Source organism: Clarias gariepinus, chromosome 1, assembly GCF_024256425.1.
Source record: "Clarias gariepinus isolate MV-2021 ecotype Netherlands chromosome 1, CGAR_prim_01v2, whole genome shotgun sequence".
NCBI lineage: Eukaryota > Metazoa > Chordata > Actinopteri > Siluriformes > Clariidae > Clarias > Clarias gariepinus.
The window spans coordinates 5708784-5780872 of record NC_071100.1 but is presented as its reverse complement, the minus strand read 5'-3'; the positions used below and the strand labels follow the sequence as shown (position 1 = coordinate 5780872).

General features: G+C 38.3%; 3 protein-coding genes and 1 pseudogene across 4 annotated transcripts; 1 reads left to right on the top strand and 3 right to left on the bottom strand.

Moving 5' to 3' along the window:
• Nucleotides 1–13902: 13902 nt before the first annotated feature.
• Nucleotides 13903–20866, bottom strand: LOC128529429 (uncharacterized). 2 transcript variants are annotated; one of them, XM_053502916.1, is made up of 7 exons: nt 20738–20866; nt 19925–19974; nt 16904–17107; nt 16696–16779; nt 15505–16506; nt 14636–14804; nt 13903–14347 (listed from the first exon to the last, which is right to left on the bottom strand). In XM_053502916.1, exons 3-7 carry the CDS (start codon nt 17103–17105, stop codon nt 14227–14229), a joined length of 1578 nt encoding a protein of 525 aa, XP_053358891.1. In that variant the 5' UTR covers nt 17106–17107; nt 19925–19974; nt 20738–20866; the 3' UTR covers nt 13903–14226. The 2 variants fall into 2 exon arrangements, with proteins under 2 accessions (XP_053358891.1, XP_053358898.1); XM_053502923.1 differs by lacking the exons at nt 19925–19974; nt 20738–20866 and adding an exon at nt 19568–19707.
• Nucleotides 20867–30599: 9733 nt separating this feature from the next.
• Nucleotides 30600–46872, top strand: LOC128526108 (high affinity immunoglobulin epsilon receptor subunit alpha-like). The gene is made up of 7 exons (XM_053497693.1): nt 30600–30629; nt 35314–35598; nt 41630–41917; nt 42497–42772; nt 44802–45050; nt 45799–45939; nt 46096–46872. Exons 2-7 carry the CDS (start codon nt 35478–35480, stop codon nt 46101–46103), a joined length of 1083 nt encoding a protein of 360 aa, XP_053353668.1. The 5' UTR covers nt 30600–30629; nt 35314–35477; the 3' UTR covers nt 46104–46872.
• A 2937-nt stretch (nt 46873–49809) lies between these two features.
• Nucleotides 49810–55002, bottom strand: LOC128526116 (E3 ubiquitin-protein ligase TRIM39-like). The gene is made up of 6 exons (XM_053497705.1): nt 54374–55002; nt 54189–54284; nt 50923–51156; nt 50680–50827; nt 50528–50554; nt 49810–50426 (listed from the first exon to the last, which is right to left on the bottom strand). Exons 1-6 carry the CDS (start codon nt 54959–54961, stop codon nt 49882–49884), a joined length of 1638 nt encoding a protein of 545 aa, XP_053353680.1. The 5' UTR covers nt 54962–55002; the 3' UTR covers nt 49810–49881.
• A 7638-nt stretch (nt 55003–62640) lies between these two features.
• On the bottom strand, nt 62641–71309 carry LOC128519973 (nuclear factor 7, brain-like; annotated as a pseudogene).
• Between the last annotated feature and the right edge of the window lie 780 nt (nt 71310–72089).

Sequence of the window (72089 nt, the reverse complement as noted above, 5' to 3'; positions counted from 1 at the left end):
AATGTAACCCTTGAATAGGTTGGCACTTTTCTCATTAAAGTGCCATACCTCAGTGATCTCGGCTATCACATAGCCCTTGTCTAAGGCTAGATTAAACTCTGGCATTATCCAGACCCCCGTCAACGCTCATTCCTCGTCAGTGTGTGTGAAAGAACCTCGCTGGAAATTCAGATCAGCGCATGTACAGCAGAGAGTAAAAACCAATTGGCCTTTTTCCAATCTATAAGGTAAAACCGAGAAAAATAAGCCTCTGGGAGGGTAAACTCGGGCTCTTATTAAATCGAAATAATCTGATGGGGTTTCTGAAAAGTTTTTTCTAAAGTTGTGTAGTAGAAGAGGCGAGTTGCTCGGTCTGTTCGCTGTGCTTTGGTAAGCTTTTCTGGTGCCAGGAGAGACTCAGTCAAACACACACACACACGTTGTCTGTCAGAATGGTCTCTGTTCATTAACAGCAAAAGATGGGTTTTTTATATGTTTGACCAAACGTCTGTGCCATAGACATATGTTACTACAAATACCATGAATTATTGTAAATGTCCTGGTGAGATCCTGACAAATCAAAGGAGAGGAAGATAGAGAGGTGTCTGTCCAGAGACAGATCACGAGATGTTGGCCCGAGTTAGGGGGAGAGGGGACAGGAGACAGAGGGAGATAGAGAGAGAGGAAGGGAGAAAGACATAAAGAGAGAATGGGAAGGTGAGCATGGGAGTGTTTACACCTTTAAGAACAGATGCAAGTGGAGACAGAAAGATAGCAGCAGGAAAGATTTAACACGTTAATATCAGATCTATGAGGAAGAGATCAAGAGAGTAGAATTAACTTTTGTATATAAAATAATTCTAACAGTTGCCCCCTTAAATTCTAAAAGAATTTGTGAATGTCAATTAGTTAAACCGTCTTCGAGGTGATGTAAATGTAAATGTGATTAAGGTCCTGCACATAAAGAGCCACAAAAGAACCATTAAGCAAGGCGGAAACATAAGAAGAGATAAGTGACCGTAGGCAGCTAAAAATACAAGGGCCAAACAAAAATTTCTCTCTTTTTTCTTCCTACACTACTGTTCCCAATGTCCTGATTTATTACAGTATTTGCAGATTGTTTCTTTACAGTGACATTCACAGTGTCCTTGTCCATTGCAGTTTCTGCATCTCATAGTGGGACATTTAACAGGTTTCTTTGAACCATTAGCACTTATTGTAGGCAACGTGTGATTAGATTTTCCTCTGAGGGAGGCAATAAAATTGCTTTTAAGTTACAGTTAGTAAACAAACCAAGCTTATCGAAGTTAAGTGGACACTTAAGCCTTTTTTTTTTTTTTTACTTATGGGTGGTGTGACGTTTAAACAGAATGTATAAGCATATATTTAACTTATTGAAGAATACTGTAATTTATAAGTGTATAATCAAAAATGTGCAATATCTCCGCGTTCCTGATAACACTATCAGGGATATAAATTCTATCTTAAATTCACGTGCCTCTACACCTTTGGAGCTTATTCACACATTTATCAAATACCAATATAGTGAATTAATAAGGCATTCGGCCAATCTACACTGTTTCTGAGAACACTCTCGGATACACGAGCCTCATGTGCGCTAATATGGCTATAACCAATTATTTTATTTATTTTCTAACCACGCACCTCTACGCCAGGGCCAACTTATACACAAAATGCATGCTACAAATGCCTCACTAAATTACAAATATTGTAATACATAAATTACGTAAACAACAGAAGTTAGCGAACGTATAACTTTTTAAAACACACCCGAAGGAGCGCGTCTCCTCTAACGGGATGCGGTTTTGATGGCGTAGGTACTCGCGACGACAGCGCTGTGTTTAGTTAAACACCTAGTTGTATCTATATTTTTCAATTAATGACAATCACTACAGTCGCTGTAATTTTATTCAATAAATTAACGCGAGTAATGCCAAACACAACGCGAGACAAAAACTAATTAACACGCATAAAGTTTCTTTTTCCAAAATAAACCACAAATATATGCCAATTTACAACGTGAATAAACTATTGGTTCAAAAACTTTTCTGACTAAGGACGGAAGTACAATAGCAAAAATAATGCTTAACTTACCTTCCTGGAGAGAAAAGGTTAGACGAGCCCCCAAGAGATAGAAGTTTTTCTAAAGTTGCGTAATAGAAGAGGTGAGTCATCATGATATGGGAATGTGTAATTCACATAGGGGTAAAGTGATGTCACGTCTACATACCTCACACTTTCAGTGAGACAGCCTGATGCGTAACGCATCTTAGGGCAGGTCTGGCCACCGTACAATGCATCGCGGGTAGCGGTTGAGGGGGATTAAAGATTTAAAGAAAACCCCGATTGGTCCGTTTCATCTCAACCCACGTATGCTCTCTAATGGCTACGACTTTCACCCCGTGCATATGTTGTAAGCGCTGCAGTTTCTCTTTACTCTCCTCGTTCATGCATTCCTACATTTTATCCATTAAAGGAATAATGTCTTGAGGAGAAAAGCATTGTGTACAACCATGATAAAAACACCCCAGGAACTCATACACGCTTTTACAAATTACTGTCCCGTCTCCTTTTCACCTGTCCACGGTTACCCCAAGATTGCGGGCGGTGACTGAAGGAGTGATTTGGTTGTTGTCCTTGGATATCACAAGGTGTAGACCTGGAGATGAGTCACAAGGGATAAACAACAGTTCGGTTTTACTGAGATTGAGCTTCAGCTGATGAGCAGCCATCCAAAATGAGATGTCTGCCAAACATGCTGAGATCCGGGTGGAAACCTGAGTGTCAGAGAGAGGAAAGGAGAGAACAAGTTGGGTGTCGTCTGCATAACAGTGGTATGAGAATCCATGCGAAGATATGACCTTACCAAGAGACTGGGTATAGAGGGAGAACAGAAGAGGACCAAGTACTGAGCCCTGCTGGACACCAGTAGAGAGTCTATGTGGGGCAGATGTAGATCCCCTCCATGTTACCTCATATGACCTATCTTTTAGGTAAGAAGCAAACCATTGCCACGCTGCTCCACAAATTCCAAGGCTTGTAAGAATAGATAATAGAATTTTGTGGTTCACCGTGTCAAATGCAGCTGACAGGTCCAGGAGGATGAAGACAGATGACAGTTTAGCAGATCTAGCAGCATGGAGCTTCTCAGTGACTGACAGAAGGGCAGTCTCTGTGGAATGTGCCACTTTGAATCCAGATTGGTTTGGGTCATTAAGGTTGTTCTGTGAGAGATAAAGAGACATTTGATTATAAACCGCTCTTTCAAGGATTTTGGAAATAAAAGAGAGCAGTGATACCGGGTGATAGTTGTTAACTTCTGATGGGTCCAGGCAGGGTTTCTTGAGGATGGGAATAACCCTCACCTTCTTAAAAGCGGCAGGAACATGACCAGATGATATGGATCGGTTGATGATGGCTGTGGTGAAGGGAAGAAGATCCCGTGAGATGGCCTGGAGCATTGTGGAAGGGATTGGGTCTAATGAACAGGTGGTGGGGTTAGATGACGAGATGATCTGTTGAATCTCATCAGATGGCAGGTTGGAAAATTCTGCTAAAGGAGGGAAGGAAAGGTCCTGAGGTTCTGCCGTAGGAGTTTGGTTAAGAGCGAAGGACTGGCGGATTGCTGCAATTCTCCCTTCGTTTGGAGTTTGCCAGGATCATGTGCAGAGGCTTCCAACTTTTGTCTGAAGAAGGTAGTTTTGGCAGAAGTCACATCACATGAGAATTTGGAAAGAAGAGTCTGGTAAGAGATGAGATCTGCATCAAGTTGCGATTTCTTCCATCTTCTCTCCGCAGTTCTTAATTCTCTTCTGTTGTTGCGCAGTACATCAGATAGCCAAGGAGCAGGACAAGACGTCTTCCCTGGTTAAGATGACAGCGGGCAAAGGAGATCTATGGATGAGGAGAGAGAGGAGAGGAAAGTTTCAGTCGCAGTCTCTAGTGGTAAAGAGGAGAAGGAGTCTGGGTCTGGGAGGAATGATAGGGTGTATGAAGACACAGAGGAAGGGGAGACAGAGTGAAGGTTTTTGTGGGTAAAAGAGACATTTTGGTGGTTAGGTTTACATAGAATGGGAAGGGTTATGGTGAAGGATGCCAGGTAATGATCAGATTTATGAAGAGGAATAGTAGTGATATCTGTGACTGGGGAAGGGTGGCAGAAAACAAGGTCGAGAGAATTTCCTCCCTTGTGTGTAGGAGGGCAGTTGTTTAGAGTTAAAGAGAAGGAGTTAAGGAGATGAAGAAGGAAAGAGGATTGGAGTTTATAAGATGGAAGGTAAAAACTCCTAGAACAGTGAGAGGAGCGTTAGCAGAAGGAAAAAGACTAAGAAATATGTCCATTTCATCTAGAAAGTTTCCTAGAGAGCCAGGAGGTGGAGTGTGAGAGAATACATAGGCAGAGGATAGGGCAGCCGGTGTAGCTGAGTTCTGAGGAGATATCCAGGTCTCAGTTAGTGCCAGAAAGTCAAAAGAGTAATGGGTAGTTAGGGCAGAAATAAAGTCTGCTTTCTTTACAGCATATTGGCAGTTCCAGAGCCCACCTACCACCAGTGCAGGACAATGAGACAGTACTGGAGGGTAGATGAGGTTTCTGGGAGATCTGCCTCTGCTGTGTGAGTAAAAGCATCTTGGTCTGTGAGAACTGACAGAGATAGGTTGAAGACACATGCTAGACTGAGGTAACTGTCTATAAAAACTTGTAACTTCTTGGTAAACAAGAGTTTGAGTCAATTCTCTGTGCACTTTGTTTCAGGATATTCTTATAAACCGTTACAGACACTTGCGTCTGTAGCGGAGACACCTTCAATATATGTAGCTAAGCCCTACCTTACCAGTGGAGAAGAATCCAATTTAGAAAACTAAAGCACACTAAAGTTTGAGCTAGATCCACCTTCAAAATATGTAGCTAAGCCCTGCCCACAATTCACACCTTAAGGAAGCCTGAAACTACTCTTGATTAATTACCTGAGAACAAATTGCGTTAGACCTACTTAAATCACACTGCAATCAACACTACCAAACAGCAAAAACTAGGTACAGTATACAGTATGAACTAATTGTGTTTTCAAAAACAGTACAAAAGTTATAAACCTACCTTACCAGTGGAGAAGAATCCAATTTAGAAAACTAAAGCACACTCTCTCATCGGTTCTGTATTTTACTATCCAACACACATAATTTTACTATCCAACACAAGCTTAAATTTATGGGTCTGAAAATGATACAGAGGTAAGCTCAGACATAGGCACTTTTTACTGAATCTCCTGACCGAGTGTTTCAACTGCAGCATCGTTGATTCCAGGATGAATCAAATGAGCTAAGTTTATGGCGAACCACATCTGATTGGTTTGAATTTTGACTATGTAAAGCAATCTCTGCTTCTTTTTATGGATTTCACAGTCCAAGGTTTTTTTCAACAACCTCTTCCTACCGCATTGTTGATTTCTAACAATTTAAACAACAAGCTCGAAAGTTTTGTTGCATAATGCAGACATGTTGAAATCAACTTGAAGGTCTAGTGAAAGCCTGAAAAACCGATAAATCGGCTCCTTCGGAGACCCGTAGCATAAAAGAGAGGCTGTTTCTTAGGCTTTCGCCTCTTAACTCAAGCTGAATTACATCTTCCTCTTGAACGTATGAAAGCGCTTTATTGACTATGTAATACCACCACCCATCATGTTCCCGTAAAAAGACCTGGAACTCATTCTCTCGGCAATCTCGGCAGGGAGATTACCCCTACTTTGATCATTAGAGCAGGGGGGAAATCAGCAGAGGGTTTTACTATTGAGGTGTGAAGATCACTTTTCAATTCAATTCAATTCAATTTCATTTATATAGCGCTTTTAACAATGGTCATTGTCTCAAAGCAGCTTCACCAATATATATATATATATATATATATATATTTTTTTTTTTTAAGAATTTTTTGGGAAGTGTGTATGTGTGAGAAAAATGTGTCTAGATAATAATTAGATGAATGAATGAATAATTAATTAATTGTCTCTGATGAGCAAGCCAAGGGTGACGGCAACAGTGGCAAGGAAAAACTCCCTAAGATGGCAAAAGGAAGAAACCTTGAGAGGAACCAGACTCAATCAGGTCACCTATCCTCATTTGGGTAATAACAGAAATTATATAACAGCATGTGTGTTATGCAGCTGAAAGTTCAATATAACAGAAGTTCTTTAAATTAACATGAAGTCCAGTTCAGCATAGGGATGAGTCAGTAGGTGCAAAGGGCAGATGAGGTCTGGATCACTGGAAGGACAGGAGCAGCATGTGTATCTCCAACCATCATAAAGCAGAATGCAGCTGGAGCTGGTCCTTCTCTGGATGCCTCAAGAACCTTGCAGGGTTGGCCTTTGTCAAGTGAAGCTGGCACAATCTTCAGAAGCCTCGGGATGGGTAGAAAAATACAGAACAGATGGAGAGAATTAGCATAGTTGTCATTCAGGATGGATGTACTGGAGTATAAGGTTATGGGATAAGTTATGTGTATGCCAGATTAAAGAGATGCATCTTGAGTCTACTTTTAAACTGGGAAACTGTCTGAGCCCCAAACACTGGAATCTAGAAGGCTGTTCCAAAGCTTTGGAGCTAAATATAAAAAAAGCCCTACCTCCTTTTGTAGATTTTGAAATTCTGGAAACTACCGGAAATCAGGAGTTTTGTGATCTTAAGGAGCGTGGTGGATTGTAGCATATCAGAAAACTGGTTAGGTATGCGGGAGCTAAACCATTTAAAGTCTGGTATGTAAGTAATACTATTTTGTAATTAATTCTAAACTGAACAGGTAGCCAGTGCAGGGATGATAATATTAGGGTTATATGATCATATTTTCTGGATCTAGTGAGAACCCTGCATTTTGGACTTACTGAAGCTTGTTTATTGAGGATGCAGAACAACCACCTAGTAATGCATTACAAGAGTCCAGTCTGGAGGTCATAAATGCATGAACTAGCTTTTCTGCATCAGATATGGATAAGATTCTCCTTAGCTTAGCAATATTTCTAAGATGGAAAAAGGCTGTTTTGGGGATAATGAAAATATGATTTTTAAAGGAAAAGTTACTGTCTAATTACGCACAGGTCTTTTACTATCGAGCTGGTAGTAACAGTACATCCTTCTAAACGCAGGCTGAATTGTGAAAGCTGTTGTGTACTGGTTTTTGAGCCAATGAGTAATATCTCTGTCTTTTTTGAATTTAGTAAAAAAGTTTTTGGTCATCCAATATTTTATGTCCTGGACACACTCAGTTAGTCTAGACAATTTAGGTATTTCGTCTAGTTTATTTGAGATATATAATTGGGTATCATCAGCATAACAGTGGAAACTAATCCCATGTCTTCTAATGATGTTACCCAAGGGAAGCATGTATATTGAAAACAGCAGAGGTCCTAACACTGACCCCATATTTCACTGGCATTACACCAGACGTTTCTCCATTTAGATCTACAAATCGATCAGACAGGTTTGATCTAAACCATATTAATGCCTGTCCCTGAATACCTATGTGATTTTGTAAGCGATCTATGAGAATATTATGATCTATAGTGTTGAATGCAGCACTAAGATCAAGTAAAACTAGTATTGAGATGCAACCTTAATCTGAAGCTAAAAACAAGTTGTTTGCAATCTTAACTAGTGCAGTTTCTGTACTATGATGGGACCAGAAACCTGACTAAAATTCTTCGCGGATGTTGTTTTCCTGCAAAAATGTGCATACTTAAGCTGATACTACGTTTTCTAATATTTTTTATATAAACAGAAGGTTTGAAATCGGTCTGTAATTTTATTCGGGTCTACATAAGATTTTTTAAGAAGAGGCTTAATAACTGCCAACTTGAAAGGTTTAGGGACGTGACCTAAATATAATGAGGAAGTAATAATGTTTAGAAGTGGCTCTCCAACCGTATGCATCACTTCTTTTAAAAATCTGGTTGGGATTGGATCTAACAAACATGTTGTTGATTTAGCTGAGGTGATAAGTTTATACTGCTCTTCCTGTCCTGTGAAGCACTGAATCTAAATGTGAAGCTTCATGCTGAACTGGATCATGAGATGCTATTAAAGGGTTGAACCTCCGTTATTTTTTTCCTGATACTATATATTTTTTTTCATTGAAGAAGTCCATAAAGCCTTCACTTCTAAACTGTGATGGGATACTCTCTGCAGGTATCTTAGGTTTTGTTAGGCGAGCCACTAAATAAGAACCTGGGATTGTTTTGGTTTCTTGCTATCAGTTGGCTCAGATGCTCGGTCCTAGCAGCTTTTAGAGCCTGTCTATAGCTGCATATATTGTCTTTATATGCAATTCAAAAACTTCTAATTTATTTTTTCTTCATTCTCGCTCTAGGTTACGTGTTGCTCTCTTTAGGGAGTGCCTTGTGCCATGGTGCAAGTGTTTTATCTCTAACTTTTTAAAATCTTTTAATTACTTATGAATCTGTCTTTAGTAGTCGGATTCATATTTCTAACAAATCAATAACATGGAGAGACACAGCTAATCTGTTCTACAGGTAGAGTATATATCAGGGGGTGATGATCTGTGATATCACTTTGAGGTAAGATCTCTATATTAGAGACATCTATACCATGGGATATAATTAAATTTAGTATATGATTAAAGCAGTGAGTTGCTCCATTTATATTTTGTTTAACCCCAAAGGAATTTAGTAAATCTATAAATGCGAGTGCTAAAGCGTCGTTAGCATCATCTACATGGATGTTAAAGTCTCCTACTATCAACACTGTCAAAGTTAACCAGTAGGTCTGATAGCAGATGTCAAAACTCTTTAAGAAAATCGACATATGGCCCCCGGGGTCTGTATGGTGGCCATTGTAAAGTATAGCAAGGGCTTATGTACAGTATGTGTCTCCCTGAGTGCAACATTAATGATAAGCACTTCAAATGAGTTAAACCTGGGCCTTATTTTCTGAGTAACAGTGAGTACATCATTGTAGATAGTTGTACCATTACCACCGCGACCAGTTAGACGGGGCTCGTGCTTATAGAAATATCCTGATGGAGTAGACTCATTCAGACCAATATATTCATTTTGTTTAAGCCAGGTTTCGGTGAGGCAGAGTGCGTCAAGGCAATAACCTGAGATAATTCAATTAACAATAAGTGCTTTAGGCACAAGGGATCTGATGTTGAGTCCAAACTTTAGAGGTAGATTTCGATTACTTACAGTGGGAGCCACGTCAAACAGCCGCCTGGAGCATGACAGGGCCATGACAGGGCCATGACAGGGCCATGACAGGGCCATGACAGGGCCATGACAGGGCCATGACAGGGCCATGACAGGGCCATGACAGGGCCATACACGATCTGTGCACGGAATGTGATCCCCCGCGATGATGCAGGTAACAATGCCCTGCCCCATAAACGCCCCCATGCGCTTTCTAAAAAAAGATGGTTGCAATGATGTATAGTCCCGTCAGATGGAGCATTGACTGCTTCAGTTAACTGCAGTGTCCAGGAAGCCCTATATCGTATCTTTAATATACAATACAGGCAGTTCTTGTATTGTCAACATAGTTTCATAAATAGATGATGGTAAAAAAACAACAAACTGATTAATAAAACAGATGTGTTAAATCACTCAATACACAACCCATGATGATTATGCTATTTATTATTAAATAATTAATCAATAAAACTAGTTAGTGAAATATTTTAAAAGACATTCTTAATAATCCTTAATAGCCGATAGTCAAAAATTGGTATAACAAATCCATATTTATTAATGGCCCATAATATTTGAAACAAATATCTGTCCATACGGATCAGTATGTCTTTAGTCATTTAACCAGCATAACGTTCCCCCATCAAAGATCTGATGGGACATTAATCACTTATCACTTATTTTGATTCATACAAATTCACATTTCATACAAACTTAAATAATTCTTTTGACTGTGTAAAGCTGCTTTGCGGCAATGAAAATTGCTAAAAGCGCTATACTAATAAAATTGAATTGAATTGAATCACTACGGTGAATAGATGCGGCAGCAGAGACAGATTAAATCCCCATAAACATTCACACTTGAACACAATACTAACAGAACTAAACAGTTCCAGAGGGTCAGCGCCTGTTATCAGGACAGGATTCGCCTACAGGATACTACTGTATTTTTTTCTGCTTATATATTTTTGCCATAGTTTCATTTGGTTTTACACAATTTCATGTGTGTGTGTGTGTGTGTGTGTGTGTGTGTGTGTGTGTGTGTGCAAGAAAGAGTGAGCTTATATTGTGATTTGTCCAAGGTTACTGAAGCCTCGCTACTAACTATAAAAATTTATTTCAATGTAAGCCATGGTCAGATTCTGTGGGTCTTAATCACAAAATCAGCCAACGCTGTAAACAGATGACACAAGAAATTATATATTCTGAAACGTTCATTTGAATATTTTAAAATATATACAAGAGACATAAATATAAAAACAATTAACTATTGTTAAAGTCAGTCCGTGGGTGTTCAGGATCAAGTTTATGGGGCTTCGTAAAACGTTGAAGCACTAACGGCTAAAGTGCCACCGGTGTGTGTGTGTGTGTGTAGGTGTGTGTGTGTGTGTGTGTGTGTGTGTGTGTGTGTGTGTGTGTGGGCGCTCCGGCATTTGTCAGGTTTGTCTAAGCTGGCTTTAACAAAAACACATTTGCGCGCCGGCAGGACAAAAAAAAAAAAAAAAAAAAAACATCTTAGAACCATCAAACAGTCAGTAATAGTCAGGACATTCTCCATTAATATTTCTCACAGTCCACTCCTCCTAAGTTTGTCTTTTATTGAAGTTCTAAGAAAACTAAGAAAAAATATTTTGGGTCACTTAAGCACAAAATAGCACAAACGCAAATGATCAAGATTTTAATTGTTGTTTTCTCAAACATGATTTTCCAACTTGGCGTTTATAAAGATTCAGACAGACTGACCCAAACACATTTGCGGGAGACGACTTTGTTTTAAATAGTCAAAGAGTTGGGATAATAAAACAAAGTCGTCTCCCATGTTTTGCCCATTTACATTTAGTAGTTCGTTCAAATAAATGTTTTTTTAAACACCCAATCAATCCTACCAACAATTAAAACACGCACACACGACTTTAGAAATAAAATTTATTCTTCCAAAACTAGTCAAAGTTAAAAAATTAATTTGTATGAAACATGTAAATACATGTATTATTTTCGCTTAAAGGTCATTTAAATACCCGAAGAACACCAGCTGCTTATCAGTCTCTATCTGGTTCTTTTATATTATAATATTAATAAAAAAAAATAATAAAGATGGAACAGTTTAAATCTTTGTTTTCCCCAAAGTATCAGACATTTTGCAGTTCTATGTTCAGAATATAGACCTGACCAAACATCATTCTAAAGTTGTTGCACTTAAGCATTCCTTCTACAACTACCTCAACAGCTTGTTCAGGCTCCTCCAGTATCTCCAAAAGGCCAACCGTCACCGTCTGACCCCCCAATCCTCCACAGCGGGGGTCTGCTTAAAGACAACAGGAGAATTTAGTAAAGACAAATATAAATAAACTTAACAGAATATCTAGTTGTGATAAAAATAAAAGATATTAGTAAACCTACACCAAGGAGTGTGTAAAATACTGTTTTGGGGAATTCTGGAATGTAAATAAACTGTGCTAATGTTAACCATTGAAATTTGTTAGCATTAACCCCGGTCTGTCTGTATTATCATCTGCATTAAATTAACCGAAAATTTACTCAATGCGCTTTTCATACAAATAAGTTTAGCAATATACCACTCATATATGAGCATTAGTTCATCTCTGAAGCCAAACTATAACTTACCGAGTACTGAAGCCCCCCACACTCCCCTCCCCACACACACCTTCCCTCACACACACACCCCTCCCCCATTCCTTAACTGATAAACACTTCAGAGGTTTTATCCAGGTCGTTAACTAAACGCTCGCGCTACCGTGCAAACTCACGGCCAAAATGGGTAAAATATAAACCTGGTTATGAGCGTTTAGCTCGCTAGCTCTTGTACATCTACCCTCAGCCTGTGTCCCTCATTAACTGCATCACATTATATTTACAGAAATAACCTGCAGATTAACTCTTACCTAAAAAATAAATAAATGTTCAATTTATCCAGACAACACTCAGATTCTGAAGGTATTTTTAGAGAGCACAAACACACTTCCTCGGGCAGCTCGAAGCTTTCGAAGCTTTAGCATCTTTTTGATTAAAAGGGGAGTGACATTGTGAGTTTGTGACACTGACAGTAAGCTGTAATGTTAATTTAAGATTTCGTAAACAGATCATTAAGTTATCTAAAGTTACATCTGACTGCTGCTGGTGCTGCCAGTGATTTTCAAAAGGGCCAATAAAAAACTAAACTGGGAAATAAACTGTAAACTACCCCAAACAAATGTTATATATATAAAAAATAAATAAATAAATAAATAAATAGTCACCACTTACCGCGAATAGTCCATTAAGCCGCCATTTTCATCTCTGTAGTGCAGTTTGATAGTGTTAGTTCGGTGGGGGTGGGGTGGGTTGTTAAAACCATGTGATTGCAACTCAGCGCAGCTAAATTGTTGGCGTGTGTTAACGTGTTCTTAAGAACCAGGTAAATGAATAAATAGGGCGTGAATGGGCATGTTTACTGTGAAATCTTGACACGCCTTTCTGGCAGTAGGGGGAGGGGGAATTACTGCGTGCATAGGGCAGCTGTACGACATTCGCACACCATTCACACAGCTACAGCTAGTTGACGTGGCTCCATCTGTATTTGGCGTTTTTCTGGATTTCTGGTTATCAGATTGTTTTGGGTAAATTTATCAAATTTATTCTGTTTTCTAACTATTCTGGGAACAGGCACAATTTCTATAGGACAAGCTATGTGTGCGCGTCTATCAGTGTGGTGGGTTGTAATGTGGCTAATATCTAAGAAATCTACGTTATGACTTACCACCAGTCAGATGGTTCATAGTGTCCTGGAGATGTTGTGAGAGAGTACTGCTGTTTCAGCCCTGCTAGGGTGCAGGCCATCGGTGTGGTAGCGCCTAGGACGCTCCCAGAAAACATTCCAATTATCAACAAAGTGTAATCTCTGTTGCTGACACCAAGATTGTTACCATTTATTAAAAGCAAACAATCTACTGAACCTCTCTGTTCATCAATGAAATGTGGGAAGCGGTCCAAATACGATGATTATTTCATAGCACATGTGGGTGATGTGCTACGGACCTTCTCAACCAGGCTCCTGAAATCTTTCTTTAGGATCTCCATCTGCCTCAATCTTGTGTCGTTCGTGCCAGCATGAAGAGTGTGCACCATACCTTTAGCTGTGGTAGCACAGCCGTGCCAGACGATGGAGTTTTTCGATGATCAGCGCGTCGTGTATCGTCTCGCGAAGAGAACTGAAGTGGTTTCGGGTCGCGATCACGAAGAGGTCCGAGAGGCTGTGGAGAGGTCCGCGTCCAATCTTTTTTTTGTGAGCGTGGCATAAATGCAGAGGTAGAGGCAGATATAGCCTTCTTTATTGATGATATATTAAAGCAAATCTAAACCGAAAGCTCTTTTCTTTGAGCTCTCAAGAATTTTTAACATTCTTCCAAGAAAACAACCATCACAAATAAACACAACTAATGCTAGACGCCTGACTGAACTTCAGTCAGGCTATTTATACTAATTAACTTAATTACTTTCCTTACCTCAGGTGGGTGTTCCCCTCACCTGACCGAGGTGGAGTCTGGGACATGAAGTCCAACTTAAAAAAAACTATAAACAAATAATCAGGGGGCGTTTGGCGCCCTCTAGGGGTTAACCCTTACAGGATATGTAGGTTAAACTGCAAAAAGATTTAAGATAAAAACACGAAATCTTAATTTTTTTTGTTTGGGTTTTATTGTTTGTTTTTGCAAATATCATGACACCATTAACAACATCTTAGCATTAATGTTAACCAATTTTAACCATTAATTAGTTTTACTGTTTTAATTACAGTAATGATTCCTTTTTTTTATTCCTACACATGCATCCTACATTACTAACTAAACTAAACATTATTGAATTGAAATATTAAAATACCATCCAGGGTCCACTGTTCAATCATTTTCCACCCCTCACTCACCCACCAATGAAATAACTTCAGAATGAACAGTTTAACAATAAAGAATATAATAAAAGAACACAAGTGTTGGACACAAGTGAAGAAGCTGGCAATACAAGAAGCTTTCTACTCTCTTCATTTAAAGTTAGCAATGTTGGTAATCAACGAAAGAACCTTGGGATTAACAGACTGCTGTTTTTTAGACTCTTTTCTCTCCACCTTGGTCCCTTTATCTGGATTTATTTTGAAAAGGCACCTACAAAGACAGATAAAAACTTATTATAAGGCCATAAACAATATGATCAGCAATTCTGTGGATAAGCTATATTATTTTTTATAATTAAGCATTTTCTTTTAAATTATAATTAAAAAACAGTTTTAAATAGTGTATTCCATTGAATAATAATACAGAGGTCCAGTAATCTAGTACTATAGGTTGCATTTGTATACACCTTTTTTTGATATATATATATATATATATATATATATATATATATATATATATATATATATTACATTTTCTAGTGACACTTTCAAGTCTTACCTCTGCATGAACTCCAGAGTTGCACCAAGTTCCGCTGGATAGCTGATGTTGAGGCAGTAGTACATCACAAACATCATTTGAAGGGCCTCATCACAATTTGTGATATCATCTTTCACAACGATCTGGTCCACAGCAATCATGAAGCGCCCGGCTGTCAGAGGAGAACTCCCTACAGTACACACAAGAAATAATAAGAGAAAACAATTTAGTTAAAAGAACACCAAGTGTAATCCAAGTGACTTGCGTGGTTTAACCAAAGTTTTATAAAACAATACAATTACTATAAAAATAAAGTTTATACATTTAATAAACTTATGTATACAATAAAAGATGTGAAAAAAATGTGGTATGTGTGGACACTAATAAGTTGTGACTTGATACTATACCCATTAATAAACAACCTCTTTATAATATAAAGTGCCAAAATTTGTTCAAAAGCCTTCAATTAATAAATGACATCGATTACACTGATGATAGAGCACCAACTTATTGGTTACCATCCACAGCTTTAAAGTATCAACATAAAAATCAGTCATCTTTAAACAAATTTGTGCTGTAAAAAGGGGCAAAAGTCATTCATGTTTTGAACGACATATTTGTGATTACATGGCAATTGTTTCTTACTGCTTGACTACCCTCTAAATTAATAACTTTTCAAAAATGAAGAGTGGAATTAAATTACTATTACTACCACCAGGGTCAAATAAAATACCACTACTACTACTACTACTACTAATAATAATAATAATTAACCCTTCAGCTTAATATATATAAGGGTTTACTAGTATCCCCAGCAAGCTCCAGAAGTGATATACTTGATATAAATTAAAATGCCTTTTGGTTAAGTGAGAGAAAATAAAAATTCATACCACAAACAACAATGCAAGGTGTGCTGGGTAGTTGATCAACTTCAGATGGAAGACTTGTCTCATCAACCAAGAGGAACATTTTGGCCTGTACTTCATTAAAGTATTTCAGAAGTAGCAACACACATCCAGTAAGATCAGCATGTAATTCCTTTGCTTCAGCAATTTCCATGCCTGATAAGATGTCCTCAATTTTGCTCTTCTTCTCATGGGAGATGAGATATGAAATGACTCGTTTACATTTACTTGAAATGACTTTTCTATCAACATCCATACCTGTTAACTCTTTGAAGTGAACCATTATGCCACACATCTCGAACAGATATGGCCAGTCTTTTACCAGAACAGGGGTCTCCATTCCATTTATGATGTTGCTTCTCTGAGTGTAGAAAGTTGCCACCATTTTTTTTTCAATACTTTTAGTGTTCTTGCTTTTGTTTTTGTGCATGTTCTTTAATTCCTCTTGTGTACATTTCTGAGTCTCTTCCGTTTCATTAGGTGGCAGGTGTTTTGGGTGCCAGTTTATACAGCCATACGTATCCACTCTTATCTTGGAAGGTCGGTCGTCTCCCTCACTTGTGCTGGATGCCTGTCTTTTCAGGAAAAGAGAGTTTTTTCCCCTTTTTATGTTGTCAATTCTATTCTGCAGCTGCTTGGTGAGGGAGTCATAACCACTACCTACAACTTGATCTTCAATTATATCTCGGAATGACTGAGGATATGTTGAAACAATCTTCCTGGCAATTTCACTAAAATGTTTCTTCCGTGGTGAAGGGCAGATGGTCAGGATCTCAGCTACTATCAGTCGAATCAGTTCACGTCTTTCACGTACTGTTGGTCGCTCCTTGTTTTTTAGCTTTCTGGTAAATTCTGATGGCATTTTACTCCAGGGTATCTTAAAATTAAAGTGCCAGTTGTTGTCCACTGGAAAGGGTCTATGAGGGTTTGAGATTTCACTTGAACTTGTAGATGGCGGAGAGTTGGAATTATCTGCAATGTATTCACCTAAAGAGAGAAAATATGTATTAAAAAAAAAAGTGTTCATTAAATTGAAGCAATAACTACAAACCCTGTAACATTATTGAGGTATAATACTTTATGTAGGCTTTAGATATACTTAATGTACCTCTGTTTAATTAATCATTAGAAGATAATATTTTTTTAAATCAGCCAAAAGTTTTAAATCAAACACACTTGTAGGTGAAGGCTCTCTGCATAGTGCTAGATTCGGCTGAGCTCTGGTAAGTCGATCAGGAATCTTATCTTCATCCTTCTCACCTAAAGAGACATAAAAGGAATTACCCTTGCAATCAATCGCTTGCAAAGCTAGTATAATAGAATTAATCTCTTACTGTATGTTGTGAGAATATACTGTAATATACTTGCAATAAAATATACTTACATAAAGCATTTATACGTCCAATAAATTTTCTAGCTTCTATTGGCCTTAGGACATTAACAAGATCTCGCTCCTGGACATATTTTAGATCTTCCAGGGTTTCCACACCTAAAGACTGGAGAGTCTCCAACATCAGGTCTTTTGAACTTGAATTTGGCAGCACAGATCCAATGAAGTCAGCAAGCTCACTGTCTACATCACCCATTACTAAGAAAAAAGGGGTAAGACATACTTTAGTCATACTAACCCTAGTTTCTGTTTTGACAACTCAAAACCAGTAAAATATTTAGGGCACAATGTCGTACAGTTAACCAAAACCTAATTTATAAGCCTTTAAGATATCGTCAAACATGACTTTAAAGTCCACAGTCAAGTAGAATCAACATTATATTAACTGGTGCTCAGTCACAATCACGGTTACTTTTTCCTACTCAGCATCTACTATGCTGTGCTTAAGAGAAATGACTCTAGTTCCGCACAATTGATAAACAGGCAATGGATAATAATCCAACAACCGCTCTCCATTTAGCAACTTTATGTCCTCACATGCTGTGTGAATTTCATACAGTCCCAACTCCTCCAAGTAAGATGAACTATGAGGAGTTACAAGGAAGTACACATTTTTATCCATCATTAATATGAGTTCGATTTGTCCAAACTCTGTTGGCATGCAAGGACTTGTGCAAAGGAAAAAGCTCTTTTTGTAAAAAGTGCCTCTCCACAGTACCTCAGTAGATGCTATGAGAGCACATTGATCAGGAAAGCTTGCTTCTATTGCACTGCGTACTGCCTCATTATACAAGTCAGCGTGGAAAGGCGTGGACTGTTTCACTTGCAAAGTAGGAGCAAAGACAGAACTGGAGTATAGATATGTTTGGAGAAGTTGGTGGTTATTCGCACGTGTTTGGCAGCCATTTTTGTAGTTTTATGTTCTTCTTATACATCTTTTAAAGTAAGAATGCTTTTAAATTGGCCGCATTGTCCACAGTCTTATCAGAGGGCCAAACTTCAGTATCAAAGCAGGATAATGCAAAATGTAATGGTGTTTCGGTTTTAGTTTTTAGATCAGGAAACATCTACCTTCTTGTCTCTAAATACTCCTCAAGTAGAACACTGAGCAATGCAATCTGAGAGTCAGCGATTTAAGGGGCACATATTAATTCCACAACTTCTTTCAAGTGGACAGTTAGTTGCCATATTGGGTCATCAGTGTCTGCTATCTTTTCACCTATTATAATAGGAAGAAGCCTCAGGAGAGACCAGTTTTTTGTTGCATTGCCACCTACTTTATCTCCTTTTTCTGCAACCTCTGAAGGAGTAGAAGTTGCATCAGATCCACGATAGCTAAACTGCTTGATTCTTCGGTTTAGCTGACTGTAGGTGATTTCTTCACCTTCACAAAGTCATATGCCACAACTCCTTCAAACACATCATGACCAATACGAGGTAGGAGGCCAGACTGACAGACATGAAAGTAGATGAGGGAGTTGAAAACTGAATCAAATTTTACACCTCTGCTTTCTGTCAGGGCACCACTTTGTATTTCTTGTACAGCCTCATTGTAGTTTTGCACTGTTCTGAGTGGGGCTCCTTGAGAATCATGGAACTCACTTCTAGTTACCAGACAATATCTACAGAAGTAAGCAGAAGTACTGAAATTCTCTGTGAAACCTCCAATATTGTGGGATCCCAAATTATCGCCAGCAATGCAAAAAAGTGTTGCCTTAACAACATGCCCAGAGAAGTCCATTTGTCTCTAGTTCCTTTATATCTGACAGCATTGTGGAGAACACGTTGTCATGTCCAAAATATTTAAAGTGTTCCTTTCTACACAGGAGCACAGGCTGTAGGTTTTCAATGCAGGATCAATAAAATGGGTCAAGGTTGGCCAGTGTAAAGTAAACCCCAAGTATCTTGTTTTTTTGTTTTTTTTCGCTGAACCAAGTGGGTTAACAATCTCGAAAGCATCTTGATATAGTATGAGCTTTATACTTACACCTGACTCCGCAAACAGTGCATTACTTTTCTACACTGAATCATTATTCACATCATTAAATACATGTGAAGTGTCATCTACAGGCTTTGTACATTCTTGCCACACAATTGGATCTTTTAGCAAAGCCTGCAAAGTTTCTCTTATTGGGATATACTGAACAAACTGTTCCTTTCAGTTTTCATCAGTGCCTAAACTAATTGTTTGAAGATGCACATAAGAGACGTTTTTCTAAAAATAATGCCATCTCAAATAGTCAGTAAAGAGTACACAGCTACATGATGCATGCAAGCTATTGTCATTTAAAATTGTCAGAATCTCACTGATTTCCGACTCACTCAATTGGGTATTTGCTTGCAGGGCACCTTTAAGTACATTTACTGTGTACTGGTGACACACATCAGTAAGACTGTCTACTTGTTCCACAATCATCTGAATGGTTGAGGAAGGTACAAGGTATTTGGCCTGTAGCTTCATATAAAACATTGCTAAATTCTTCATATATAGTCCTTTCATATCAGATGGGCCCAGGATATCCTCATGCTCATCAGTGCTTACATCTGATGGACTATTAGCAACAGCAAGTGACTGACTGGGCACAGAATGAACCAAATGCACAGATGAGACCTGCACAGATTTAGCATTTTTATGATATCTAGAGAGGTTGACACAACCTTTAAATTGGCACTTCTTTACCACTTTCTAAACCTCTTCTTTCTTCGATACATGCAATTTCAAGTGATCTAAAAGTTCTTTCAAATCTTTGCACTTTTCCTGGCAATGTAAATTTTGACATTTCAGTGGACCCTGGACTGCTTCACCCTGCAACACAGTTAAAATATGACTTTCAAAGGAATTGTATTTTGTGAATCTCGATTTGCACCCAACTATACAGCATGCATATTCACTGTGTGCTTCATTTTTGTGTAATTGTTGGTGATTTACATACCCTTTCATTGTTTTATGAAAATGCCACATACTGTACAGGATATGTAAAAGTTTTTAGAACACTCGCCATATTGCAGACTCACTTCAAAATATCGTATTGTCACCTTGCTCCAGGTAGGAAATATTCCAAAGCCTGCAAACAAGTGAGGAAGAGAAAGAGACAGATTTTTGAATGCTTGGCTAAAAATTAAGTAAGTAACATTGTATACACCAATTACTTTGCCATGAAATTATAACAAGAAAGTCGCTAATTCCTGATTAATCGGGAAAAATGACATCCCTGTAATCTTTGAGAAAATTCCCTGATTATATGCTGCATAGTTAATATCCTTATGAAATAAAATGGTGTTAGTTTACCTATACAATGTGACTATTTAGTGACAAATTTATTTTTGTTATAACAGCTTTGTAAATCAATTACACTTAATTTACTTACTATTTGACAACAAATAATGTTTTCCTTTTCAAACTCGGGAGTGCTTTTTTTTTTTTTTTTACCCCGAAAACCCGAGTCAACCTTTATTTTAAACGAAACAATTATCTTTCACTTAACACTTTTGACACTACAGTATGTACTGGGCCAAGTTAATGGATTTAATGAGAGATTGCAAGGTATATTTTGTTGGTGCTGCTAGCAGGTGGTCATAAGTTAGCCAGGGTCACACAAATACAGCCGCAAAAATACAACACAAGGCTGTTAGCAACTCAAAAATAAACAGAATAATAAACAAATAAACTTGAAGCTAAAACTCTGCTGCAATCTAGCCAATTTAACGCCTCATCCACATTACCTACCTTGTCTTCGGTAGTTTATCAAGATGTACAGTTAATAAATTCTATTTTAGAATGTATCAATAAATAAGTCAAATAATTTGAGTCAAAACTTTTGAAATTACTTTTTCAAAGCAAACGTGTTTCTTGTAACTCTCGTTTCTGGAACACAGCTAGAGCATCCTCACTGCGCCTTGCCGCCTTCTCCATATATGGCGCGCTTCTTCCTGTGTGCAACTTGCAGTGGTGTCCTGATGCCTGAAAAATGTTTGCTCTGTAAATCGTTTTCTAAACACAGAATAGTACGATATTTATTTGCATAAGCGTTATAGTTTTACTTTCAAATCTAATACCGCTCCTCGCTCACTAGCTAGGCGGCCTCCCCGTGTGCGAAGGAGCGAGGCCACGGAATGAGGCACGGCTGGTGAGCCATCTCAATTAATGATCCCGGGCTTCTCCCTGCGCTATAAAACAAAGCGGGGAGTGTAGCTCTGCCCGCTGCCCACCTCTCACCAGTCTGTGCCCGCATGCCAGTGAGGCACTGCAGACAAGACCTGCGCGTGCACAACATTTGTTCTCTTTCTTTCTGCCCTGGCTCCTTTAACCCTTTCCTTTCCTGTTTTTCCTTATATATAAAATCGTTCTTTATTAAGAAGTTCACATCATACAAAGATGACTACAAAAAACATTCTGTTCTTAACTCTGAACATCTGTGAAAAGCTAAGTGGTTTCAGAAATCCCATGGTTTAAAGAAGAGGCCAGCAAGTTTAAAAAAAAAAATTTTTTTTTAAAAACCTTTTGTTTTAACAGTTAATTTTTTTTTTTATTGTCATTTAAAATCTGTTTAAAAAACAGCTATTTGGTGTATTTCATTTATACAGAATTTCTTTGTAAAATCATGTCTCACATTTCAATTAACAGTTTATTGTTGTTGTATTAATCATAATTTCTGTCACTTAAGAAAACAGAGAAAAAACTGTAAATTTTTTTGGCAAAAAATGTAAAAAAAATAATAATAATAAATTACAGTGTAGTGGATTTAGACCAAAGAAAACTTTAAAGTCTGCAGTCTTTACACTGTATACATTTTTAATTTATCCAAGCAGAAAACGAAATATTTTATTATTAAACAAACCAAATAATATATGGTTCATGTGGTAAAAATCCAAAGCTGATCATTTTCCTGAAACTGCATATTTTGAAATGGTTAATTCATTTTTTACCACAAGACTTTGTCAATGTTATTAATAATAATAATAATAATAATAATAATAATAACATTTATTTTTCTAGATACATGTTATAGTGTGTAAAAAACAACCAGTTCTTACAGTAAAAAATATTATAAAAATAACATTTAATGCAGTTTTTTTTTTTGGATTATTAATGCTGAATGTATTAACAGGTGGTTAACCTCGCCCAGTTCAAAGACATGAAGATTATTTTAAACTGGTGTTTAAATTTTTTCCGGAGTGTTTTACTAAATATGTAAGTGTGTGTGCATGTTTGTATGCATTTGTTATGAATTAGCACCTATCTAGTTTCTACCCTTCCTAGTGCCCCAAGTCCCTTGGGACAGGCTCCAGGACTCCCATGGGTACAGGTTAAGTGATGTGGAGAATGAGTGGGTTAGTGAAAGTATCATTCTTATTTATTTTTAATTGCTCTGAGCAATTAAAAATAAAAAGTGTGAAAAGTGAAAGTATCATTCTTATTTATTTTTTCCCACTTTCACATATATATTCCCACCGGGAAAACTCCCGGTACTCCAGATGGCCAGTCCGCCACTGTGCGGATCATATAGTCATATAGACAAGTAAGAAAAAAACAAAAGGACAAAAAGGGTAAAGCTACTTGGTTAGTCATTTTTAAATTATCCGCGGTGCACATGCATGCGTATTTTATTTAATTCGCTTAATGTAGCAAATAAAAGACGCGACATTAAGAGAGAGAGAAAAAAAACACTGTCCGCATTCAGTCAGTACAATAAAAGGAGTTTTACACTAGACGGAGACACTGACCTTTACTTGCGCTCGGATAAATGTCTCGCTTCTCCGTGTCCTCAGGACAGAAGGTGAAATGCTGTTGGCTCTTAGATAAACTCACAGCACCTTTTGATGAACGCTTTAATCTCTGTGATGTTAAACACCATACGTCATTATGACAACGACATTAAAGATGGAAATTATTACGTTTAGCCCTAATCTTCGTGACAGGGTCGCTGTACAGATCTCTAAATAGATTTCAAAAATAGCAATGTATTAATAATTATAACTATCCACCGTTTGTACTGATGTTTCCAATAAAGAATGCTGTTGTAATAAAATTTAAAGACATTAGATATTGTATTTTATCTTGGGAAGACAGTTTGTGGCGGTTTAACACCAATTATGACGCAACAATGCTCTTGATATTTTCGATAATGTTGTTGGTCTATTCGTTTCCAAATCAAACGGATAACGGCTCGTTTTCCGAATTCTAATTTTGCTCTCAAATAAAAAATTTATATATATTTTAAAAATCCCATTGGACAAGTGGCATGACTCTTGTTTCTTCACATTTTGTGTTTTATGTCATTATTATTATTTTTTTATTCTATTTAAACATGCATGACGATTTATATTGCATTTGATGAAGACAGTCATGTAAACATTTGAGAAACTGCCTCTAAATGAGCGTGAATGCAGGGGCTTGAACACATTTAGAGGTACTACGAAAGACCTTTATATATTTTTACTTTTTAGTGCTTTTTCATCCGTTTTTGGAAACAAATCTAAAAAAAAAATGGTTTCTTGTATATTGGCTTTGTTTGTTTTACATCGAACAAAGAATGCACGTATCATACTTGGATCGCTGATGATATTACTATCTTTATAATGAATGAAAAAGAAAACGTATAAGCTGCCATCCGTTTTTGTTAAAAAAAATCAATCAGAAAGATCCCAAGCCAATGTCCATACTCTAATGACAGAAATGCAAACTTAATTTGATATTTGGCTTACGAGGGACTTATTATTATAGGATCTGATACACAAATTCCTTTCAAATTTTTTTAAACTCTGTATGGAAAATCAAGCAGCACAATGTGCATAGAAATATCTTATGTGACTCGAATGATCTAGCAGGCTTGAATATGCTTGATTTTCCGTGATCTAATATGCATTTTAAGTTAAATTCATAAAAAAAAGTTAACAAGTTAATTATTTATATAATAATAATAATAATAATAATAATATAGTATATATAGAAGTTCTGTTCAATATCTTTGACATTGAGTAATTTCTTTTTGGTGGCTCTTTTGCACTGTGAGCACTGTGAGCACTGTGGCCTCACACTTTGCACCTCTAGTGTCCGGGTTCGATTTCCGGCCAGGTTTGATTCCCGTTTCTGTGTGCATGGAGTTTGCATGTTCACCCTGTGTTTGGTAGGTTTCCTCCGGCTACTCCAGTTTTCTCCCTAAGTTGCCTGTAGTGTGTGTTCTCGTGCCCCAAGTCTCCTGGGACAGGTTTTAGGCACCAGCTAAAAAGCAGAAAAACATTCAGGTGTTTACTTACTTGCCTATATTGCTTAGTTCTGTATTCAGGGTCATAGGGGGCCTGGAGCCTACTTCTTGGGTGGGGTACCAATCCATTGCAGGGCACGCACACACACACACACACACACACACACACACACACACAATGGGCAATTCGGAAACGCCAATTAACCTGAATCTAAAAATGGGAATCTAACCTGGCTGGGAATTAAACCCAGACACTGGAGGTGCAAGGCGCCACCTATCCAGCTATTCAATGCGAGCTAAAATCCTATTTTAAGATAAATGTCCTGTGTGTTTTAACCTGAAGAGGATCTGAACAGAAAAATAAGTAACCATACAAACTGTTCAATCAATCTGTAGCAATGCTAACCACTTCATATTTTTTTTTTCCTCCTGTTGCCTCCTACACTGGCCTCTTCATGTTCTCAAATATTGAAATGATACATTACCGCCACCTACTGATGAGATGTGTGGATCATTCATTTATGTATCACTGTTCAGTTCTTCAGTTTTCACTGTTCATTCATCTTTACAGTCAAATCCTCCTGAGACCTAGACTCTTTTGTTCTGTACATTGCATTTTTTACTAACCGTTTGTCTTTATTCATATCCGATAACTATAAATTTAATCAATGTCTTCAAGAAGATTGGCTAAGGAACTTTCATCATATATGTACATATATATATTGTAGCATTTTACCGCCGAGAAGAATGTTGGAGAGACGAGTGAGCTTACTTGCTTCCCAATGCAATGGCTGGGAGTACTTTATTTTATACCCACAGTCAAACAAAAGCATGAACAGCACATTCACACAAAACCAACCTCAAATTCAGCCTCAGCATGAACTGGAGCACATTCCACACATCACACACCCACCACACACAAACAGGGTCGAAGCCACTAACCCAAACACCTTTCCCCAACATGGTGAACACACCGACATCCCAGCAAGGCATGCTGGTCGTCAGCCACCGCCCCACCCACGCCACAATATATATATATATATATATATATATATATATATATATATATATATATATATATATAATTGATAATACCGAATTCAGTTTTAGATTTCAGTTTCATGAATGTTAGTTTCTAGTTAGTTACTATGACAAAATACTTCATGAAGCTAAACTGGTTTACTTAAATAGGTTTTTCTCCACTTTAGACATGCTGTGTGCTTTTCTTTCAGACAGTTGATATTTTAGAATTTTAGATGTTTTTATTTCATGCACTTTGTATCTGGGTGACACTGGACAGGTTTCCACAGCAACAGTTTATCAGGCTGTCAGAGATATGACCCTGAAACACTTATTGTAAACTGGCTTAATGCTTTAAAGTCACAGAAATCTCATCGAAAAAAGTAATCACACAACATTGCAGGCAGGATCAATAATACATTTATATTTCAGCATTTGGCAGACACCCTTATCCAGAGCAACTTAAATTTATATCTCATTACACATCTGAAGGTCTTGCTCAAGGGCCCAACATAAGCAACTTGGTAGCAGAAGGTTTGAACCTAGGATTTTTGGGACCATACTCCAATGATTTAACCACTGAGCTACCCCACCCCTAATGGAGTTGGTATGACAGTGCAAGTAATATTATAATGCATGTGCCATTCGCTACATCATTGCTGCAATAAGAGAAGAATGATGTTTTACTCATCCAGTTGGAGACATGGATACTAATATTGACTGTGAATAATACTTTTCTGACACCTTCTGGCCAACATATGCAATTATTATTTTTTTGCCTCTATGGAGCAATGTGGTGTAATATTAAGAAGCTGAAAAAAGTGCTCTATTGATCTAACTCAGAAAAATTCATTGTCTATTCTGTTGGGTCTATTATTTAATTTAATTGTTTACCAGAATTCTGGGATAATTTAATATTTAATTATGACAATATTTTTGCCCCTTCAGAGTGATACTTTAAATATCACATATAGAGCACAACTATGATAACAAGTACACATTTAGGCCTCGAATAACCTTATCTGTGGATATACAGTAAGTGCTGCATTTTTGTTACTAAAGTTGAAACAGTTTCACATCATAAACAGAACAAAACCACATGTGACTTTCAATATGTTTTTAAATAAAGGTTTCTTGTACTTCAAATTAGCTTTTTTTTCTTTAATACATTACTGCTCAAATATAAATAGTTTTAAAAAATGTATATATGGTTATTAATAGTAATAAATATTATCAGATCTGAATTAAGAAATTAAGGGTACATGTCATAAATTATTTTCTCTACCATCTCTCTCTCTCTCTCTCTCTCTCTCTCTCTCTCTCTCTCTCTTTTGCACACACACAGACACACACACCCCCCCCCACACACACACAAGCATGTACTCTATGACCCTTTCTGTAAGAACACAGGAAGTATTGAGGCATTGTTATACACCACTCCTCTGTCAGTCAGTCAGTCAGTCATTATAGAGACAAGATGGATCTCAGTCCTCTCCCTGTGATGCTCTGTGAGTAAATGTTCTCTTTGTGTCTTCATTAGAGTGAGTGTTGGGTATAAAGTTGTTCATCTGCAGTCTGAATGTCCTGAGTGATGAGCTTATTGTGTGATTAGGACATTGTGTGTACTTCAGCATGACTGCTCAGGTGGATCAGTGGATTTATATCTGTTATGAGAAGGGTTTAGTTTGATGTGTAACTACTCTCAGTAACTATGTTAGTTTAACAGGTAAAAGTACAGCCTAATGATAAACTTTTTATAATCCCTTGATCTGCTAAAAGAAGATAGCTGGATGACTTCTTATTTAGTTATTTGTTTTATAAACTCTCTCTCTCTCTCTCTCTCTCTCTCTCTCTCTGTCCCCAAAACCCCACACACCTAACCACATTGTCTATTTTGGTTCAGTTTTTTTTCTGCCATACAAGCTCAGTGAAGAAGGTGTGATGCAGATGTCTGCATGCACATTTAACCAATAACTTTTAACAATTGATGGTTGACAGACACAACAACACTGTTTACTTATTATGCAAAATCTACCCAAACTGAAAATCAACACAAAATTAAAGCCAGAGTTTGTCTAAATATATGAATTGTTCAGGGTCTCTGACTAATTCTTTCAATTTCCGTTGGATACGCACATAAATTCATAATAGTCTTACTTAAAAACTAGACAAGAAGGCAAGGTTAACATTTTTGGAATGTAACAGCCCAGCTCGTCCTAAATATTTGGGGTAGGTTGGAGTAGATAGACTGTGACTGGCAAAACAATGCATGCTTATTAAGTTGAATGGATGTCCTCCCCATTTATGTTCTGACAAAAATGCTTGAATATGATTGATAGGGACGTCCTAGCATCACAGTCTAATAGCCATCTGCATAGAGCACCAGAGTGTCCAGAGTGAATACAGAAGGAAGACTTTCCATACCATGCTTCAAAAACAGGTTTAGCGCTCTGCTTAAAGGTCCATTGGATCATTTACCTGCCGGATTCTACAGGGCCAGCACAAAGAACACAGCTTTACAGAAATATACATTCAGGATCCGTCTGTAAAATAAAATAAAATAAATAAACATCACTAACAATTGGTTTTCTTCATTGTGTAATGTGAGAGTTTTTAATTGCCACCATCATCTGTACAAAACTCTTAGATTACAGGATGAAGTAATCTTACCCTTCCTTGAAGAACAAAATAATCACTCCCTGTTATGCCTGAAACATGCCATAGTCAGTCTAAGTCATACCCTTTTTTGACTACCCTTATCTTTAAAGTCCTGTTTGCACCACCTGCTGGCTTTGAGAATATCTTGCCAACCACCAGCAGCCAGACCACCACCTGACTTTAGGAAAGTTTTGCTAGTGCCATTTCTTGTGTTTAAGAATGAGATGTTAATGCCATGAATGGCTTTGAAAACATCATATTGATGCCATGGCCTGGCATTGAGAACATTGTGCTGGCACCTCCATCTGGCTTTAAGAAAGTCATGCTGGCCCACTTCTGGCTTTGAGAATGTTGTGCCTGGCCTACCCTACAATCAAGAATGTTCAAGGAAAAAAGCTATTTTTTCATCTGTTTGTGTAGTGCCTGCTTTGGTTTTTTAGTGCCATCCTATGAAGGGCCAAACCACACTGAGATGCAGTGTCACTGGAGAATGCTCCAGTATCCTGGAGCAGAGGTGGGAGTTTTTAAGTCTCTTAAGATAATACAGGTCCTGTTGTGCTTTTTAATCAGGACAGTAGAGTGTAGTGATTAGGTGCGTACCTCAGAGATGTGAAAAGCTGGGCAGATGCTCAACAACAGCACTGTTGACGTAAATAGGAGTATGAGTGTGATTGCCAGCTCAGGATGTCCATTGGTCCAGTTACAGAGTGTTGTGCTAATGCCAATCTGTTTCAACTTCAAGACTTGCTTGGGTGAGCTGACTGAATTACATTTACATTTACATTAATGAATTGGCAAAAGTTCTTATCCAGAGTGACATACATAAGTGCATTGAAGTTTCCATCATTGGATAGATACTTACACTGGGTTACTAGGTTACTAACTAAGTGCCATCAGTCAAACACAATTAGGAAGGGGATGTTTTTTTTTAATGGGGGTTGGGGGTGGACTAGTCTAAGTACTGAAGAAATAAATGCATCTTGAGTCGCTGTTTAAAGGTTGTCAAAGAATCTGTACAGACATCTAGAGGTTGTTCATTTCACCACCTAGGTGCCAGAACAGAAATGAGTCTGGATGAATGTCCTCCTTGATCCCTGAGAAATGATGGGACCAGGAAAGCAGTGCTGGAGGTCATGAACTGGTGGCTGGACATTCCCCTTTAGGATCTGACAGGAGCACAAAATTATGGCAAGTTGTCCAGGTCCTGCAGCTGCAAAGGAAGTTGGTTGGAGCTAAGTCCTTAAGGCAAAATTTCATATGCATTTTCCCACAGGAAATAATGTAAATCCAGATAATCTGTTTCAGCCAAAAATATTACCAATATTACCAAAATTCCAACACTATAATCATATTTATGCATATCGAAACAATTATTATTATTATTATTAGTAGTAGTAGTGGTAGTAGTATTATTACTATTAGAAAAGACATAAAAATGAAGTAAAATATAAAATAAATAGACATTAAACCTCACTTAACCTTAGTTTATGATCCCTCATAGCACTGTTCTAAAAACAAAATTTAAAATTTTCTTTTTTTTCACTCATCAGCAAGCTCAACCTATTCTATGTGGATTTTAAAAAGGGAAACATTGAGCCATGCTCAAAGCAGAGCTATTTCCATGTGAGCAGCTTCTCACTCTCCACCTCCAAAGTGTCTGTTACCCTGAGCAGGGTAAAAGTGCATAAAGCAGCTGGTTGTGATGTCATCTCTGGCAGACTTCTATTTTTGTTTCTTGATTTTAGCTCAGTTTTTCATTCAAAGATAGGTCGAATGAGGTGACATGGATGGGATGCGTATCTGCCCCTGAACACCAATAAAGGATCATTAAATACATTTTTAAATAAACAAAGATGAAAAATTGGATTTATGACTTACACACAGACTCTTCTATACCATTTTATTCTGTATACAGGGTCACAGGGGGCCTGGAGCCTATCCCAGGGGATTAAGAGCATAATATGAGGCAGGGTACACCAATCCATCACAGGGCACGCACACTTACACACACTAACACACTATGGAGAATTAGTCTAATCTGCATGTCCTTGGACTGTGGGAGGGAACCAAAGTACGTAGAGGAAACCCACCACGCATGGGGAGAACATGTCAACTCAAGCCACACAGAATTGAACCTTGACCATAAAGGTGCAAGCCAACATTGCTAACCACTAAACAACCTGTTTTTTGTTTTTGTTTTTGTTTTTTTGCCATTCTGTATATGCAGGAGACATTTCAGTATGCTCCCACTGCCAAATGTTAAGCTAAAATTAAATAATTGATACCAGAAATAACATTTGATTATCTCTTGTTCATTGTAGCACTATGATTCTGTATATTAAGAAGAATACATTTTAAAATGTCAACTCCAGTATACAGAGTTGCAGGGAAATGAAGCCAATCCCAGGAGACCTAGGGCATGAGGCAGAGTACACCTTGGGTGGGGAACCAATCCAGAGTTTTAAATGTAGAATTCTAAACCTTTTTACTATTTTGACTTTTTTCTGTGTTAAATTCAGATGTTCCTGTTTAGTTTTCAGTATTCCATTTTGTTTACCTTGCTGTTGTATCACTGTTACATGTTTATTAAAAGTATATACAGTATTACCTGTAATTACTCTTCTTCTATATAGTACCTGTGTTTGTGTCATGCCTTGGTTTCTTCAATACATGACATCAAGACAGTTATCTTATTTTATTTTTTTAATCTTGTGATATTTAATCAGCCTGTTTTAAATGTAATATGCTTCTTCATGATTTAAATATTTATTTGACATTTACTGTATCTATTCTATTTTTAGTGCTGATTTCATTTATAGGAGTCCCACAAATTCAAGGTAATTTATTTGATTTACTTGATTTAAAAAAAAGAAAGTATTAAAAAACAAAAAAACACTTTTGTTTTCATTTATTTTGATTTCAATAGGACCAATGAAGGTTGTGCTTGTAAAATACAATGCAGACTATTTTATTCACATAAAGAAAGTCAGTCACTTTAAATTATTCACTCTTTAAGCTTAAATTATTTTCACTTTTTTAGTTTTACACTGTTCTTTCAGTGAATTCACTTATGCTGTAAAGTTCCTGATTTTCTATTAAAAAAAGAAACAAAAAACATAAATAATTAGTAAACTAGAAGGATAGAGTCTATGAAGAAACTGTAATGTGTAGGCAATACAGTATATAAAATACTGCTCAAAATCCCTTGAACGGTTATTTGTTTTTTGTTTATATTTTATTGTATTTATTCTACAACAATACTCTGGATTAAAAAAAAAAAAAAACTATGAAATAACACGTAGGTAAATGTGTAGCAACAACAACCATCATTGTGATTTTAAGACATGGAGGCCAGCCTTTTTGGAATACAATAGTTCTTGCAAGAACAGTAGTGTCAAATGCATTTGCAAAACCCATTAAGCACCATGATTAAACTAACTCTCATGAATTATTTCCCAGAAAGGCAAGAACAAAACTTAACTTTGCTGCAGAAAAAGTTAATTTAGAGTTATCAGCCTCAAAAATCACCAATCAACAAACAGCACCTGATCTGGATGAATCAGACCAATCAAAAGCTGTTTATTCCAACTTTAACTTTGTATATTAAACTTTATAGATCATAAGTAAAAGATCCTGTACATCTTATATATAATTTTGGGTCCATGGCCCAGAAACTCCCCAGATCTTAATCCCATTGAGAACTTGTGGTCAATCCTCAAAAAGCGTGTGGACAAACAAAAATCCACTAGTTCTGACAAACTCCAAGAAGTGATTATGAAAGAATGGCTTGCTATCAGTCAGGATTTGGCCCAGAGGTTGATTGAGAGCATGCCCAGTCGAATTGCAGAGGTCCTGAAAAAGGAGGGCCAACACTGCAAATACTGACTTTTTGCATAAATGTCATGTAATGTCGATAAAAGCCTTTGAACGTATAAAGTGCTTGTAATTATATTTCAGTACATCACAGAAACAACTGAAACAAAGATCTAAAAGCAGTTTATCAGCAAACTTTGTCAAAACTAATATTTGTGTCATTCTCAAAACTTTTGGCCACAACTTTAAATGCTGTTCAAATGGGAAATTAAAGATTGCTGTTCTTCCTGAACTATTATGCTAGGTAACAGGTCTCCTGACCTTAAAGTCACCCCTATTTTCTCAAAACCGGGAAGAGGATGTCGCAAGTAATGAATGAGAAAGTGGAAACATACATCATACATGGACTACATCTGACTACTGCAGACTACTCAGAGTTAATCTATAGACTGCCGTGACTTTGAGCTATTTTTTCCCGTACTTTTCCTGTTAAAATCTGAAACAATTTGGCCATTAAGGTCCTCCCATTTAGAGGAGTAGCTAACCTGCATAACACGTAAAACATAGGGTTTAAAATGTTTGCCCTGTGTTCACAAAATTTGTGTAAAATGAGAGTTTGAGCATCAATAACTGTCAAAACTAATATGATGTCATTTAAAAATATGGCCAAAACTTGCTAACCAGTTTTTTAATGCGGTAAGTTTAAATTATTCAAAAACCTTTGACTATAAGTTCATATACAGTGGTGTGAAAAACTATTTGCCCCCTTCCTGATTTCTTATTCTTTTGCATGTTTGTCACAAAAAAAGGTTTCTGATCATCAAACACATTTAACTATTAGTCTAAGATAACATAATTGAACACAAAATGCAGTTTTTAAATGATGGTGTTTATTATTTAGGGAGAAAAAAAATCCAAACCTACATGGCCCTGTGTGAAAAAGTAATTGCCCCCCTTGTTAAAAAATAACTTAACTGTGGTTTATCACACCTGAGTTCAATTTCTGTAGTCACCCCCAGGCCTGATTACTGCCACACCTGTTTCAATCAAGAAATCACTTAAATAGGAGCTACCTGACACAGAGAAGTAGACCAAAAGCACCTCAAAAGCTAGACATCATGCCAAGATCCAAAGAAATTCAGGAACAAATGAGAACAAAAGTAATTGAGATCGATCAGTCTGGTAAATGTTATAAAGCCATTTCTAAAGCTTTGGGACTCCAGCGAACCACAGTGAGAGCCATTATCCACAAATGGCAAAAACATGGAACAGTGGTGAACCTTCCCAGGAGTGGCCGGCCGACAAAAATTACCCCAAGAGCACAGAGACAACTCATCCGAGAGGCCACAAAAGACCGCAGAACAACATCTAAAGAACTGCAGGCCTCACTTGCCTCAATGAAGGTCAGTGTTCACGACTCCACCATAAGAAAGAGACTGGGCAAAAACAGCCTACGTGGCAGATTTCCAAGGCGCAAACCACTTTTAAGCAAAAAGAACATTAAGGCTCATCTCAATTTTGCTAAAAAAAAACATTTCAATGATGGCCAAGACTTTTGGGAAAATACCTTGTGGACCGACGAGACAAAAGTTGAACTTTTTGGAAGGTGCGTGTCCCGTTACATCTGGCGTAAAAGTAACACAGCATTTCAGAAAAAGAACATCATACCAACAGTAAAATATGGTGGTGGTAGTGTGATGGTCTGGGGTTGTTTTGCTGCTTCAGGACCTGGAAGGCTTGCTGTGATAGATGGAACCATGAATTCTACTGTCTACCAAAAAATCCTGAAGGAGAATGTCCGGCCATCTGTTTGTCAACTCAAGCTGAAGCGATCTTGGGTGCTGCAGCAGGACAATGACCCAAAACACACCAGCAAATCCACCTCTGAATGGCTGAAGAAAAACAAAATGAAGACTTTGGAGTGGCCTAGTAAAAGTCCTGACCTGAATCCTATTGAGATGTTGTGGCATGACCTTAAAAAGGCGGTTCATGCTAGAAAACCCTCAAATAAAGCTGAATTACAACCATTCTGCAAAGATGAGTGGGCCAAAATTCCTCCAGAGCGCTGTAAAAGACTCGTTGCAAGTTATCACAAACGCTTGATTGCAGTTATTGCTGCTAAGGGTGGCCCAACCAGTTATTAGGTTCAGGGGGCATTTACTTTTTCACACAGGGCCATGTAGGTTTGGATTTTTTTTCTCCCTAAATAATAAAAACCATCATTTAAAAATTGCATTTTGTGTTTACTTGTGTTATCTTTGACTAATAGTTAAATGTGTTTGATGATCAGAAACATTTTGTGTGACAAACATGCAAAAGAATAAGAAATCAGGAAGGGGGCAAATAGTTTTTCACACCACTGTATATATATATATATAACGTTTTTTGGTCCCCGAGCCGCTTAGTTATCACTTTTGCCTTATGGCACGGTGCTCCATCGTGCTGAAATGCATTGTTCTTCACCAAACTGTTGTTGGATTGTTGGAAGAAGTTGCTGTTGAAGGGTGTTTTGGTACCATTCTTTATTCATGACTGTGTTTTTGGGCAAAATTGTGAGTGAGCCCACTCCCTTGAATGAGAAGCAACCCCACACATGAATGTTCTCAGGATGCCTTACTGTTGGCATGACACAGGACTGATGTTAGCGCTCACCTTTTCTTCTTTGGACAAGCCTTTTTCCAGATGCCCCAAACAATCGGAAAGAGGCTTCATTGGAGAAAATGACTTTGCCCCAGTCCTCAGCAGTCCATTCACCATACTTTCTGCAGAGGATCAATCTGTCCATGATGTTTTTTTTGGGGGGAGAAGTGGCTTCTTTGCTGCGCTTCTTGACACTAGGCCATCTTCCAAAGTCTTCACCTCACTGTGCGTGCAGATGCGCTCACATCTGCCTGCTGCCATTCCTGAGCAAGCTCTGCACTGGTGGCACTCTGATCCCATAGCTGAATCCTCTTTAGGAGATGATCCTGGTGGACTTTCTTGGATTCTATAAATTGTTGATTGAGGTGCAATCTTAGTAGCCACAATATCCTTGCCTGTGGAGCCATTTTTTATGCAACGCAATGATGGCTGCACACATTTCTTTGCAGATCACCATGGTTTATAATAGAAGAACAATGATTTCAAGCATCACCCTCCTTTTAACATGTCAAGTCTGCCATTCTAACCCAATCAGCCTGATATACTGTAATGATCTCCAGCCTTGTGCTCCTCAACATTCTCACCTGAGTTAACAAGACGATTACTGAAATGATCTCAGCAGGTCCTTTAATAACAGCAATGAAATGCAGTAGAAAGGTTTTTTTGTGGAAAGTTAATTTTCATGGAAAAGAAGGACTATGCAATTCATCTAATCACTCTTCATAACATTCTGGAGTATATGCAAATTGCTATTATAAAAACTTAAGCAGCAACTTTTCCAATTTCCAATATTTATGTAATTCTCAAAATTTTGGCCACCACTGTACATCTTTGACATCAAGCAACTGACTCTGACACACTATCATAATAAGAAAAGTATCAGCACCAAAACTATGCTTCAGATGAAAATAAAATTAGTCTTACTTGAAGTTTACTGTAGCTTTTATTCTTAAACATTAAATCAAGTAGAGTATTTTGAGGTTGAGAGAATTTAAAGCAGTTGTTTTATTCTGATTGAATTACTGAATTATTACTTTTTTCACTCTTTTTTATTTTTATTAACAACAGAATGCTCTATCTGGAGTCCTAAAGCTGTGGCTTTGATAAAGCCAGATAAGCATGTTTTTATTGGGGAGACTGTTACTCTCAGTTGTGACATACAGAAAAGAAGAAATACTGACTGGAAATACAGCTGGAATAAGAGTAATAGCATACTCTACACAGACAGCACAATGCAGTGGTTCAGTATCGGGTCTGTTAGCTACTCTGACACTGGTGATTACACCTGCAGGGGACAGAGCGGTGACTCTCAGATCTCAGAGATCAGTGATGCAGTTACACTCATTGTATCAGGTGAGTATGTAGCAACAACATCTGGATTTGGTAGTTTTATGTTTACAGTGTATTTGTTGTGGATTAATCTGATCGCCAGCTAAAAAAAGTAATTAACTTTTTCATGAACTAATGGAACAACAGACTGTATTAGGACTATATCATACAAAGTACATAGTATTTACTCTTTATTGTTTCTTACTTAGTGCCTTTAGAGTTTCTGGCTTCAGTGTGATCAGCACATACTTTCCATGTACACTTATGTATAAAAATAAATATAATAAAACACCATAAAAACAACAATAGTTGAAGAATAACAGATCTTTTTTTTCACTGTGCCATTATTTATTGAAAAAAAATAAAGCCAAAAATATACCAGGTATCTGCTTGATTCAATAGCATATAGGCCATTCCACAAACTTGATTCTTTTATTTTACAACCATTCTGGTGTATATTTACTGGTGTGCTTTGGATCATTGTTTTGTTCCATGTCTGAATTTCAAACAACATTTTAGCTGTTGGACAGATGGCTTATAATTATGCTCCAGATTACTAAAGTAAACAATGGAGTTCATGGCAATGGAGTTCAAACAATGGAGTTAATGCCTGCAAGGTGTTCAGATCTTGTGGCTTTCAAAACAAGCTAAAGTCATCAGCCATCCACCACCATCATTGACAGTGAGTATGAGGTGTACCTGATAAAATAGTGTTTGGATTTCCCCAAACCTGGTACTAAGCATTAAGGCCAATCAAGTCCACTTTGGTCTTATCTGTACATAGTCACATTGTCCCTTATAATTATTCTGATACAGTGGACCTCATGTTTTCATGTTCCTTTTTAACAAAAGTTTGTTTAGGCTTCTTCGAATTGTGCTGTCATGGACTGTAACATTTAATATGCTCAGTGAGGCCTTTTGGATCTCATCATCTGATCTTGGTGTTATTGCGATGGAATGTCCACTCCTAAGAAGATTGGCTTTTCATTTGTGAATGATGTTGCTGACTGTAAAACATTAAATTAAAAATAGTTTAAAAAGCATCTTAATACAATTTCCAGATTGATGTGCAGCAACAATTGCTTCTCTAAGACTTTTGCTTATGTCCTACTATTTTGGCATTGTGTTTACACACTGCTAAATATTCAAGAGGAGCTAATTGCTAGTTCTGAACACATTTTTTTACAGTAACAGTTACAGTACTTTCTTGGGTAAGTGACAGTAACTTGTGCATCTATTCTGCCGATAGAAATAACAGGTTGTCAACCTCATATGCTCTCAGGTATGCCATTTGGTTTGGCCTGTCAATCTGGCATAGCTTGCGGGTGAGCACCACGAAGAAAAGTGACCACCGCGCCTGCCGAGCATTAAGTCTTTTGGCTGACTTTAGATATTCAAGGTTCTTGTGGTCCGTCCATACAAGAAAAGGGTGTTCGGCTCCCTCCAGCCAGTGTCGCCATTCTTCGAGGGCCAGTTTGACTGCCAAGAGTTCCCGATCTCCAATGTCATAGTTTCGTTCTGGGGGTGTGAGTTGGCAAATCCCAAGAAGCGCTGAAGTTCACGTCTGGAAGATGGTAGCGGCCAGTCAGTTACCGTCTTAACCTTGGTGGGGTCCATTTGGATGCCGGACGGTGAGATAACGAAACCAAGAAAAGAAGTGGAGGTGCAGTGAAATTTACATTTTTCTGCCTTGACATACAGCTTGTTTTCTAGCAGGCGTTGCAGAACTTGACGGACGTGGAGCTTGTGTTCCTCCTCAGAGCGTGAAAAGATTAAAATGTCATCGAGGTAAGCGAACATGAAGACGTTGAGCAAGTCTCTGAGGACGTCATTGATGAGTGCCTGGAAAACGGCTGGGGCGTTGGTTAGGCCGAATGGGACAACCAGGTACTCATAATGGCCAGTAGGGGTATTGAAGGCGGTTTTCCATTCATCGCCCTCCCTTATTCAGACCAGATGGTAGGCGTTTTTCAGGTCAAGCTTGGTGAACATGCAGGCATCCTGGAGTAGTTCAAAGGCTGACGACATTAGTGGAAGGGGGTAGCGATTCTTGACTGTGATCTCGTTTAATCCCCTGTAGTCAATGCAGGGTCTGAGGGACTTGTCCTTTTTATCTACAAAAAAGAATCCTGCTCCTGCAGGTGAGGAGGAGGGGCGAATTTATATTTGACTCATTAATATATTGTTCCATAGCCTCTCTTTCTGGGCGGGAAAGAGAATACAGTTGGCCCTTAGGAGGGTAAGTGCCAGGGAGAAGGTCGATAGCACAATCGTAGGGGCGATGAGGTGGTAGGGTGACAGCCCGTGATTTGCTAAAGACCTGTCGAAGATCATGATATTCCGTTGGTACTTTGGTCAGGTCAGGAATTTCCTCTTGGAAGGTGGGGGAGATTCACCCTGTGGTAGCAGAGCACAAACATGACTAGAGACAGGTGGGGCTCCAGCCCAGGATGCTTCGTTTCACCCAATCTATGTGGGGGTTATGTAATCTTAACCACGGGAGACCCAGGACAATGGGTGCGTGAGCGTTTTGGACAGCGAGAAAGGTGATGGGCTCAATGTGATTGCCGGAAAACTGTAAGGTAATGGGAGAAGTGCGATGAATGATAGGAGTGAGTCTACTGCCATCAAGGGCCTGAACAACGAATGGTTGAGACAGAGAAATGAGCGGGATCTTGAATTGAGAAGCGGCAGAGGTGGAGATCAGGTTTTGGTCAGCTCCAGAGTCTACTAGGGCGTGGGGGTTGTGGGAGTGACTGTTCAGGGTCAAGGTGACAGGAAAACATGAACGCTGATCTGGGGAAAGAGTGGAAGCAGGGCCCCCCTGTAACCCCAGAACTACTGGGGGGCCCGACCTTTTAGTGGACAGGAACGCACAACATGGCTTAACTGGCCACAGTAAAAGCAGGCCCCGTCATGACTACGGCGCTGACGCTCCCTTGGAGAAATATGTGCGCGACCTATCTGCATTGGTTCAGGAGGTGGCTCAGGGGTAGTAAAAGTGGGCGCAGGAGTGTAAACTTTACTGAAGGGCCGGTGTTCCTCGCGTCGGGATCGTTTACGGGCGTCGATGCGTGTCGCCAAGTCGATTAAACCCTGCAGGTCTGACGGGAGCTCTCGGGCCGCAAGCTCATCCTTGATTGAGTCTGAGAGTCCGTTAAAAAAACAATCAAAAAGGGCTTTTTCGTCCCAGCCACAGGAGGGCGCCAGTGTCCGAAAATCAATGGCGTAGTTGGAAACAGAGCTAGATGCCTGGCGTAGTTGAAGTATCTGTCCTGCTGCCTGGTGTCCTGTGAACGAACGGTCGAAAACCCTCCTCATCTCATCAGTAAATGTTTTGTACGTGAAACAGCAAGGAACCTGGGCATCCCATAATGCTGTTCCCCACTCCCTTGCTTTCCCTGAGAGGAGCGTGATTATATAAGCCACTCTGGATCGTTCAGTGGGAAATGAAGCGGCCTGCAGTTCGAGAACGAGGGAACACTGCGACAGGAAGGAGCGACAAGTAGACGGGTCGCCATCATAAGTGGGTGGGGCAGGTAGGCGTGGTTCATGACCATTGGCATGTACTGGGAAAGAGGGTTGTGGGATAATTGCCGGAGGTGGTTGTGTTTGCTGTAGCTGAGTGGTCAGTGACGCTAAGGTTTCCGTGATAGTTTGAAGCGTGGAGGTGATCTGCCTGATTTCTTGTTGGTGACTGCCTAGGAGGGCTCCCTGGCTCTCCAGTGCCCCCCTCAGGCGAGCTGCCTCTGCTGGGTCCATTGTTGGCCAGATTATACTGTTACGTGCGCAGGTCGAGATGGATACAAGTGCAGTGGAGCAACTTTAAGGAATTGATTATGTTGGATGTGGGATTTGGAACTGGCTTGGCAGTGGTTTTCTTTGAAAACGGGTTTGTAGCTGGAGCGCTTGCTGCGCTGTGTTAGGGAGCTGCGTGTGCAGAGAAAGGGAGAGAGAGGCGCGAGAATGCGGAAGCGCCGTGAGCCGGCGAGAGCGCTATGTGTGTCCTGCACAGGAATGCGGAAGTGCGGAGAGCCGGCGACAGGGCTTTGCGTGCAGCGTGACTCGTGCAGGGATGCGGAGGCGTGGAGAGCCGGCGAGTGAATGGAGACGTCGCACAGGTTGGTGGCTGATTTCGTTAAGCTTTCTCGTGGTCGGGGCCAGCAGAGTTCGGTGCCAGAGAGGCGAGGGAAAGTTCGTGATCCGAGTTCGTAGTCGTTGAAACAAATCCAATGGTCAATAACAAAATCCGTGAGCGTGGGAATCAAAAACATGAGACAATGGCGAGGTCGAGAAAAAACAAAGCGTGGTCGGTAGCAAAGAGTCAAGGCATGAAATAAACGCTGGAGAATTGGGCTATGGAAGGCACACAATAATCTGGCGATAAGGTGGTGTTAGTGTGTGGTTTAAATACGTAAGGGGAATGATTACAGATGGCACACAGGTGTGTGAAAGGTGGAACGTGAGGTGGTGAGATGTAAGGAGAGGTTGGGAACGTGGAACAGGAGTGTTTATGAAATCATGGTGGAGCTGTGGCTTGGCGGGTTGTGACAGCGGGGTGGTAACCACACCTAGGGTTAGCCCTATTGTCACTCATTATGTCTTCAGGAATCTGTGAGTGTCTGAATACATGAGAAAATATAAGTAGTGCAAATTAAAATGGTGAGCGGAAACTTACTGTAGGAGAGGATTTAGGTGGATGGATTTGGGGAACTAGTCAATGATCACAATAATGACTGCGTTGCTTGAAAATAAGGTAAAGCTGTGACAAAGTCTGTGGCTATGTGAATTCAGTCTTTAATAATCAATGTCTGGGTGGAGCCCTCATACTTTTTTTTACATAAAGAAGAACCATGCCAATAATGAGATGATAAAAGACTTGTCTTTGAAGATGTCCAAGTCAGCTGGTGATAAAAGACCCTCCTGAGTAACCAAAGTTCTTATGTTTTGATGTGAGAGTTCAAGTCATCTTGATCAGAAGTAAACTTAGTACAGTAGGCTTTGGTGTGGAGTGGATTGGGCACAGTGCAACTGGTGCCAAGTCTTGCCACAGTAGAAGTACATCTTGTGTGTATGACACATTTAATGTTCCTTATCATTCCTTATCAGGTGGTCAAAGCAGATGAGGTTATTTAGGGAATCGATATATGCTTGGTGGCTCATTCCAGCCACTATCAGAAACTAGTCTGTTTAACATCTCACTGCCATCCTGATTATCTTGCTTGACTATGAGGAGTTGGTCTCCAACTTCAGGTAGGATGAGGTAAGATTATGATGCCATATAAAGTTACATGGGAATCAGTATAATGGACAGCTGTACTAGCTCTACCATATCTGCTGTGGTTGCCCATTGTTCTTAGAAGAAGATGCCACCACTCTTGGGAACATGATGCCTCATTGGCATTAAAGTTCCTTATCAGTCATTTACATTTAGCCATTTTGGCAGATGCTCTTATCCAGAGCAACTTAGATTTTTTTTTTATCTCATTATACATCTGAGCAGTTGAGGGTTAAGGGCCTTACTCAAGGGCTCAACAGTGGCAACTTGGTGGTTGTGGGATTTGAACCTGGGATCTTCTGAACCGTAGGCCAATGCCTTAACCACTGAGCTACCCCTGGCCCCATCAGGCAGCTTAGATTATGACAGTTGCAGGTTTAGATTGCTTATCTCCATGGAAAAAGGCTAGCAAATCCAAATGTGAATCAAGATTAAAGTCAGAATACAGGCAGATGCTGGGCACCGTATATGCATGAAATAAAATAGCAAACAAACTTAGGTGCAGGTGAATCTACTTGCTGCTGTTGCTAATTGCTATGTGTACCTGAGTTAATAAGATGACAAATTCATCAGAATATATATTGTATATTACAATGAATTTGTGCTGAATCATCATTGCCTCTTCTCTCATACTTAATGATTTCTTTTTTATTTCAACATACATTTATTGTAATATATCATGATGATTTTGTGCTGAATCATCTTTGCCTCTTCTCTCATATTCAATGATTTTTAGTGTCACTTTATACTGTATATATCATATCTTTTTTTTAACAGAGAGAGCACGGACAGTACTGAGTGTATCTCCACAGAGCTGGTTGACTGAAGGCGACTCAGTGACTCTAAGCTGTGAGGTTACAAACTCCTCTACAGACTGGACATTCACCTTGTTCACAGCAGTTCCATACAGAACAATAAAAGGCAGTCAAGGGGATATCAGTAGAGGCTTTTACACTCTCAGTCCTGCTACTTCTTTTCACACAGGAGTTTATGTGTGTGAATCAGAAAGAGGAGAATCAACCGTTTACAGAAGTTTAAGCAACCAACAGCCAATATGGATCACTGGTGAGGAAAAATAAGTTTACTTTGCTGGAGTGTCAAAATTAGAAATGTATTATTACATTACTATAGTATTTATTATTGAAATGTTTGGTGTAAAAAATATATATTCAACCTCATGAGTAAGGAATGTTTATGGCAGTTGAATAGCCCTGAGCCCTGTTAGAAGATATCTACTCCCTTATTGTCTATAGCACTTATCATGTACAGGGTCTTGAGAGGCCTTGAGCCTTTCCGAGTGGACTCACAGAGTGGATACAACCTGAATGGGTACCAATTCATTTCAAGGCACAAATATGCACACACTCACAAATTCATTAATATGATGGACAATTTGGAAATGCCAATTAGCCTAATCTGCATATCTTTGGGATGTTGAGAAAACACAAACTCAAGGTAAAATCCTTAACCCTAGAGGTGTAAGGTTGCGGTGCTAAAGACCATATCACTACTCCATTGGGAGAGGGTTGCTCTCATTCACATCACACTGTTTAATTAAATGAGATGTAAACATGTTCAGTGTAAGTCATGTCATAAAAAGACAATTGTGATAACAAATGTTAATTCTAATGTTGTGTGTTTAAGGGGAAACTTCTCCAGTCTCTCTGATCATCAATCCCAGCAGAACTCAACACTTTGCTAAAGATTCTTTGTCATTGACCTGTAAAGACCAGAATAACTCTTCTGAATGGATGGTGGGACGTTACACACGCAGAGGTTCAGAGTCGGATTGTTTATGGTGGGGATCAGTTAAGGAATCTATATGTAAAATCAATTCTCTCTCCCCATCCTGCACTGGAGTTTACTGGTGTGAGTCTGAATCTGAAAACATCAGCAATCCTGTCAACATCACAGTGCATGGTGAGTCTTCATGTAGTTTGTCTGTTGTTAAAATAAGGTGGAAATATTTATTTGACAATAAATCTCTTACTAGGAAGGATGACAACAGGTAGTAGATATAAGTTAACTTTTAATTTGCTGTATCACTTGTGAATTGTCGACAGTTGTTTTTCAGCCATGGTAGCTCACTGTGTTAAGGTGCTGAGTCACTGATCATAAGCTCTACCTGCCTTCACCAAGTTGCTGTTGTTGTGTCCTTGAGAAAGGCCCTTCACCCAGTCTGCTCCAGGGCCACAGTATAATGGCTGGCCCTGCACTCTGACCCCAGCTTCCCACTTTCGCCTTCAGTACTGCCTTTATTCTACATGGCATATACATTATTCAACAAGGTGCTTAAAGCATTCTTTAGAAATGTTGGCCCATATTGATAGGATAGCATCTTGCAGTTGATGGAGATTTGTGGGATGTACATCCAGGGCACGAAGCTCCCGTTCCACCACATCCCAAAGATGCTCTATTGGGTTGAGATCTGGTGACTGTGGGGGCCATTTTAGTACAGTGAATACTATTTGTAGTGGAGCTGAGTGGTACCCGGTGGGGTCTTCTGCTGTTGTAGCCCATCCGCCTCAAAGTTGTGCGTGTTGTGGCTTCACAAATGCTTTGCTGCATACCTCGGTTGTAACGAGTGGTTATTTCAGTCAAAGTTGCTCTTCTATCAGCTTGAATCAGTCGACCCATTCTCCTCTGACCTCGCCCACAGGACTGCCGCATACTGGATGTTTTTCCCTTTTCACATCATTCTTTGTAAACCCTAGAAATGGTTGTGCGTGAAAATCCCAGTAACTGAGCAGATTGTGAAATACTCAGACCGGCCCGTCTGGCACCAACAACCATGCCACGCTCAAAATTGCTTAAATCACCTTTCTTTCCCATTCTGACATTCAGTTTGGAGTTCATGAGATTGTCTTGACCAGGACCACACCCCTAAATGCATTGAAGCAACTGCCATGTGATTGGTTGATTAGATAATTGCATTAATAAGAAATTAAACAGGTGTTCCTAATTATCCTTTAGGTGAGTGTATGTAACAAATAAAAAATCTCCATATCCAGTAATGTACATTTGATGAATAAATGCTTAACAATAATTCACACTCAGGGTGCTTGGAGTGAACATTCCTCTATCTTGAGCATTCACAATTTTTCTTATGTAGCTCTAAAAAGACTATTGACATTCCAATACCCCTACAGTATTTCTCCTTTTTTTCTCCTCTCATGAGCATGTTGGGTAATAGACTGAGGTTAGGAAAATCTTTTTTTTTTTTTTTTTTGGCCAAAAGGAGACTTCAGCTGGGTCTTCTTCCTCATTAGTCTCTTTCTCCTCTTGGTTGTTCTCTGTGTCATTCTCAACCTCTGGCATTACCTCTTCTAAAGCCTCCTCACTATCAACCTAGCTTCTCTCTTTCTGTTCACTGTCAGCGTCAAATATGAATTCCAGCGCTTCATGTGCAGTATATCTCTTGGCCATCGTGCTGCTAAAGACTAAACTGTTAGGCTGTTGCAGTTTTGCTTTTCAACAGGTGTGGTTCCTGTGGGGTGAAAATTATACTGTCAATAGGTTCCTGTGAGGGTTGACATGGAAGCCAAAAAGAGGCACAAAGTGTTTACGCGTGCATGTAGGTGTGTGACACCTGTATGTTTAGGTGTTGGAAAGGAGTGTAGAAATGTGCATGAACTTTTTTTATACATTGTAGTCTTCCCTATTAATTTCGACTGGTAATATTTGACCGGGAACACCATGAGTATATAAAAGTTCTATAAAACACACAAATTTTTCATAAAAAATATTTTGTGTGTTCAAATGCTCTGTGTGAACAAAGTCATGAAACCTCATGACAAACGGATGTAATTAACTGCACTTTTTTAGAAAGAAAACATGTAAACATGGTCAGATTTGACCGAAACACAACATTAGGGTTACCTATTTGTAAAAATTAATATTTATGTAATCGTTTTTTTTTTTGCTGTAAATGTTATTTTCTGGGTTGTAGATGGTGATGTGATTCTGGAGAGTCCTGTTCATCCTGTGACTGAGGGACATCCTCTGACTCTACGCTGTTTATATCACAACACAAATTCCTCAAATGTCTGCGCTGATTTCTATAAAGATGGATTAGTTCTGCAGAATAAGTCTACAGGAGAGATGATCATCCATAATGTCTCAAAGTCAGACGAAGGTTTCTACCACTGTAAACACCCAGAGATGGGAGAGTCCCCGAAAAGCTGGGTTTCAGTCAGAGGTGAGAAATTATTTCAGTATTCATTAAATACAAGTGTGACTTGGATGGAACATGGATCAGGAACTCTGTCAGGGAACTGGGTTGGACGAGAAGAATCCAAACACAGTAGATTGTCAGAGGTTGGAAGCAGAGGGAGTGCCCCTTTGAACTGATGTATCGTGGCTGAGAGCGCGGAGAAGAAAGAGTGTACCAAAGCACCCGGACTGTGTGATAGCAGGATTAAAACATTAGTCTAGAGCATGGCGAATGAACAGAAACGTAGGTCAAAGCCGGGAAATCGAAGAGCTAGGTGATGGAGCCAAATCGTAAAACAAAAGCCGTAGTCAAAAGGGGAAGCATGATCAAAAACCGAGAAATTAAAGAGTGAGGTGACAAATCCAAAATGTAAGGCAAAAGTGAGAAAACAAGAAACAAAGCAAACTTGCCAATGTAAAAATCATGAAACAAAATGCAAGGGAATAGGGTGAGAAGGCACGCAATAATCCTGCAATGAAGCAGCATGCAGCGCCAGGAGTGATCAGCATGGAATGCGAGACTGGGGTGTGGGAAAACACATGACCTTCTAGGAAAACATGAGCATGTGGGGAGAATGTGACAGTATGGAGAGGTTCGTGGAGTTATCATGAAACATGACAGAACTCAGTGTCCTATGTTAAGTGTTTAGTTCACGCAAGTACATGTACAGCGTGGTGTTTGTGCACAAGCAGTTAAGCATTAATAATGTTATTATAATTATTATTGTATTCAGCATTGGATTCATCAGAGGTAGCAGATCTATCAGGTGTAGAAGCTCCATTCTCAGTGCTAATGCTGATCAGTATTGTAGTGACGGCATCTCCATATCTTCTGGTGACCATCATTCTGCTGCTCAAATGTTACAGAGCTCGAGGTGAGAACTCTTTCAGTATGTCTCTACATTTTCAAAGCACTTGTTCTAAAATGTCCTTACAGCTGGTTTAAAATATGAGCATGAAATGAAAAAAAAATCTGAAAATCATCATTAAAGTCACCATTAACTTTAGTCATTTCTTGCCATATGTTTTAGTGTACTGAAACAAAGAAAAATGCTGAAGTTACAGAAGATGACTGCAACTTCAGCATATGATTGATGTGTACAGCCCTTCAGTCTATTTCGGCTCTTCATGATCCGATGAACATTTGCATGCCATGGATATCTGTCATTAACCATTCCTTTGAGTTCTTGTATGTTCTTTTTCATGATATTAGTAATGATGTCCAGTCACATTGTTTTTTGTCAACCTCGTTTATGGTTACTTACAATTTTTTCCAAGCATCAGAGTTTTCATCAATGATTCATGTCTTCACATTACATGGGTGAAATATTTGAGCTTCAATTTTATCATCATTGCTTCCAGAGGTAGATCTTGTTTCACCTCTAGAAGTATAGAATGGTTTGTACTTTTTCAGTCCAAGGAATCCTTACCAGACATTAGATGATGGAATAAATGCTGTTAATTTACCAAAAAGTTCATTTCCTTGTGACCTGAAAGCAGTTTTATGAAGATGGGATATTTTTCCCCAAATATAATCTGTATATACCCCTGTATGATCTTCATATAAGGATTATTCAGTACTATTTAAAATACCTTTGATCTGCATGCTCACCTTTGATCTGCATATAGTCCTTAGATATTACAATAAGTGATATACTGTATACGGAAGCCCTGCTGGTATGTATCGACAGAGGATACTTCAGACATTAAACTTTGAATTTGGGTTGTCTTACCGAAGTTATCATTACTTTTAAAACATGTACGTTTTACACAGAATGCGAGAATTATGTCACAAAAATATAAAACTCCCCAAACTGACATATTATTATTATAAAATTAATAATTAAAGTTTTTTTTTCTTTTTTTCTTTTAGTTTTCTTATTCTGTATCAGTTATTAACATGTTTAGAACATGTCCAGTGCCATCTTTGGTAATGAAAGTACACTTTTTTTTAATAGGGGTGTTTTACATTTAAATTGCAAAGTATCAAATATTCTTTTCCTGTGAGCTGATTGCAATGAAACAAAGCCAATATGTTACATCAAGCTCGGCCAAATACACCTGTAAAACTCTATTTAAATGAATTTAGTAGTTTTTATGTTATGCGTGCACAAACAAACAGACAAACAAACACAAACAAATTCCAAAAAAACATCTTGACGTGTTCTTTTACTTACCTTATGTCCCCTCAAATATTGTTTTGCAAATCTTGGCAGTGTACACATGCCAACTTTGTGTAGCTATATACGTAATTAACCCAGTTATTTGTTTATGTGTTGTATGTGTTAACACAAATACATTTCAGACTTTGGGGCAACATTGCAGTGCTTTGTTATTTTTGGAAAATAATTTAGGATGGTGTATGTGATAACAAGCATGCATACTGTTACCATGGTGTCATGGGGGCTTTTTTTTCCCAATAGTTCAGGACTGGAGTTTCCTACAGTCTACACGAGCCTCCAAGAACGAACTGGACTCCATTTTAACTTAAACACACTTCTTGTTATACTGCACTTCCATTCTCGCACAGTATGATGCAACATCGTGGAGATGAGAGAACTTTTGGGGTAAAACTGCAGAGCACTGGAGTAGGCCACTGCAGTATGGCAGAACCTCCTCTCTAAGCATTCCATCAACACAAAGATGAGAGAGGTTTGAGTTTAAGTTTTGATTCGGTATCATTTCTGTTCCTTATGAGTTTAAATTAATAAACCCACGTTATAAATTATAGAAATTGTACAGTCTTGCACATCTGAACATTATACTGACCTACTCGGGCAGGTGGACAAACAAAGCCTGCAGATTCTAACAAACTCCAAGCATTAACTATACAAGATCGGGTTGCCATCAGCAACAGGGTGAATTGCAGATGTCTCGAAAAAGAAGGGTCAATACTATAAATATTGCCTCTTCATATACAGTAAACTTAATGTAACTGTTAATAAAAGCCTGTCACCCTTATGAAGTGCTTATAATCACACTTATAAGCATATTAACATTCAACAAAAAAATCTAAAAATGCTGAAAAAGATTAATATTTGAAAATTATATAAAGAAATTCTTAAAACTTTTGGTCACAACGATACAAAATGGCAAAAATGCTTTACCAGTTTTTGCCCGTTGCTTGAACACATTTTGCAAAACTTCGCTCATTGTGCCAAAACTCTAAACACAAGTAAACATGACACAACACTGGGAAATATACCATTCACATCTGTGCCAACTTGAAACTCTACTCTCAAAACCTAAACTCTGCTATCAAAACCTAACATTCCTTTGTCAAAATGTAACTCTGTTGACAAAATGACACATACTTGCATCATATGCAAACACTTTCAGATCAGGGGGAACACACTAGTCTACTTTATATAGAACACTGCAGTCTTTGATTTTCATTATTTATTCAGAAGGCATATTTTTTTAAAAGACACATTTTCAAACAACCAAAAAAGCAAATAGGCCTACTAAATATTGTACATTGCAGCACTGTACATTGTGGTACCATGAATTCAGATAAAGCAAAAAATAAATAAAAACATAATACAGTAATAGAAAAAACACTATACTGTAAACTAAAAAAATCATGACAATTGTGCATACGTGGGCTCTTCCATATCACCACAAACCTGGGCTGATCTGGTCTGTTCTGTACAACTACATTATGGAGAGCATCTAGAAATGTGAGTATATGTTGGCTATTGTATGGACCTAGTTTTGCATGATGATGCAGAAGCCCTCACAGGCTTATGGTGGCACACAATGTGATATTTCCCCCGCGCTGCCCTGGGACGTGCACAATTGCCCTTTGGCCAATTACATTACGACCCCGTCGCCTTGTTTTGCACAGGTCGAATCCAGCTTCATCAATGAAAATGAATTCATGAGGCTGTGCATCTCCATCCATGGCCAAGATTCTCTGTAAAAAAAAAAAAAAAACATATTACTGTACTACAGTGCTACACATACAGAACCCTCAACCCATCACACAGGTACCTGTGTAGCTCTTAGAATGGATCCATGTGGTACTGATATGGTACATATTCAGCTGCTACTGGATTTCACCAATACTGTATTGTAAATGTAAAGGACAGTTATACTTACTCGTCAGCTGCTTCATGGTGATGCTGTGTTTTCCCAAGATGCGTCTGATGGTGATGATGCTCACATGGTTTAGGTTGTTGAACACTTGCCTGTCTGCAAGTATTTTCTTTCGTAGCTGGTGGAGACGGATGGCATTGTCTGCCCTCACTAGGTCCACAATGGCAAGTTCCTGCTGTTGTGTGAACAGGCGTTGGCGTCCTTGTAGTTGGCTAATTGGTGTTCAGTTTTGCAAGTAAGTGCCTTTAGATGTGTATTTGAGTGGTTGCAATTACCCGATGTGTTTTGTATTCTGGATACATGTGTTTTCCAAATGGCACCCTGAGATTTCATTTTTGAACGAAGTGTCTTATGTATGAAATAGAGTGTAGTATGCAGGACCATGTGTGTTGCATAAAGTAGTAAGTGTGTTGCATAATTGCAACTAGAGTGAAAAGCAACGCTTTTGTTTAAGGTATGGGTACATGTGTTTTAGGTATGGTAACAAAAACTTCAAGTTGTGTTACTTTAGTCTAAGCATGGGTTTATAGTGTTCAAGCAACTGGCAAAAACTGTAAAAAAAAAAAAATGCTTATTATGTACCTTGTACATTAAACATAACAGGTTAAATAACTTACAGCTTTGCAGCTGCACATACACTGAAATACAAAATGCAAGTAAATAAAAAAAAAAAAACAATTGGATGTGATTCTTTTTTTAATATACAAAAAAACATCATATTATATTTGACTAACAGGACAGATGATTAGTGGTGCTGAATTTTTAACTTCATCATTCAGACCAGGACTAAATAATGGATAAAGTTTCTCAGTGAAAGTCTGACCAGTGAAAGAGTAGATATGAGACTTTGCATCAACATCATAGAAGGAGATCAGACCCTTCTCATAATCCACAAACACCCCCACCTTCTGAGGAGCCTGTTTTAAGGAGAGGGAGGTAGAGGAAGAGTCACATGCTGAACAATCCGATTCATTTTCCAAAGAAATACACCAATATCCATCTTCAGGACTGAGTGTAATCTCCCCTTTCCTGTTAATGGACTCTCTGACCACTCCTAAATCCCACTCAGTCTTCCCTCTGACCTGAACCTCATAGTAAAATCTCCCTGAGGAGAATCCCTCCTTTCCCAGCACACAGGCATAATCATCAAACCTCTCTGGATTATCAGGGAGATTGTCTTCTGAGTCTCCACGTGTAACTTGTTTCCCATCATCAGACAGGATGAGACAAGGATCAGCTGTATCAGGATCCAGAGTCACATCCACTGAGAGACAGAAACACAGCGAACATCAGGTTTATCATTCCACAGTGTGGACCAGTAAAGCTTTCTATATTTAGTCATATGATCAGTAAGACCTCACACACCTGCATATTGTTGAATTCTCTTCAGTTCTGTCAAAAATAATATTGGACAATGTTACTCTTATAACGATTTATTAAACTTTTTTGTTATTATGAACTACAAGCATAACTATTGCAGTGATAACTGTTTCTGTTATCAGGAATTTTGTACTGACCAGTCTCATCAAGCTTCTCCATTTCCTCACTGAGAGATTGTTGAATCTGAGCCAGCACTCTCCTCAAACTCTCCACATTCGGATGAGAGTTAATGGTGACATCAGTCCAGTCCTGGGTGTGTGGAGGGCTGCACAGTGACGGGTAAATCTACAGTACAGCAGGAGAGAGGAGAAATCCCTCAGCATGGGGACTGCTGTCCTGTCATGTGCTGCATTGCTATTGAGAAACAGAGGGACTCTGACCTGTAGGAGGTGGAGGTGATCCTCAGTGTGTGAGAGCTGCTCCAGCTCAGTGTTTCTCCTCTTTAGCTCAGTGATTTCCTGCTCCAGATCTTTAATGAACTCTTCAGCCTGCCTCTCTGCTGCTTTCTGCTTCTCCTCCATCACCTTAAGCAGCTCAGCCTGTCTTCTCCTAATGCAGCGCATCAGAGCACTGAAGATCTCCACAACATCTGCTTTCTCCTTCTCTCTGTTTTTCTAACATGAGACAAATTAAGCTAAATGTTTATTTTTAAACTATATATACAATGGTTCTCCTAGTGTGGTTTCATAAACACACATTTGTAAATAGTGTAGAGACTCACTGTAAGGGACTGCCCCTAGAGGGCACTGTGGCCGTGGGTTTCTTGTCTGTAGTTTTATTTGAAGACCCAGTTTTCCAGAAGGCCCCTCGGTCAGGTGATGACAAAGTTCATCTGAGCCGAGGAGGCTCATTAGATCCACTATAAAAAGCTGTGTAGTCTGGGAAACTTGGTCGAAATGGCAGTGATGCCATTAAAATTTAGGACATTTAAGTTAAAGATGGCATACTGGATTTCTGTAAGGGGGCATGTAGACACCCATCCAAAAATGTTGGGAACATGAGTATACCAAATACAGAAGTTTTGGGTGGAACGCAGATATGGAGGCCAAGAAAACAGGAATTGATTGCACAAAAACAAGCCCTACAGTAGTAATACCTGGTATACCTCCTTGGTTGTTTCAAATGCCACTGGTAGACTTACAGTTGCGTGGTAAAATTAATGATAAGAATAGGTGTATGACTAAAGAGGAAATAGTAGATCAATATTTGAAACAAAAATATTTAAATCGCATTCAAATATATACAGATCGATTAAAACATCCAGATTGCGAGTACACAGCAGCTGCGATACAGTATATATTCCATATTTCAAGCATAGTGTTGTGAAGAGGTTAAGTAATCAGGTACCCGTTTTTACAACAGTAATGATGGCAATTTTAATGGCAATGCAGTGGGTAGAGGAAATCTGGTTTAAATAGCGGGAATTCTTCGTCTAAACAGAATATTTATAGAATTAATCATATGGGAGTAAGTGTAGAATTAGTATGGATCCCTGCCCATGTAGGGATAGAAGGGAATGAGGAGGTGGATAAGTTGGCCAAAACAGCATTGAGAAAATTCCATTATGCAAATCAGAAATAAAAAGTATAATTAAAGCTGCAGTCATAAGATTATGGCAGGAGGACTGGAAAAAAAGAGTCAAAAGGAAGACATCTATTTAACATCCAATCAAAAGTGGGGAAAGAAAGGAAGGCATATGGAAACAGAAAAGAAGACACAGTTATATGGAGCTTATGGAATGGAGAGGAATCAGCTTGTTGATAAACTAAGAGATCTGGAAATTAATGTCTTCTCAGTCAAAGATATATTTCAGAATGCAGAGAAACAATCAAAGGTGTATGACTTCTTGTTAAAGTTTTTGAGGGATACAGGTTTAATTAACAGGATATAATATTTATTTATTTATTTATTTATTTATATAATATGTAAGCAATTTTCCTCTCGCTCGTTGAGGTTTCACACTCCGACTCAGTAGGTGGTGGAAATGCACCATAAGGTGGTTTGCCACCCGCCATTAAACCTAAAGAAGAAGAAGAAGAAACTGGGTCGAGCATAAATATTGTCTAGTGGACTTTTGTTTTATTTATTTATTATGTTGAACTGGCTCTGTAGGCTTGTTTTCTGGGTTAAATGTATGTAGGTGTATGTTTTGGTTTGTGAGTATTGTGAATTGTAATTTGGTGTCCTATTGTTTTCAGTTACTCCTGTTTGTTTCTCACTCTTGTCTTTAATGTTTCTCCCGGTCGTTAGTTTAACCTCTACACCAGGGCACCTTCTACAGGAGTGTGTGTAGGAAGTGCATAGGAGTGTGTGTAGGAAGTGCATAGGTGTGTATGTAGGAAGTGCATAGGTGTGTGTGTAGGAAGTGCATAGGAGTGTGTGTGTGTGTGTGTGAAGTGCATAGGAATGTGTGTGTGTATGAAGTGCATAGGAGTGTGTGTGTGTGAAGTGCATAGGTGTGTGTGTGTGTGTGTGTGTGTGTGTGTATGAAGTGCATAGGAGTGTGTGTGTTTATGAAGTGCATAGGAGTGTGTGTGTGTGTGTGTGTGTGAAGTGCATAGGAGTGTGTGTGTGTGTGTGTGTGTGTGTGTATGAAGTGCATAGGAGTGTGTGTGTTTATGAAGTGCATAGGAATGTGTGTGTGTGTGTGTGTGTGTGTGTGTGTATAGTGTGTATGAAGTGCATAGGAGTGTGTGTGTGTGTGTGTGTGTGTTTGTATGAAGTGCACAGGAGTGTGTGTGTGTGTGTGTGTGTGTGTGTGTGTGTATGAAGTGCATAGGAGTGTGTGTGTGTGTGTGTGTGTGTGTGTGTGTGTGTGTGTGTGTGTGTGTGTGTGTGTGTGTGTGTGTGTGTGTGTGTGTGAAGTGCATAGGAGTGTGTGTGTGTGTGTGTGTATGAAGTGCATAGGAGTGTGTGTGTTTATGAAGTGCATAGGAGTGTGTGTGTGTGTGTGTGTGTGTGTATGAAGTGCCTAGGAGTGTGTGTGTGTGTGTGTGTGTGTGTGTGTGTGTGTGTGTGTGTGTGTGTGTGTGTGTATGAAATGCATAGGAGTGTGTGTGTGTGTGTGTGTGTGAAGTGCATAGGTGTGTGTGTGTGTATTAAGGACATAGGTGTGTGTGTGTATGAAGGACATAGGTGTGTGTGTGTGTGTGTGTATGAAGGACATAGGTGAGTGTGTATGGCATGCAGAGGTATGTGTGAGTGTGTATGATGTGCATGAGGTTCAGAGGTGTGAGAGTTTTTAGGTGAACATGGGTGAGAGAGCGTGAGTCGAGCTCCTACAGTAGGAGTGTGTGTGTGTCCATTAAAGTGTGTCTCAAGTTAATTGTTCGATGTATTAGCACCTGTATATCTTTAGATGAGGGTCACAACACAGAGCGTTTATGTGTCCCAGGTATTAGAGCCTGTGTGTATTGTAGCCTGTGTTGCAACCTCGAGCTCCCGCACTCTGTTCTGTTTCTAGAGTTTCCGTACTGTGTATTATGTGTGAAGAACCCATATGTATGTTATACCGAAAGAGCCAGTGTTTTGTTTATTTGGTATAAGTATGGTTTGTTGGTTCAATTTAAAAAAGCCTCTGCGTTTATGCCTGCCCTTTATCCGCCCACGGCGATCAACATCCGCCATTACACCCAGTGACACTCACTTTATTAAGTCCTGTAGAGTGTTCAATGTCCTTAATCTTTGTCAGTCTCTCCTGGATCATCTGTTGAACTTCTGCTTGTGTCTTTTTCAACTCTGTCTGAGAAAAAATATGTCGCATTCATAAACTTTTGTCATTCTTAATTTAATTAATTTGCAAATGTTTACTATAAATTTTCAGCCTCTCACCTTTTTCTCTGCACTCTCCTCCTCTATAGGAACAGTGTTGTGAGTTCTGTGGTCTCCCTCAGTACAGAACTGACAGACATACATCTGGTCATCTCTACAGAACAGCTCCAGTGGTCGCTCATGTTTCTGGCAGATGTAGTCCTCCAGGTTCTCCACAGCCTGCATTAGTTTGTGTTTCATGAGTTTAGCTGTAGTTTTATGAGGTATAAGGTGTGTGTTACAGAAAGAAACTCCACAGTGCAGACAGGACTTTAGAGCCTCCAGCTTGTCCTCAGTGCAGTAGACACACAAAACCTTTTTAGCATTGGGGGAAACCTGATCTGCAGCACCTCTGGATTTCACCTGAACTGACTTCTTAAATGGAGCAGCCAGTCCAGAGATGAACGTATTTACACATAACTCAGGTCTTTTTGCAAAAGTCGTTTTACACACCGGACACTGGCAGTGTGAACTGCTGTCCCAGAACTCGTTGAGACAGATCATACAGTAGTTGTGTCCACATGGAGTAGAGACTGGATCAGTGAACACATCCAGACAGATGGAGCACTGGAGCTGATCTTCACTCAGGACACTGCTGGAGGAAGCCATGACTGACACAGGAGAAATAATAAGAGAATTTAAACCACAAAAAAAACATTGCAACTTTTACACACTTTATCCCCAACCACATCCGATTGGGCCAAATACCCATGGGATAGACCAACTTTGCGGGGTCAAAAACCAAAAGTCTGAACAGACATGTTGTCGTGAACGCCATCAAGAGGTAGCAAGCTTACCCACTCTTTTGTGAGATGTGTGCTTCCTCCCAAACAGTTTGGAGGGTGAAAGTTAATAGAGTTCTTTTAGTACTGTTTACTAGACCAGAGAAGGTCACAAGAGCAGAGCCTTTTTAATCTTACAGTTTAGTTATCAAGTGAACACCAATTTTCAGCAAGGTACAAAGCTTTGTTAGTTTACTTGCGTTACATGTCATTCTCCTACGTTGGTTCACCCCCAGCAAAGGGAATCACGGTGTTGCTGATTGGTTGGCGTGCTGAGGTTCAGATGGCGTCTTTGGGGAAATACTTTTTTCATTGGAGGACTTTGGATTCTGGCACAAAGTCTTGTTGAGAGTTCATGAAGAGGGAATGACCTGGTTGCTTAGTGGTGCAACGGTGAAAAGACAAAGGCAAAGAACGCCAGCAGGGGCGGTGTAGCACCCGCAAGGGCCAAACCATGAGCGGTGACCGAGTAGGCAAGCTTGCTTCCTTCAGATGACCATGATATTCAGACATCCTGGAGGCTGTTCGGACCTTGAGTCATGGAGTGGGTCTGTTCCACGGCCGTTTGTCCCAATCAGAGGTGGTTGTGGGTGTAGTCATGCCCCGCATGTTTCCCTGCATGCATACATTAACCTAGCATTTGGTATGTCACGTGTGGGGCCATCTCAGTGGAGTTTTAATAATTTAGATAAAGTGTTGTTCATGAGTTTAATAAGTCTGGTTCATATGACTAACTTTTCACATACATTAACATTCTTCGAATACACAGAGCTTCCATTCGATACCAAACATCTCATATCATGCATACCCATTCATACCTTTATCTATAGAAAGGGTTATTACACTTCCTGAACTTAGGATAAGCATGTTGAATGCAACACAAATATATCAAACATTCTATATAAGCACACAAATACAATTTTATATTTGCCCTACTGGCAATATTTTAGCTGATTAGCATTATAACATTTACATTTAGGCATTTGGCAGACGCTCTTATCCAGAGCGACTTATATTTTTATCTCATTACGCATCTGAGCAGTTGAGGGTTAAGGGCCGCGCTCAAGGGCCCAACAGTGGCAACTTGGTGGTTGTGGGGTTTGAACCTGGGATCTTCCGAAGCGTAGTCCAATGCCTTAACCACTGAGCTACCCCTGGCCCTTATAAGTGTCCCTGAAGAATGTATGTTATTTTTCTTGAGCCGAGAGATGAAGCAGGAAAAGTATTCGGGGGTCAGCAACTGCCAGGGATTTGTGAAACTGTCTTCCTCCCTATTCAAGGGAGTTGCTTGCAGATTTACACCATCACCATGGAGATGTGAAACGTCTTTCTTTGTTTGCTGATGTGAAACTGTTTCTTCCTTTTTTAACAGCCTGCTGAAATGTACCGTTTGAGGTCGGATTTGGTGAAAGCCATCTGAGTTTCCCTTTTTCACACAACCAGCTGCTTTGTATCACAGAGAGAGATAAGGTTGTCAGCGTAATGCCGTTTGCTTAAAGGTGACAGATTCATGGCTCCCTTTGAGGTGGCCTGTTAGTCCCCAGAATTAGTTTTAAATTAATTATTGTTTCTTTATAGGACTGTTGTCTTGGTCATGTATTTTAAATTCTAAACATTTGCCCAGATCTTATCTTAAGTTGCTCATAATTGATAAATACTAGATTTAAACAGGATAAACAGGATTGGTAAGATAACACTCAATCATGCTATACGGTGGATGGATAGAAGATAAAGTGTAAACTATAAATTGTAAATTAACCCGAATCATTAAAGATTTGATTCACCTTTGACCAAGAGTCCTACTATTTTCTTAATAATAAAAATACATTTGTACACTTTATAGGTACTTTTAGTGGAAAAAATTACAAGCATGTAAATGTATTCTTAGTGTAAGTTAACACATATGAAGCATTGAACAGTGACAAATCCAGGTCACTTTGAGCAGTTAGTAAATGACAAAACAAACAGTGGTTACCGATAAAAATAGGAAGTAGTCTCACCGCTCACTCTAAAGTATATTTTATATCACTTTATGTTCTCGTTTTACATTTTTCATTTACATTTCCTGTAATTACCCAATGCTAATATTCACCTGTATAGTATTTTTTTTTTTTGTAAATTTAATAAAAAGTTATTTTAAAAAGCCTATAAAAAAGCTTGTAGTTTAAAAGCCTACCTGGCTTGATTTGACTTATACGTACTGTATAGTCTACTTTAAAATCATTTTGCAAGTATTTGACTTTTCCTGCTTCCTCTAAGCTTTCTGGCTCACTTACAGTTTAGCTGCTGTGCTTTTAGTTCCCTGAAGAAAGACCGGGAAGCTTTAAACTGGAGATTATGTCTTGCTGAAACCCGTTGAATCCTGACGAGGATACAGCTTCACATTTTACTTTCAGTTTCTCAGAGTGACATCATTAGGCTAGGCACCTCATTCAAAGGCCCTCAGTTATTACAAAGTGACACGTTTCGACCCCTAGATGGCAGCCATTCACCAAAGAAGCTGCAGACAAGCATCTAACCTGTTTCCCATAGCGTACACACTCCCATCGAACTCTTTATTTAGTGCTCTAGTCCTGTGTTTTTAACATAGACTTCCTGATATACAGTAAATGTGATGTATATTATTGTACAATAACGTTTAATAATGGACTGAAGGTATTCATATTCAGTATAAATAGTCTGGATATGTTTTCCCAGGACCTGTGCAACATCACAAGTTCCCATCCTAAACTCACTGTAGACTAACTTTTTGTGTTGTTTTTTATATTTTTCTTAGTTTAAACACTGTTTCCCAGAATGCACCTTGGTCAGGTGATGGGAGCGCTCGCCTGAACCGAGGTGGCTCATTAGGTCGATGTGTGTTTAGTTACGTTTTTGTGACTATTCTGTGTGTTCTGCATCATGCTGTTTTCCTTAGATCCTGTTCTATTCTGTGTTTGTAAGTTTGATCTTCTGTTTAGTTTCTGTTCAAATTAATTATGATGTTGTGTTTGATTTATGTTCTCTGCATCATTCTGAATTCCATAGCTCCTGTTCAGTTAAGTTGTTGTGAATGTTCTGTTATCATGCTCTTTTCCCTAGTTTCTAGGTTCTGTCTGGCGCCTGTCCGTTTTTGGTTAAGTTGTGGTGAATCTTCTGTGTTTTCTTCATTAAAAAACTCTAAAGTTCTCACCCTTGCAAATACACCTTGTGTAAAGTCCATATCCTGCACACAGAACAGAAAAAAAAAAAGAAATAATAGAATAATACATATCATAGGTTAATTATTGTTCAGCCCAATAATACACATTAAATAAATTAACAAATATCATTAAATATTAATTATAATTAATTTGAGCACCTTATCTTCATGTTTGTGGACTGGACTGGGGGAGGAGAACCCTATGGAAACCCACCAAGCATGGGATATGGATATATATTTATATATGTGTGTGTATCCTGGGACGGCCTTCATGAGAGCCAGTTTCATTATGATGCTTGACGGATTTTGCAAAAGAACTTGACGATACTGTTCTTGCAAAAACTATTACAAAAAGGCTGACCTCTGTGTCTTAAAATAACAACTAACTGTTGTTTTTGTTGTAGCGTAATTACCTAATCCCATATGTGTTATTTTATAGTTTTGAAATCCCCAGTATTGTTGTAAAATGTAGAAAATAAATCACTAAAAAGAAAACTGCAAGTGTTCTAAAACTTTTGAATGGTAGTGTATATATATATATATATATATATATATATATATATATATATATATATATATATATATATATATAAACACACAGTCAGTGTATTAGTAAGCTAATTGTCTGAAAAATGCACCACTCCAAGTTTTCTTCTCATTGCTATCAGGTGTATTTATATCAACTTACTAATTCTGTTGTGTCCTTTCGGGTCCTCTATGCATGCTTTATGAGTGTACTAAAATAGACTTATATATACACAGTACAGTATTTGTACTGTATGAGTAGTAATGTACTAAGACTCAAATTGAAGTTTAAATTACTGAATTTATTTGCCTGACCTGTAAGCCGTAATTAAGATAAAAAAAAGCTTTAAATATTTTATTCTACGTGTAATAAATCTAAAATAAATTTTACTTTTTTTTATTAAATTGAAAAAGAAAATGAACTTTCTCTTTTATATTTTTGGTTTGTTCTTAATATTTGATTTAATGACCTTGATGTTTAGCTCTTGTTTGCATAAAAAATAAAAAATAAAAGCCTCATGCACAAATGCAAAGACCACTGACACTTATTGCTCACCGGACATCAAAAAACAGTATTGTGTTGTCCTTTTATCTGCCAAGGGAATATACAGTTGTTATGATTTATGCAGGTTAGATTCCTTCTCAAGCCAACACTGCTACATCTCTTAGCTCTACGTTTTTAGAGACATAGACATATGACATTAGAGATTGGCTTAACTTAAACTTTCTGAAACTTAATATGGACAAAACTGAGATCATTTTCATCGGAACCCCAGCACTCACCAGCAACATTTCCACCAATTTCACCTGTGAGATTGCTGGCTCTCACATTAAAACATCTACTTCTGTCAAAAATTTAGGAGTAATTTTCGACTCCACACTCTCCTTTCAGTTTCACATTAAATCTGTCACTAAATCTGCATTTTTTCATTTAAGTCGCATTGCCCAACTACATCCCTTCATCAGTACCAAAGATGCTGAAACTGTCATCCATGCATTTGTCTCATCACACATTGATTTCTGTAATGCTCTTTTCATTGGTCTACCTGCCAGCTCCATCTCCAGATTACAATATATTTAAAACTCTGCGGCTAGAAGACCAAACGCTCTGCTCATATAACCCTAATCTTGTATGACCTCCATTGGCTTCTGGTTGCCTACTGTATTAAATAAAAAATTCTTCTCCTTGTTTTAAAATCTATACATGACTTAGCTCCCACTTACCTTCTTAATCTGCTTAATTGTGTCCTTGAGCTCTGGAAAGGCCCTAAATAAATAAAAATTATTACTATTATTATTACTACAGTATGTAATTAGCAAGCAGCATAGTGTCTATCCAGATGGGGTGTTTTAATAGCTTGGGACCAATGTAATGGGTTCGACCCTTTTTTTGCATTTGGGCACCACACAAGGCGAGGTCTCCTGGGTAAAAGGGTAATTTTATTCAGGAAAAAGGGGAATGAGAGGGTTGTCCTCATCGGCGAGATCAAGAATTCGTATTTCACTCCCCCCTTTACAGTCCCTGGGACTCATTATATTAGGATCTGAACAGCATCAAGATTGTTTTGATAGCACTGAGTGGTCCATAATCAAGCATAGTTTAACGCCTACACATTCTGTGTGCTGTTCTATATAACAGCCTGTAGGGACACGGTCACTACCACCAAACAGATCCGTATCTTTTAAACCATGGATGACTAGGGAGGTCCGACTTTTGCTTAAGGCCCACAACATAGGAGAAGATCTCATTTAATGATTAATATTTTAAGAGGTTCTAAAATGATTAATTGTGATTTCCGGATGTTTCTTTTTAGATTCTGTCTCTCACTGAGGAAATGCACCTATGCTGAAAATTGTGGACCCCTCCATAATTTCTAAGTAAGAAAACTTGCAAAATCAAAAAAAAAATTTTCATTTTATGACAGGAAAGAAACATAGGCGATTTATAAATTGCCTGATTGTAGTTACAAAATAAAAGGGATTCAGCTATAAACAAATGCTTTTTATATGTTAATATAATGACCTTTAAAAAAAAAAAAGAAAAAGAAAAAATCAAGTCACTGGATCCCAAAACCAGCAATCTAAAGATATTTGGCAAGCACTCTTATTTAGAGCAACTTTTAAAAGTGCTGAATAGATTTGATAGATCCTTACACTGTAACAATGTCCTGTAAGATTCATCAATCAAACACTGTTGGGACCCAATTATTATTTTTTTTCCCTAGGCTTGGGGATTAATGCAAATAACTAAGAAATAGGTCTTCAGTCATTGCTTATAGATTGCCAATGACTGCTGTACAGGCATCTAGAGGAAGTTCAGTCTACCACCTAGAACAGAAAAGTTCTTTCTTTCTTTCTTTCTTTCTTTCTTTATTTCTTTATTTCTTATAAAGCACAAAAATATACTGAACAAAAATATAAACGCAACACTTTTGTTTTTGCTCCCATTTTTTATGAGATGAACTCAAAGATCTGAAACGTTTTCTACATACACAAAATAACCATATCATTCAAATATTGTTCACAAATCTGTCAAAATCTGTGATAGTGAGCACTTCTCCTTTGCCGAGATAATCCATCCCACCTCACAGGTGTGCCATATCAAGATGCTGATCTAACATCATGAGTAGTGCACAGGTGTACCTTATACTGCCCACAATAAAAGGCCACCCTGGAATGTGCAGTTTTGTCTCACAGCAAAATGCCACAGATGCCACAAGTTTTGAGGGAGCGTGCAATTGGCATGCTGACAGCAGGAATGTCCACCAGAGCTGTTGCTCGTGCATTAAATGTTAATTTCTCCACCATAAGCCGTCTCCAAAGGTGTTTCAGAGGATTTGGCAGTACATCCAACCAGCCTCACAACCACAGACGACGTGTAACCACACCAGCCCAGGACCTCCACATTCAGCATGTTCACCTCCATGATCGCCTGAGACCAGCCACTCGGACAGCTGCTGAAACAATCGGAGTGCATAACCAAAGAATTCCTGCACAAACTGTCAGAAACCGTCTCAGGGAAGCTTATCTGCATGCTCGTCGTCCTCATTGGGGTCTCGACTTGACTCCAGTCTAATCAGATTTTGACAGATTTGTGAACAATATTTGAGAGATATGGTTATTTTGTTTACGTAGAAAACGTTTCAGATCTCATTAAAAATTGGAGCAAAAACAAAAGTGTTGCGTTTATATTTTTGTTTAGTATAATTAATCATAGTTTGTACATTATACTACCCTACATGTACTTACTACATCACCCCAAACAGGTTAAGTAAATCTTATTATACTGTATATTGTGCACATGGTCTTCATTGGTAATTTATTATACAATTATAATATAATATGATATAACATAATATAATATAATATAAAATAAATGTATAATATAATACATTTATTAATGTTTTAATTGATAAAAACACTTTACCTTACAAAAACACTTACACAAGTACAGTACATGTAAAAAATTCACTACAGTGCAATACAGTGCATTTTCAAAAATAATTGATTGAATAAAAATCCCCAAAAGCCAAATAAAACCTTACATTGTATAGTGTATGAGCGTTTGTATGAAACATGCAATTTTTGCCCAAAGCAAAAAAAATTATTTTACTCTGTGTTTAAATACATTACATTACTTATGTATTTTTTTTTATTATTATTTGCTCTTAGGCATTCAACATTTGTCTGCCATGCCTGTTCTCAAGCTTTGCTAACTGCTAAAGCTTTAATTTTATTTACTCAAGAAAATAGGAATAAAATAACACAATTGTAAAATAATTAAGAATTATTTAGTTTACTTAATTACCAGTACAGATGAGTAGTGGTGCTGAATTTTTACCACCATCATTGCTACATGGACAAAAGTATGGATAAAGTTTCTCAGTAAAAGTCTGACCAGTGAAAGAGTAGATATGAGACTTTGCATCAACATCATAGAAGGAGATCAGACCCTCCTCATAATCCACAAACACCCCCACCTTCTGAGGAGCCTGTTTTTAAAGAGAGGGAGACAGGAGGAGAGTCCAGAGCCTCATATTCAGTGCCATTTCTCAGCCACACACACCAGACTCCATTTTTAGGCTTGGCTGAAATCTTCCCTTTCCTGTTAACGGACTCTCTGGCCACTCCTAAATCCCATTTTGTCTTCCCTCTGAACTGCACCTCATAATAAATTCTTCCTGAGGAGAATCCCTCCTTTCCCAGAACACAGACACAAAAATCAAACCTCTCTGGGTTGTCAGGGAGATTCTGTCTTTTGTCTCCATCTAAAACTTGTTTTCCATCATCCGACAGGATAAGGTAAGAATTTGCTGTTTTAGGATCCAAAGTTACATCCACTAAGAGAAAAGAAAATAAGGCAAATCATTTTTAGCATTGCATAGTCTTTAGAAACAGTGTATTTTAAGGATGCAATTATTAATATAAAAAATTATAATCTAAACAATAATAATCATGGCAAAGGTGTTGGTTTTGGGTCATATTATAGTGCCAATTATTGAAGATTTCCCCAGTGTGCAGTTGGGTAGGTTACTGTCATCCCTGTCCAACCACAATTAACCAACATAACATGTAACACAAAAAAAAAAAAAGAATCTGGTCAACCTTGGTATATTTATTATGGGATGTTTGCTACTCATACAGCTACCCCTACTCATGTATACATTTATTTACAATAGATTTATGAATGATAAAATTATCTAAAAAGTAGATGCTTTTCATAGACCCGAAACCTGGTGAAAGACAAATAAATCCTAAAAATGCTCGTTTTTTCATTCAACATTTTTTTGGCTTAATATATAAACAACAAGGCCAGGGATGCTGCAAAACTGCATTTAGAATTCGGAGGAAATTCTGTTAATTGTAACTCAGATCCTTATAACACAATTGTATAAACAGCACAGCCGTGTCAATTGTGCTAAAAAGCTAGTTGCCCTGAAAAATATTATGTTGTTTAACTTCCTTAATTTAGACTCCTGTTTATATTTGCAGAGTAATGGAATCTGTTTGCCACCATGCATAAGAAAAATGATGATTAATCAGAAAAAAAAATGCTATTATCTTTCTCTGCTCTGAAATCAGACAGCAAGTATAAAAGATACAAAATTAGTGAAAAAGAAATACTCACTTGTGACAGATCTTAAAGTCGCATATAAACATACATTTCAACAGAGACATTTAAATACTCCAAATTGATAGCCACAATACTTGTAATCTACTTTATCAGTAATTCCTGATAACAGTGTCAATTACTGCACATCACATTACTCAGTACTCATACTTGAACTCGTTATGTAGAACAAAGTATAGATGCATCCCTAACGTGTCAACATTTATGTAATGAAAATTCACAAACCTGCATATTGTTGAATGGTCCTGAGCTCTGTTTAAAAAAATAATAATAAAGAGAAGGAGAAAACAGGGTAATTTGCTGTTAGAATTTAAAATTATTTAATTGTATAATTTATTATTCACTAATTATCACCCCTTTAGAGAAATTATCTTTGAAACATTTTATAAAATGAGACCTCCTTTGTGCAATGTCCAAAGGACATCTTGGTTACCCACTTCTACATCATACTTATCCATGAGCAATTTTTGTCAACCCAAGTAACCAAGGTGACCAATCAAATAGTTGATAAGCCATGATTAAATAAAAATTGTCACGTATGAAATTGGAACTAAGAATCACTACTATTAAAACGTGTGATGGTGAAAAACAGTAATGAGTAACCCCTAACGGCTTCCACAGGATGCAAGAGGTTAAGTTGCAGCCAGGTGTTATTAATCATCAGCCTTTGATTAAATTATCATCAGGAGGTGTCCAGATGCAGATGTTTAGCTGTAAATTATTTGCAGTCACAGGACCTGGGAAACTTGCAGGATTTAAGTCAATCATGAATGCCTCTGTATATCACAGGAAAATTTGAGGCCATTGGTCCTACAAATAAAGCTTGGTCCTGATTGGCTGTAGAGCCATAATTAATGTGGGAGCTCTAAGTACCTCTCATCCCTCCCCTCTGAGAGAGCTCGGCCAATCAGCTCTCTCTAGACCTCCGGCTGCGAAAGGTTACAGCATCACCCGGGAATCGAACTCGCGATCTTTATAGGGCGAGCACTTAACGACTGCGACACTCTGAAGCTATTATTATTATCAAACTCACCCAATTCAACCAAACCCTCTGTTTTCTTATTAAGAGAGTCCAGAATCGTTATTCTCTCCAAAGGCCCCACACTGAGCTGAGAGGTAATAGTGACATCAGTCCAGTCCTGGGTGTGTGGAGGCCTGCACAGTGACGGGTAAATCTACAGTACAGCAGGAGAGAGGAGAAATCCCTCAGCATGGGGACTGCTGTCCTGTCATGTGCTGCATTGCTATTGAGAAACAGAGGGACTCTGACCTGTAGGAGGTGGAGGTGATCCTCAGTGTGTGAGAGCTGCTCCAGCTCAGTGTTTCTCCTCTTTAGCTCAGTGATTTCCTGCTTCAGATCTTTAATGAACTCTTCACCCTGCCTCTCTGCTGCTTTCTGCTTCTCCTCCATCACCTTAAGCAGCTCAGCCTGTCTTCTCTCAATGCAGCGCATCAGAGCACTGAAGATCTCCACAACATCTGCTTTCTCCTTCTCTGTGTTTTTCTAACAGGATATTAAATCAAAATAAATCATTTAATTTCAAATGATTACATCAGGACTCCACAGGACTTTGCCTTTTGAGAATTGTTGCAAAATATGCTAGTGTGACAAGTAATGTCAGAATCACATAGCAAAACTATATTTTGAAAAAGCAATCACATACGGCAGCTCCTTTTTGTCACATAATCAGTCAAATGAAGCTTCCTACTGGGCAAAATAGCATCTGCTGTCAGTGAAATTTGGAGGATTTGGGAGGGAAAATGGATTTTGGAGGAAAATGGATTTTGGAGGACTTGAAGACAGGCAAAATGACATTTACACTCTGTTATTGTCTTTACAGTTACATCACTTTTACAAATATGTGTTCACATAATGTCTGGTGAAATAGGATTTTGAAAATTTTGAAATTTAGATTTTGTGCAAACACCATATTATACACCCCTCACACATAACATTAACACATTCACACTTATTAATAAAATACCAGTAAAATGATGACAAGGTCATGGACACCCAGGCTTAACTCATTAATTCATTAATTCATTCATTCATTTATTTATTCATTGTCTATAACCTTTTATATTGTGTATAGGGCCTGGAGCTTATCCCAAGAGCCTTATGGCACAAGGTGTGGTGCACCTTAGACAACACCAGTTAGCCTAATATACATGTCTTGGGAGAAAACAGGAGGAAGGTCAAAAAGCACAGGGGAAAAATGCAAACTCCATGCACACAGACCCTAAGGTAGGAAAGTACCAAAAAAAAAAAAAGAGTCAATGATGTGTAGGAGAGGAGGAATCAGAGCACCTAGTGCACCCACGGCCTAGGTTAGTCTTATCTGAGTCCCGCTTGCTCTCTTACATTGGACTGTGAATATATCTACCTTTCAGCTGAGGATTACCCCCATAGCATCCCTTTGGATGTACAGTATGTATTGATGACGTGTGTGTCCACTCGATGATAATGAAGATGGTCTTGGTGTTTTTCTTGGTGTTTGGCCTTGGTGTTTTTCTGTGACCCTCTTGTTTACTGCAGTCACTCATATATTATTTTGTAAACTTGCATTTGCAAAGCACTATGCAAATAAATTGGAGGTAAATTGAATCAGAAGTGGCTTCAAGAGACATTCCTGACTTCTGTAAAATCTTCCATCCTCTTTCTCAAATTTGTGCTGAGCTTTTTGGACTTTCTCAATATCCTGTGTATGTCAATCCACTGGGACTTTTTGAGACTAAATTGATATCCTAAGTATGTGTAAGTATATTGTTGACCTTGTTGTTGATATCTAAGTACCCCAATAACTTAAGTTCATTCTATTGTTTTTAACACAATCATAGGCCCCAGAACAAGAAAAGTTCAAATAAATAATTAAAAAGCAAGTATTGCACTGGCCTTAAGGTTCATGAAAGTGTATATTAGAATTAACTACACATGGAGGTTAGTTAATAGACTCACCTTATTGAGTTCTAAAGAGTGTTTGATTTCTTCAATCTTCTTTATTCGCTCCTGGATCATTTTCTGGACTTCTGCCTGTGTCTTTCCCACGTGAATCTTAACCAAATACACAGCATTCATGATCTCTTGTCATATTATTTTATTTTTAGGCATTAAAAAAAAACATATATACATGAATTTTAAACTCTCACCTTCTTCTCTGCACTCTCCTCCTCTACAGGAACAGTGTTGTGGGTTCTGTGGTCTCCCTCAGTACAGAACTGACACACACACATCTGGTCGTCTCTACAGAACAGCTCCAGGGGTCTCTCATGTTTCTGGCAGATGTAGTCCTCCAGGTTCTCCACAGGCTCCATCAGTTTGTGCTTCTTTAATGAAGAAACTCTCTCATGATTTTCCAGGTGAGTCTTGCAGTAAGAGGTCATACAGATTAAACAGGACTTCACAGCTGTACATTTCTTTTCACTGCACATGTCACAGAGCACAGGAGACTGGATGAGTTTATTTGCAGTGCTGCTAGGTTTTACTTGAACTGACTTCTTAAATGGAGCAGCCAGTCCAGCAATGAACGTATTGACACGTAGTTCAGGACGTTTAGGGAATTCCTCCTTACACACTGGACACTGACAGTGTGAACTGCTGTCCCAGAACTCTTTGAGACAGATCATACAGTAGTTGTGTCCACATGGAGTAGAGACTGGATCAGTGAACACATCCAGACAGATGGAGCACTGGAGCTGATCTTCACACAGGACACTGCTGGAGGAAGCCATGACTGACACAGGAAACACAGAGATCCCTTTAGAGTGAATGTAGACTATTTACACACGTGTTTTATACAGCTTGAATAACCCAACAAAAGGTTATCTTGACCTTGTAAGAGTAGTTTATAGATATTTAAACTAAATGACAGAAAGTTTTTAATTATTGTCTCAAACGTGTGTGCGTGTCTTTAGAAAGTCTGCAGACATTTTAAATATGTGACACGAATCACAAATAGCAAGAGAGAGTGATAGTGTTGCTTTTCCCCTATGGAAAAAAAGTCAATGTGTGTGTCAATCCTACTGACCAGCACTTATTCTTCGTCTTGTGGGACCATCTAGTTGGACGAGCAGCAGAATATGGCTGGTGACCAGCTGGAACAATACAATACATTAATAACAGTTATATTTCTGTAGTTTTACAACAATGAAAAAGGATTAAAAAGGTGTAACGTTTCGGGTCTTGGTGCATGTGACAAATTATTATTGTTATGACTTAATTCAGTTAAGAGGCAAAACAGCTGGTTAGCATCTAACTAGTGGTTATGAAAATTAAATCTACCCATAATAAACAAGGCTGAGTTTAAGTGGACAGATAAGACTTTGAGTGAATTTTAACATTATACTTTATAACATTATACAGCGCAATGTCTGTACTACTGATGACTTTTGCGATATATTACACACATACACTGAACAGGTTAAGTACGACCTATAGAAATAACATGCTAGTGAACAGGTTAGTTAAGTTGTGAATAGTTTAAAGTGATACCAGGTAACTTTCAGGGGTTGATTAGCTACACCTTTGCATTTTGGGTTAACACAGACTGTTGTGGACATGCTGGCTGTGAGGTTATACCAGTTCGACCAGCTCTATTCTATTAGATCAAGCTGTGTTTTTGGGCAGGAAGTAGAACAACCCAGTATTGTTCATCAGTGAGAACAAGCCATATTTATCTATTGTCTGACTGTTGCGCATGTTCATCGAAAAAAAAAGGCTTGTACCTATACAAACTGGTCTAAGGAAAGAGAACATGGGCACCCAAGCAGCTTTTGTAAACTAATAAAAGGTGCATGGGTCTCCAAGTCGCGCTGACATGGATGAGGTGCAAAGCCTAGCCAATCTGCCACACAATGCCACACAAAATATGATATAATGTAATCATTTTACACACAATACACCATAATGACAAAGTAAAACCAGATGTTTATGGTCATTTGTTAATTTATTAATATACTGTCCTCACAATGTGTTACTGTGCAAAGCTAGACAGCAAGCTAACATGAGAGATGAAACTCCAATAATTCTTCAAGGCGTTTATTTTTTCTTGTATTTTATTAAAATTTCCTTTTCTCTTTTTTGTAATGTAAAACTGAAAATACATAAAAACAGACATCATTTTAAGTATAACAAGCTAAACACAACATAAACTACTGCCAGGTAAATTGTTCATGTCTAAAGCAACAATGACATTTCTTAACATGAAAATAACAACTTTCAGTCATTTACAGTGTCCCAGGAACAGTGTAAAAAAGAAAACTTAGATGCACCATCAATCCAGCCCTGTGCTCTTACTAAGAGCATTTCACTGCATTTCGTACTGTTTTGACTGTGTATGTGACAAATAAAATTTGAATTTGACTTCTGCTTGCTTTTTAACTAAACAAAATGGCTGAACATCCACTAGAGGGCAGTGTTCCTAAAACAATTACTTCAGGATAAAAGTCCTGATAAAACTATAAGAAAGGCAGCACAATTAAAGAATAAAGACTTACGTAAGTATCCAGATCCTTTCTCATGACACTTTCAGTGATGATTTGGTGAAGCATACTCATATCAGTTGTCGTTGAGATGCTTTTACAACTTGACTGTCTATATACGATCTCACAATAGATGTATGTGGCAGAGTGAAAACTAATTCTTGATTTTGGGAGAATTTTCTGTGTATACGTGTCAAGATTTATGGATTAAAGTTTACAATTCAACAAAACCATGACACACAGCCTAGTACCAAGAAAACCCAGGAGTGGCTTTCAAACAGCTTTTTGAGCACTGGAATGGCCCAGCTAATGTGCAGAACTTAACCCAATAAGCATTACTGGAGAAAGCTGAAAATGCCTGTGAACTGGCTCTGTCTATTCCACCAGGTTGAGCTTGAATAATTCTTCCAAGAACAATGATTAAAAAAAAAATATATATATATATCAACCCTAGAGGTGGGAGGCCATAAAGTCAAACACTATACCACTGTGAATTCTGCTATTAAAAGAACAGAAATTAAAAGGCACTCCAGCATGTAGGCTTTTTAAGGGGCCCAGAATTACTAGCAGAGCCACCGCTCATTATGGAGTATTGTGCATTTATTTTCGCCAACAGCAAAACAGTTGAAAATAGTCTCATGTCAGAATGAAGTGTAAACACTGAATAGAGTGGTACTTTCTGTTGTGTACAGCAATAGTGGGGTTGGGTCTTAATTAAACAAACATCTATGTTCCTAAAATTATTCCAATATTAATTAAGCCTGTATTTATTGCCAACATACACTAAACCCATAGACATCCATTTAATTATCTAGTGTCTTCAGCCTACACAACAAAGTGAGAAATACTACTAAAAAAGCATAGACTGCAGATGAAATCATTTTTTTATTTACTTGAAGCAAAAAAAAAGTCTATTTTTGTTTGTTAGTTTATCTAGGGTGAGGTCGTATAATAGAAACAATGATGTTGAGTTTATTATCGCTACAAGATCATGATTTAGACAAATAATGTGAGCTTACATATACACTGAACAGGGCTAGCATTTACTCTGAGATCAGAAAAGAATAGATATTTATGGTCAAGCTAGACTATTGCAAAGCTCTCCTCAATAGGATGTCTGCCAAAAGCTCAGACACGTTCAAAACAGTGTTGTCAGGATCCTTGTGAGGGTACGCAAATATGAGAACATCACTCCAATCCTCCAGACACTCCACTGGCTCAACCTCTGTATCAAATATAAACTTTGTCTACTTATTGACCTATGTATTCATCCACAAACTACAACAAGACACCTCCACAAATATAATAATAATAATAATAATAATAATAATAATAATAATAAAGCATATAATATTTTTAGAATAAAAATTTTAATCATTGTTGTATTTATCTTGAAATGTCTAACTGAGCTAATCAGTTTGTGTACAGTACAGAATTTGGTTGGAGTAGCTTGCAATTTTACATCTCACATGCATAATGAAGCAGTGTTACTAAAATCGGGTGGTCAGTGTCCTTTCACTTTCCTTTTTCAACGTAAAGGGGAAGTACAGTCAGAGAAAATGTTCTATTCATTTAGAATTATGACTTATTTATATGATTACAGTTGTAATAAAAAATAGTTCATGCCATCTGTAGCCTTTCACTTATATGTGAAAATGAAAGTAACTTTATGCCAGTACGGAAACTTTATACTTATTTAAATTTATTACTTATATAACATTTATTATTGTTTCTACTTTCCCTTATTGCCTCCTCCCTTTGTGTTTACCTCAAGTGATTTTTATTCCTCGCAGGAAGAGCGTCAAGCATGTGGAGATCGCGTCCTGTTTAAATGCTCTCGGGTATACTGTAAGAATGACTTTGCACTTGAGACTCACCTAAATAATGTCACGAGGAACACGACTATTGTTTGGCTGTTTTTCATGATGTAATTACCAAATTTTGTCACAAGATGGCGAGAAATTCATCCAGCGTATGGGCACTAAAAATGTGTTTTGCTTGAAATGTACTGAAACTCTATTGGGACATACAGCGCTCTATCAAGATAATATAATATCATAAAGAATATTATATTAATCATAACCATAATCATATCATAAAGACATGGATGAGCGAGTTTTGTTTCGGAGGAACTTGACCGACCCCACTCCGATAGAACACCTTTGGGATGAATTAGAGCAGAGACTGTAAGCCAGGCCTTCCTGTTCAACATCAGTGTCTGACATCACAATTGTGTGTCTGATAGAATGGTCAAAAATTCCAATAAACTCACTTCTAATCCTTGTGGAAAGCTTTTATAGTTGGTGTGGGTGGGCCAACATCATATTAAGCCCTAAGGATTAAAAATTGGATGTTACTCAATTTCATATGCATGTAAAGGCTGGCGAGCAAATACTTCTGGCAATATAGTGTTAGTGCATTTATATAAACTATAGATATTATTTAAAAAGCGAGTAGATATTACCAAACTGCACCATTTATTATATGTATATAAAAAAAGTTTCTTTATGACATTTCCTGAAAAGAAATTGTAACAAACTTAAAATGAGCTAATAGTTGTTGTTATAGATTCTATAAATACAACTTTAGAGGAATTATACAGTATATGCTAAATACTATGAGTAGGTAATGTCCAACAGG

Coding starts and splice junctions, on each gene's coding strand:
- LOC128529429 (XM_053502916.1), bottom strand. CDS start 17,105: ATGGGTGATGTAGACAGTGAGCTTGCTGACTTCATTGGATCTGTGCTG. Junction 16,780..16,903: donor TGGACGTATAAATGCTTTAT/GTAAGTATATTT, acceptor ATGTCTCTTTAG/GTGAGAAGGATGAAGATAAG. Junction 14,805..15,504: donor ACCTTGCATTGTTGTTTGTG/GTATGAATTTTT, acceptor TGTGTACTGTAG/GGAGTTCTCCTCTGACAGCC.
- LOC128526108 (XM_053497693.1), top strand. CDS start 35,478: ATGCAGTGGTTCAGTATCGGGTCTGTTAGCTACTCTGACACTGGTGAT. Junction 41,918..42,496: donor ACAGCCAATATGGATCACTG/GTGAGGAAAAAT, acceptor TGTGTGTTTAAG/GGGAAACTTCTCCAGTCTCT. Junction 45,051..45,798: donor AAGCTGGGTTTCAGTCAGAG/GTGAGAAATTAT, acceptor TATTGTATTCAG/CATTGGATTCATCAGAGGTA.
- LOC128526116 (XM_053497705.1), bottom strand. CDS start 54,961: ATGGCTTCCTCCAGCAGTGTCCTGAGTGAAGATCAGCTCCAGTGCTCC. Junction 51,157..54,188: donor ACTCTACAGGACTTAATAAA/GTGAGTGTCACT, acceptor GTCTCATGTTAG/AAAAACAGAGAGAAGGAGAA. Junction 50,828..50,922: donor ATCACCTCCACCTCCTACAG/GTCAGAGTCCCT, acceptor GCTGTACTGTAG/ATTTACCCGTCACTGTGCAG.